General features: G+C 38.2%; 1 protein-coding gene and 1 non-coding gene across 2 annotated transcripts; one reads left to right on the top strand and one right to left on the bottom strand.

The window, feature by feature from the left end:
* The first annotated feature begins 6,190 nt into the window (after positions 1-6,190).
* LOC133097059 (U6 spliceosomal RNA) lies at positions 6,191-6,293 on the top strand. The gene has a single exon (XR_009701936.1). It is a non-coding gene; the product is annotated as a U6 spliceosomal RNA (small nuclear RNA).
* A 25,078-nt stretch (positions 6,294-31,371) lies between these two features.
* NAMPT (nicotinamide phosphoribosyltransferase) lies at positions 31,372-68,905 on the bottom strand. The gene is made up of 11 exons (XM_061197604.1): positions 68,709-68,905; positions 59,986-60,142; positions 57,570-57,673; positions 55,251-55,379; positions 49,909-50,067; positions 49,211-49,347; positions 44,727-44,952; positions 42,869-42,988; positions 39,107-39,247; positions 37,770-37,904; positions 31,372-32,419 (listed from the first exon to the last, which is right to left on the bottom strand). The coding sequence occupies exons 1-11, from the start codon at positions 68,763-68,765 to the stop codon at positions 32,309-32,311; spliced, it is 1,476 nt and encodes a 491-aa protein (XP_061053587.1). The 5' UTR covers positions 68,766-68,905; the 3' UTR covers positions 31,372-32,308.
* Positions 68,906-72,089: the final 3,184 nt, after the last annotated feature.

Genomic DNA, 72,089 nt, shown 5'->3' with positions numbered 1-72,089 from the left:
TAAAAAAAGGTTGGGAAAAGATCGAAGCAGTTTACCCTCCAATTCCTCTAATAGGAGTCTCAGAAGACGGAAAGAGAACATGGAGAGAGGATGTGACTTTTCTCAAAAGAGAGAAATGACTTCGTCTTCAGATTGAAAGGGCCCATCTCGATACATACTGGTGACACTTCTGCCCTACAAGGATAAAAAAGAGTATCCTTAAAGTTTTCAGAAAGAAAACATAAAATTGCCTGACTAAAGTCACAACGGATCAGAAGACTCCAATCAGCAACACTGGACGTTGAAAGAAAAGGGAGCACCAAGTTCCAGGTTCTGAGGGAAATGATTTGAACATATAGATATACCCAAGCTAGGCTAAGCCTAAAAATACCTTCGGACACAGGCAAGGACTCTGAAAGATTGTCTTCTCTATCCTTTTTCTAGAACAGCTACTCAGCACTGTACTAGAGCCAAGCAGAAAAGGAACCCAAGAAAGAGAAAAACACGGGCTCCAAGAAACCAGTCTAGGAGGACAATGACATGACATCCCAAGACAATGACAGTTGCGTCACACACCTAGACAGCAGTGAGTCCAAATTAGAACAGGAACTCAGAGGGCTCCATGGAAACGGTTTTCAGGAAGAAAGTGGGTAGTATAACACAAGTCTTGTGATTAGGATCTAGAAGTCTCACCACAGCCTTCGATCAATGAGATGGTGGCAGAAGTCTTTTCTTTTTCCCCCCCAACAAGAAAAAGAATGGCCACTAGATATTCTGAGAAATAAAAGGAAACACTCTACAAGAAAGTCATGGTCTTAATATGAAGCAAGTCAGATTTTGAGCAGTTAGTGTATATGAGAAATAGTGATACACCCTCTGAATTAAATATCAATACAATCTGTCGATACAATCTGTTTGAACTTGTAATGGGTACTCGGTATACACATTTGCCTGTGTTGAGTGTGCTTTTTTATTCCTGAAAGTGGTTTGCCATTTTTATAGCATATTTTCTTTACATATCAGCTTTTCCCTAATAATTTTTTTGAAGAATCACCCAGAGAATAAACTTAGGTATAAATTTTGTTCTCATTGTTTCTCTTTCCCTCTCAAAAAAAAAAAAAGGAAATATGATTTTGTGGTTTTTAACATAGTATTGGTGACTTTGGATTTGTTTTTTTGTTCTCATGTCAAAGCTTATATTTATTGTCTATCTTTTTTATATTTTTTATTTTTTAAGTTAATGTTTATTGGAGTATAGTTGATTTACAATGTTGTGTTAGTTTCTGTGGTACAGCAAAGTGAATCAGTTATACATATACATATATCTACTCTTTTTTAGATTCTATTCCCATATAGGTCATTACAGAGTATTGAGTAGAGTTCCCTGTGCTATATAGTAAGTTCTTATTAGTTTTCTATTTTATATATAGTAGTGTGTATATGTCAGTCCCAATCTCCCAATTTATCCTCCACCCACCATACCCCATTGGTAGCCATAACTTTTGTTTTCTACATCTCTGACTCTATTTCTGTTTTGTAAATAGGTTCATTTGTACCGTTTTTTAGATTCCATATATAAGCGATATCATATTTGTCTTTCTCTGTCTGACTTACTTCACTAAGTATGACAATCTCTAGGTCCATCCATGTTGCTGCAAATGGCATTATTTCATTCATTTTTTATGGCTGAGTGATATTCCATTGTATATGCATATCACATCTTCTTTATCCATTCCTCTGTCCATGGACATTTAGGTTACTTCCATGTCCTGGCTATTGTAAATAGTGCTGCAATGAACATTGGGGTGCATGTATCTTATCTTATCTTATCCTTTATTTATTTATTTATTTATTTATTCATTCATTCATTCATTCATTCATTTATTTATTTATGGCTGCGTTGGGTCTTCGTTGCTGCGTGCGGCCTTTCTCTAGTTGTGATGAGCGGGGGCTACTCTTCATTGCAGTGTATGGGCTTCTCTTTGTGGTGGCTTCTCTTGTTGCGGAGCATGGGCTAGGCGTGCAGGCTCAGTAGTTGTGGCTCACGGGCTTTAGAGTGCAGGCTTAGTAGTTGTGGCACACAGGCTTAGTTGCTCTGTGGCATGTGGGATCTTCCTGGACCAGGGATTGAACCCGTGTGCCCTGAATTGGCAGGTGGATTCTTGACCACTGCACCACCAGGGAAGTCCCTGGGGTACATGTATCTTTTTGAATTATGGTTTTCTCTGGATATATGCCCAGGAGTGGGATTGCTGGATCATATGGTAGCTCTATTTTTAATTTTTTAAGGAACCTCCATCCCGTTCTCCACAGTGGCTGTTACCAATTTACATTCCCACCAACAGTGTAGGAGGGTTCCCTTTTCTCAACACCCTCTCCAGCATCAGTGGTTTGTAGATTTTTTGATGATGGCCATTCTGACTGGTGTGAGGTGATACCTCATAGTAGTTTCGATTTGCAGTTCTCTAATAATTAGTGATGTTGAGCATCTTTTCATGTGCCTCTTGGCCATCTGTATGTCTTCTTTGGAGCAATGTCTGTTTAGATTTTCTGCCAATTTTTTGATTTGATTGGTTTTTTTTTTTTTTTTGATCTTGAGTTCATGAGCTGTTTGTATACTTTGGAGATTAATCCCTTTTCGGTAGCTTCGTTTGCAGATATTTTCTCCCATTCTGTGGGTTGTCTTGTTATTTTGTTTATGGTTTCCTTTGCTGTGCAAAAGCTTTTAAATTTAATTAGGTCCCATTTGTTTATTTTTGTTATTTTCATTACTGTAGGAGGTGGATCAAAAAAGATGTTGCTGCGATTTATGTCAGAGAGTGTTCTGCCTATGTTTTCCTCTTAGAGTTTTATAGTATCAGGTCTTACATTTAGGTCTTTAATCCATTTTGAGTTTATTTTTGTGTATAGTGTTAGAGAATGTTCTAATTTCATTCTTTTACATGTAGCTGTTCAGTTTTCCCAGGACCACTTATTGAAGAGACTGTCTTTTCTCCATTGTATATTCTTGCCTCCTTTGTCATAGGTTAGGTGACCATAGATGTGTGGGTTTATCTGTGGACTTTCTATCCTGTTCCACTGATCTATATTTCTGTTTTTGTGCCGGTACCATACTGTTTTGATGACTGTAGCTTTGTCATATAGCCTGAAGTCAGGGAGCCTGAGGACTTCAGATTTTGATTAGACAGTCATTTAAGCTCAGCATCTGGAAACTTAAACTTATGGACATTAAGAAGCATAAGCTTAAAAAAATACCCATTAACCTTAATGTCAGACTCATATTTTTGTAATCTATTTGAAGTGTTCCTTAGTAACTAATAGGTCTTGTTTTGAAGAAATAGATATATATATATGTATAAAATTCAGCCACTCCTCTAGTTTCACTTCACTTTTTTTCCTGCTCAGTCCAAGTAAAACGAAATGAGAGAATTTTTTAGAAATTTTATTTTTTTATTGACGTATACTTGACATACAACATAATGATTCAATATTAAAGAAATATTTACAGCAGTTATCTTTGGGTTGTGGGATTGGAATGGTGTGTGTGTGTATATGTGTGTGTGTGTGTGTGTGTGTGTGTGTGTATATGTGTGTATAGTTTCCTTCTTGATGCCCCACTTTCCACTAATCATTGCTTTCACACTTGCAGACTCATATTTTTTTTAAAGGAGCTCACCTACTTACTGATAGCAGGTGTAGGTTTTCTTGTTGAATGCTCCTGCCTACAAGATTTTAGTTTCTCAAGGACCAGGCCTAGGCCTCTACCCTGTTCCTCTTCCTCTGGCCGGGCTCGCCCAGCCTCAGGCTGCCCCCACCAGGTCCTGGAGGGTGTCCTGGGCAGATGAGAGCCTCTTGGCCCTGTGCCCCTTGATCCCTGCACTCTCATGGGCACCCCACATGGGGTGAGGGAGAAGGGGAGGCAGCCGGTCCAGGTTCGGGTAAACATGGTGATGGGAACCCACATTGCAAGAGCCTCGAGTTCTCTGTACCAATCATTAGACTTTCAGAGTTGCATAAAGTGTAAATCCGAGGCCCAAATGCTTACTAATGTTGAATCAGCACAATAAACAAAGTAATCAATAAACAAAATAGTCTGGGAGGAACAGACTAAACTCAGAGCCTCTTCCCATGAATAAGTATTTGTGGGGACAAAGCATTTTTGGAGAAGTGAATCAGCTCATGTATTTGTAGAGATTTGGGGAATTGTCACAAGGGCCTGAAAGGGTAATGAACATAGGAAACTCTCAATGTTGGTATCATCATGAAAAAGCCTTTCATGGAAAGGAGAGAGACTAGCACAAAATGTGTTTCCTCCCCTTAAACCATAGATTCTTCTCCTTGCCATGCTTTCCTGCAGACAAGGAAGGCCTCTAGCAGAGAGAGTGAGAATAGAAAGGGGAAAGGAGAAAATGGAGAGAGGACATGGGAGCTGGTAATGAGGATGAAACCCTAAGAGGCAGTGAGTACTTCAAACTGGACCATGAGTTATAGAGTGACGCATAGGTCTGCGGGTCAGTTTCCTTTCTTTGCCCCCAGATCTTGGCATTATCTTGACTTTCATCTCTGTGTTCTGCTTGTAGCATCTATATTCCAAAGGGCAAGGCCATTTTTAACATCTTCATAGCTCCTACATGCTTTCTGTTGGAAGGCAAACTCGTTAGAATACATCTACATCCCAAATTAAATATAATTTTTTGGTAAACACTTTTGACAGGATATTACGTTGAACCATAGGAAATTGCCATTTTTACAGACCCCCAGAACAGTCACACATTAGCAGTTTCATATTGTTCAATCTAATAATTTTGTCTTTGAAAGTATTTGGCTGTAAGTTCTGCCTTTAATTTACCATTATTTGGAATTCCCTGGTGGTCCAGTGGTTAGCACTTGGTGCTTTCACTGCAGTGGTCCTGGTTGGGGAACTAGAATCCTGCAAGCCAAAATCAATCAATCAATCAATAAATCATAATTTACCATTAGCTAAGATTTCTCTGCAACTACTACATAGAGGCTGGGAATTTACGTAAACTGAGAACTTGTAACCTACAGATTATTATTCGAGGTAATGACACTTTAGATGCTCGTAAATACGAAAGGGAATAATTAATGGAGTTGACTTAAGTGGCATCTGTAAACTGTCCTTTAAACATTTATTAGCTAAAACCTCCTCGTTGTTTTTATTTCGGGGCTGTGGCCGGTTGGCTCCTGGTGGCAGGCTCTGATGAGTGATTGGTGTGCGGGAGGTTTATTAGAGGAGATGCTGGGCTAGCACCCGTGGGGGAGGGGAAGGAGCCACACTGGACAGAGGCTGGGCTGTAGGGTTGTCACAACCCACCTCAGCAGCTGCATAGAGAGCTTGGAGCAAGGATGGTCTTCATGCTGTCCAGTTTGGGGCATCGGTCGCTGGATGCAGGCTGCCATCTGCCCTGGGAGGGGACTGTCCAGAGAGGGCCAGCAGCTGAGGGCTTTAGCCAACGATGTTCCCAGCAGCTGGGGAAACAACCCTGTTGTCCTGACGTGGGGATCTAGTTAGCAAAACACAGCACCCACGACAGTGCCATTTTTTTTAAGGTCTTCTCGTAGCACCCTAGCACTGGGCCTGGGAGGCAGAGGGATCAATGGCCTGTGTGAGAAGCTGACGGGGCTTGAGGCTTTTAAATAGACTTTTGGCTTTTAGGGAGAGAAAGGCTTTCAAATAGACTTAAGAGGAAAAGGGAGGGTATTGGGTGAGACTTGCCAGCAGATGTCAAGGTGGAGAGAGGTCTGGGTAGGGTCCCAAGTCCTGCCTGTTGGATCCTCAGTGGTCTTACCTGTGAATCAAGGTGGGTACAGACCTGATGAACCCCATCTCTTCTTCCAGCCCTAGCACTGAGCAGTGCTCTGAGTCTCACCCCAGTGATCCCAAAGTAGAGCAAATCAGAGTCACTAACTGATTCAGATTTGAATGAGGCAGTTTGTGAATCTTTTCCTCGTTCCTTGCTCACTCCTGGGGATTGGTGAGGCAGAGATGAAGGCAGGATCCAAGCCAGGCCATTTTACAGAGAATCACATTGATTTCTCCTTCCTCTGGCTCGGGACTCTGAACAGGCACATATATGAATAGGACAGTCCATTTCATTACTGAGCAGCAGGCAGCAGGTCACAGAAAGAAAAAAAAGAAAGAAAAATTGGAGAGGAGCCAAGAATTAGAAAACCAATGGCTGAGTCACACGCCCGCTGTGTTCACTTGGGCAGCACATGGAATAATACAGAGACAATTAGTGTGGCCCCTGTGCAAGGATGACACAGCAACGCGTGAAACATCCTGTATTTTTTCAGGGGTGATGAAAAAGTTCTGGAGATGGATAGCAGTGAATGGTTGTATAATGATGAGAATGCACTTAATGCCAGAGAACTGTGCACTTAAAATGGTTAAACGGTAAGTTTTAGGTTATGAATATTTTGCGACAATTCATTAAAAAAACGGACATGGCTGTAAGGGATGGAGGGTTGGATAAAGATGTCATAAAGTAAAAGTCATGCAATTACACTGATGAAATCAATTACAGCCAAAAAATAGCAAATCTCAAAACCCAAATGCAGGCAGCGACGTGCGCACCCCGGCATAAATACAAAGTAGCGGAAAGAGCCAACCTGGATATCAGCTGGGTTCAAAGCCTAACTCTGCCACTTCCTAGCTGTGTGACCTTGGACAAGACACCTAACTTCTCTGAGCCTGTTTCTTATTTATAAAATCAAAATGATGACATTGGGGCGTCCCTGGTGGCGCAGTGGTTAAGAATCTGCCTGCCAACGCAGGGGACATGGGTTCGAGCCCTGGTCCAGGAAGATTCCACATGCCGCGGAGCAGCTAAGCCTGTGCACCACAACTACTGAGCCTGCACTCTAGAGCCCGCGAGCCACAACTACTGAAGCCCACGTGCCACAACTATTGAAGCCTGTGTGCCTAGAGCCTGTGCTCCGCAACAAGAGAAGCCACTGCAATGAGAAGCCCTCGCACTGCAACGAAAAGTAGCCCCCGCTCGCTGCAACTAGAGAGAGCCCGCGCACAGCAACGAAGACCCAACGCAGCCAAAAAATAAATAAATAAATAAAATAAATCTATTAAAAAAAAAAATTCAGGATCCCTGGGCTTTAGTCATGGTTCTGCCACTGTGAAAACATGGGCAAGTCACTCACTCTTCCTGGATTTTGATTTTCTTGTTGTGAAACAAGAGTTGTACTCAATGACCTCTATGATTAGTTCCTGCTCTAACTTGCTTTTGAGCTTCACAATTTCAGAGCACTCCAGACCTTTACTGGAAAGTGTGTGTCCGGGAAAGGTGAAACTCAGAAGAGCCAGTTCTGTTAGTTTGCTAGGGAGACCATAACAAAAGTACCAGGAACTGGGTGGCTTAAACAATGGAAATGTACAATTTCATAGTTCTGGAGGCTAGAAGTCCAAGATCAAGGTGTCTGCAGGGTTGGCTCCTGTGAGGGCTTTGAAGGAGAACCTGTCTCACACCCCTCTCCGAGCTGCTGGTGGCTTACCAGCAGGCCTTGGCGTTCCTGTCTTCTCTGCCTTCATCTTCACGTGGCATTCTCCCTGTGTGTCTCTCTGTCTCTATGCCCACATTTCCCTTTTTATAAAGACACTGGTCATATTGGATTAGGCCCACCCTAATGACCTCATTTCAACTTGATTACCCTTGTAAAGACCTTATTTCCAAGTAAGGTCTCACGCTGAGGTACTAGGAGTTAGGATTTCAACATATCTTTTTTGGAGGACACAATTCCGCCAGCCCATAACAGCAATCATAATACGTGGTTAAATATTTCTGTATGGAAGGAATGAAGAAGTGGACTAAAAATAGGTCTTTGAATTTTTTCAATTAGGTGATACCTTTTTCTTATTTCTCTGGAATACCTGAAGTTGAGTTTGTCAGGTATTATCGGGTTTGAGATGCAGTGTCCTTTCATATGGTTCCCTCTAAGGAAATTTTACGCGTTCTTTTTTTTTTCTTCTCCTCCCTACTTGCTTGTTCCCCTCATTCTTTTGTGTCTCCAACTCTCATTGTATTAATTCTTACTCCATTCTCCTTCATCACCCTACCTGGATCTCAGAAAATAAGGGAATATCTGTTCTTTATTCACCGTCCAGAGTAAAAATGTAGCCATCATTCTCACTGAATCATGACTTCTGCTTTCAAAGCCTCTTTTCTTCCTCCCCACTTTTCCAGGGACTCAGAAACCTTGGGCCTGGAAGGGACCTGAGATGTTTTCTGAGCCCAGAGGTGGCTTGGGTCTCCTTGAACGGCCTATATTTTTAGGCTGGGCATGACCATCTCTCCACTTTTCAAGTATATTAGATATCTCTTTCTTATGTCAATTTAAAATCCGTTTCCCCATTCTGTCGCCAGTGAGCTCTCTAGAGTGTGACAGAGCGAAGCCATTGCATCTCCCATGGGAAGCCCTTGGAAGCAACACCAGCTACGCAGGTTCAGACTCCTCGTAACATCTGAGAGGTAGTTTTCTCTGGTTCTACTAGTTATTTAGCCAGTCAGCTTCAGGGTCTGGGACTAGTTAGTTGAGGTAACTTGGGTGGGTGATATAACTTCTTTGAGCATCAGGGTCCACATCCTTGAACTGAGTTACAGCTAAAAGACTTGAATTTAAAGGGCCTGCTTTCTTCCTGTCTAGCTTCACTTTTCTGAATCTCAGAAGATCATAGTACTGGGGGCTTCCCTGGTGGCACAGTGGTTAAGAATCCACCTGCCAATGCAGGGAACACAGGTTTGAGCCCTGGTCCAGGAAGATCCCACATGCCGCGGAGCAACTAAGCCCGCAAGCCACAACTACTGAGCCTGCGCTCTAGAGCCCACGAGCCACAACTACTGAGCCCGTGTGCCACAACTACTGAAGCCCGAGCGCCTAGAGCCCGTGCTCTGCAAGAGAAGAGTAGCGCCCACTTGGGGCAACTAGAGAAAGCCCACGCACAGCAATGAAGACCGAGTGCAGCCAAAAATAAATAAAAATAAATAAATTTTTTTAAAAAAAAGATCATAGTACTTACCTTCCCTCATGGGACTGCTGTGAAATCAAAGGTGAGAGTATTTGTCAATTTTGTTGCTGTTGATGTTGTTGTTGTTGCTAGTAACTACTGCTGCTGCTGCTACTATAAAGGGCCTGGCAGGAGTTCCTCTTTCTAGGCTGGGTTAACAGCAGAAGTAAATAAAAAACTTTTGCTGCAAGTCACCCTGAGCTTATAGGAAGTGGTTGGGGACAGGATGTGTGGGAAAGCCAGGAGGGTTATTCAAAGAATTATTTCCAAAAAAAAAAAGATTGATTTCCAACCTGTGACCCAAGTTCCGATTGTTAGCCAACTTCTAGAGCTGTCTGGGAAATGGCCAAGTTCAATTCTTAGAAGATCAAACCTGGGAGAAGTGCATTCACTGTTTTGGAACAAATTAAGCAAAACACAGGATGACTGGCATCCTTTTGATCCCGTCCCTCATGCATATCAAGAACTAGCTCCCTTTGATTTCAGAGACTTTAAGAAAAAAGGTACAGAAATGAGTTCTTTTGTTTAAAAAAAATCACAAAAGAAAATAATAGGGGTTTGTATCTTCCTGGCTTGCCCTCTTTCTCACACATCTCTCTTCTGGCATGAAGTAGAACCACAGAACTCCGTGTGGACAGATTACAGTGCACTTACCAACAGAACTGAATGGGCCCTCCCTCGTGGATGTGGCTCAGAGACTCCCACTGGGTAGCACTGATGGCCAGTTGGGTCCTTTCCATGGAACCACTGAGCGTTATTTCATCCTTGGGGTTTGCAGGGTGAGTTTGCAGCCATCCTGGGCTTCTTGTCGCTCTAGTGTCTAAGAGAGCATCTGGTGGTCTTTCCAGCCACTCTAATGAAGAGAGCAGAGAGGTTGCTTTCAAGAGCCCAAGGGCTTCGCATCTGTCATGCTTACACATGAATGATTTTAGTATCCAGAGAATCACATCAGGAGCTAGTTAAAGCCATTCCTAAATTAGTTATCTGGGTCAGATTTTTGTTCACTCTCTTATTCAAGATAAAGAGACTGTTGCTCTGATAGTATCATAAAACCTCTTAACGAATCTTTCATGTTTGCTCTGTGCCTTTCTGATACCCTAGTGATTGTTAATTTTTGTTTGGAACCTGACCTTGGTATAAAAAATCTACAAAATTTACCCAAATCTTTATTACCTCTACGTGTAATCAGCTGAAAACTTGTTATGTAGCATTGGTGAAACCACCTGGTAGTGGTATGAATGTATATTTAGAGATGACAGAACTAAGGAATTTGAACCTTTATCTTTTAAAAAAAAAACCCTAAAGTAAGCAAAATATAAAATATACATAATTTTAAAAAGATTAAGGTGCCCATATTAGAGCAGTCGTTCTCAAACTTTTCTATTTATCAGGGTTACTGCAGTAGGTCCTTGGCATAGCCTTTCAAAATCTGTTTTTTAAAAACTCCACTGATGATTCTGATAGGCTCCATTCCACAAAATAGTCTTTTATATTTTTAAATTCAAACTCTGTCAGCACTGGCCCTTGTGCTGTTAGTTGTTCTCACTAACCCAATTAATTCCCTTCACTTTAGTTATAAACCATAAGCTGAACTTATTTATTGCATACTTTTTAAAAAAATATTTATTTATTTTTGGCTGCGTTGGGTCTTTGTTGCTGCGCACGGGCTTTCTCTAGTTGCAGCGAGCAGGGCTACTCCTCATCGCGGTGTGCAGGCTTCTCATTGCGGTGGCTTCTCTTGTTGCAGAGCATGGGCTCTAGATGCATGGGCTTCAGTAGTTGTGGCATGTGGGCTCAGTAGCTGTGGCGCATGGGCTTAGTTGCTCCGTGGCATGTGGGATGTAGGATCTTCCCGGACCAGGGATCAAACCTGTGTCCACTGAATTGGCAGGCGGATTCTAAACCACTGCGCCACCAGGGAAGGTCCCTATTGCATACTTTTAAAACATTTAGACTAACTTACAAAATCTTAGCTAAGGAATTCTATTGCTCACAAAGTAATTTCTCTTTCATCCCTTGTTAAGCTTTTATTTCTTTTGTCTTTAATCCTCTTCTAGCTAAAAACAAAACAAAAAAAACCCCACGAAAAACAAGAGGAGTGAATAATTTGAGAAAAATCCTTTAAGTGGCCATGTACATGTGTTTTCCTGCATGCAACTGTGTTAGCCTGAGGCTTTTTGGGTTGCAATATCAGAGTCTACCTCAAGTGAGCTCAAGCAGAAAAGTGAATTTATCGGCTCATGGAACTGGAAAGTCCAGGGATGCAGCTGTGTCAGCTTGATTCAGAGGATTCGAATCTCCCCAACTTCCTTCATAATATGAGCCTTCTTTTCTCTCCTTGGACATAGGCTTCCTCCATGTGGCTAAAAGCAGTGTCCACAAGCAGCCTGAGATTCACAAACCCATAGCCAAGTACCCTAATAGAAAGACCTCTCTTCTAATGTCTGCTTATTAATTCTATGGAAAACTCCATTTATTACCCCTGCTTGGGTCCCATCTCATTGCTGTGATGGTGCACTGTGATTGACAGCACCACCTAGACTATATGGAATGCGGAGGAACCCTCCAGAGAAAAAGTTGCTCTAGAGTAGAGGTTAGCAGATTGGTTTCTCAAGGGCCAGAGAGTAAGTATAGTAGGCTTTATGGGCTACATAAATCACTGCTGCGTATTCTTTTTCTTCTCCTACTAAGTTTTCTTTCACACTGAGGAAAAAGTACTGGGAGTAGAATCAAAATTGAGCAGAAAAAGGAAAATAGGGACAAAGGAAAGAGGGAATGCAGAAGAAATGGGTGAGGGTAAATTGGAGCATAATTTAGAAAGTATTAAGGCCATATTCCTTATTACAAAAGAACAAAATGAGCTCTAGAGCTGTGAGGCTAGAAAAATGATTATTGGCATCCACCCTTTGTGAGAGTAAAAGGAAAATTCATTTCACTTAAATAGGAGCAACTGGAAAAGACTGTGGTAATGTCCATACAAAGTTCTTATAAGAAAAAATATAAGGAGCAGAATAACGTTCCTTCAGATAATGAAAGCACACAAGAAGGACATGGTCACGAAAGAGATGAAAACCATAAGCTAAATTTAAAAAAAGCTAAAATGAAATAAGAAAATGATAGAAGCATGGAAGAACAACATCAAAGGTACAGAAACTCATACATGAAGTATTTGGAAAAATAGGAATATTTGAAAATAAAGGTGACAGAACTACCTCAGACAAGTATTGGAAATGTAAAATCATTTCAGAAATAAAGATTAAACTATACTGAATACAAGAGCAAATAAACACATATAATTCATTTTATTTATTTTTATATATTTATTTTTGCTGTTTTTTGAAATATAGTTGACTTAAAATATTATTAGTTTCAGGGTACAACATGGTGATTCAATATTTTTATAGATTATAGTCCATTTAAAGTTATTATAAAGTATTGGCTATATTCCCTGTGCTGTACAATATATCCTTGTAGCTTATTTATTGTATACATAGTAGTTTGTACCTCTTAATCTCTTACCCCATCTTGCCTCTCCCCCGTTCCTCTCCCCGCTGGTAACCACTAGTTTGTTCTGTATGAGTCCGTTTCTGTTTTGTTACATTCGTTTGTTTTATTTTTTTAGATTCCACACATAAGAAATGACATACAGTATTTGTCTTTCTCTGTTTGACTTATTTCACCTAGCATAATACACTCCAGGTCCATCCATGTTGCATATGGCAAAATTTAATTCGTTTTTATGTCTGAGTAATATTCCATTGTGTCTGTGTGTGTGTGTGTGTGTGTGTGTGTGTGTGTGTGTGTGTGTGAGAGAGAGAGAGAGAGAGAGGGAGGCAGGGAGGGAGGGAGGGAGATATCACATCTTCTTTATCCGTTCATCTGTTGATGTATACTTAGGTTGCTTCCATATCTTGGCAATTGTAAATAATGCTGTGAACAGTGGGGTTCATATATCTTTTCAAATTAATGTTTTTGTTTTCTTTGGATATATACCCAGGAGTGGAATTGCTGGATCATATGGTAGTTCTATTTTTAGTTTTTTGAGGAACCTCCATATTGTTTTCCATAGTGGCTGTACCAATTTACATTTCCACCAACAGTGCACCAGGGTTCCCTTTTCTCCACATCCTAACCAACACTTATTATTTCTAATCTTTTTGATAATAGCCATTCTAACAGGTGTGAGGTGATATCTCATTGTGGTTTTGATTTGCATTTCCCTGATTAGTGATGTTGAGCAACTTTTCATGCACCTGTTGAGCATCTATATGTCTTTGGGAAAATGTCTATTCAGATCATCTGCCATTTTAAAAATCAGATTGATTGGGGTTTTTTTGTTTGTTTGTTTACTATTGAGTTATATGAGTTCTTTATATAGTTGGGGTATTAACCCTTATCGGATATGTGATTTGAAAATATTTTCTCCTATTCTTTAGATTGTCTTTTTATTTTGTTGATGGTTTCCTTTGCTGTGTGGCAACTTTTTAGTTTGATGTAGTCCCACTTGTTTATTTTTGCTTTTGCAGCCTTTTTGCTTTTTGTTGCCTTTGCTTTTGGTGTCAAATCCAAAAAATTATTTCTAAGACCATTGTCAGGGAGCTTATGTTTTCTTCCAGGAGCTTTATGGTTTCAGGCTTTATGTTCAAGTCTTTAATCCATTTTAGTTGATTTTGTGTATGGTGGAAGATAGTAGCCCAGTTTCATTCTTTTGCACATGGCTGTCCAATGTTCTCAATACCACTTATCGAAGAGCATATCCTTTCCTCAGTGAGTGTTCTTGGCTCCTTTGCAATAAATTAATTGACCATATATGCATGGGTTTATATCCGTGCTCTCTATTCTGTTCCACTGATCTATGTGTCTCTTTTTATGCCAATACCATCCTGTTTTGATTACTATAGCTTTATAATATAGTTTTAAGCCAAGCAGTGTGATGCCTCTAGCTTTGTTATTCCTTCTCAATGTTGCTTTGGCTACTCAGAGTCTTTCATGGTTCCATCCGAATTTTAGGATTATTTGTTCTATTTCTATGAAAAAATGCTGTTGGAATTTTGATAGGAATTGCATTGAATCTATAGATCACTCTGGGTAGTATGACTATTTTAATAATAATAATTCTTCCAGTCCATGAGCACAGATGTTCTTTCCATTTATTTGTGTCTTCCTCAATTTCTTTCATCAATGTCTTACAGTTTTCAGAGTATAAATTTTTCACCTCCTTGGCTAAATTTATTGCTAGGTATTTTATTCTTTGTGATGCAATTGTAAATGGATTGTTTTCTTATTTTCCCTTTCTGAGAGTTCATTATTAGTGTAAAGAAACACACTGATTTTTGTATATTGACTTTTGTATCTTGCAACTCTAATGAATTTATTATTTCTAACAGTATTTTTTATGGAGTTTTAGGGTTTTCTATATAAAATATCATGTCATCTGCAAATAGTGACAGTTTTACTGCTTCCTTTCTGATTTGGATGCCTTTTATTTCTTGCCTAATTGCTCTGGCTAGGATTTCCAGTACCATGCTGAGTAAAAGTGGTGAGTGGGCATCCTTATTTTGTTCCTGATCACAGCAGAAGAGCTTTTAAGTTTTTTCCCATTGTGTATAATATTAGCTATGGGTTTGTCATATATGGCCTTTATTATGTTGAGATATGTTCCTTCTATACCAACTTTGATGAGAGTTTTTATCATGAAAGGATGTTGTTGAATGCTTTTTCTGCATCTATTGAGATGATCATATGATTTTTATCTTTCATTTTGTTAATGCAGTGTATCACATTGATTAATTTGGAGATGTTGAACCATCCTTGCATCCCTGGAATAAATCCCACTTGATCATGGTGTATGATCTTTTTTTTTTTTCTTTTTTAAGTATTTGTTTATTTATTTATTTATGGCTGTGTTGGGTCTTCGTTTCTGTGCGAGGGCTTTCTCTAGTTGTGGCAAGCGGGGGCCACTCTTCATCGCGGTGCACGGGCCTCTCACTATCGCGGCCTCTCTTGTTGCGGAGCACAGGCTCCAGACGCGCAGGCTCAGTAATTGTGGCTCACGGGCCCAGCTGCTCCGTGGCACGCGGGATCTTCCCAGACCAGGGCTCGAACCTGTGTCCCCTGCATTGGCAGGCAGATTCTCAACCACTGTGCCACCAGGGAAGCCCCGGTGTATGATCTTTTTAATGTATTGTTGAGCTTTGTTTGCTAATATTTTGTTGAGGATTTTTACCTCTGTGTTCATCAGGGATATTGGCCTATACTTTTCTTTTCTTGTAGTATCCTTGTCTGGTTTTGGTATCAAGGTAATACTGGTCTCATAAAATGAGTTTGGAATTGTTCCCTACCCCTCTATTTTTTGGTAGAGTTTGAGAAGGTTTGGTATTAATTTTTCTTTAAATGTTTGCAGAATTCACCAGTGAAGCCATCTGGTCCTGGACTTCTTTTGTGGGAGGTTTTTGATCACCAATTCAATCTTCTTACTAGTAATTAGTTGGTTCAGAATTTCTATTTCTTCCTGATTCAGTTTTGGTAGGTTGTATGTTTTTAGGAATTTATGCATTTCTTCTAAGTTGTCCAATTGGTTGGCATATAATTGTTTATAGTAGTCTCTTATGATCCTTTGCATTTCTGTGGTTATCAGTTGTAATGTCTCCACTTTCATTTCTGATATGAGTCCTCTCTCTTTTCTTGGTGAGTTTGGCTACAGGTGTGTCTATTTTGTTTATCTTTTCAAAAAACCAACTCCTAGTTTCATCGATCTTTTCTATTGTCTCTCTTTCTCTTTTTGTTTATTTGAAATCTTTCTCGTTTCTTAATGTAGGCATTTATCACTATGAACTTCCTTCTTTTGCTGCATCCTATAAGTTTTGGTATGTTGTATTTCAATTTCATTTGTCTCACAATATTTTTTGGTTTCTCTTTTGATTTCTTCTTTGACCCACTGGTTGTTCAGTAGCATGTTGTTTAATCTCCACATGTTTGTGAATTTTCTACTTTTCTTCTTGTAATTGATTTCTAGTTTCATACCATTGTGGTCAGAAAAGATGCTTGACATTATTTCAGTATTCTTAAATTTATCAAGACTTTTTTTGTGGCCTAGCATGGGATTTATCCTGAAGAATGTTCCATATGTGCTTCCAATAGACTGTTGTTGTTTTTTCTCCCCTGTGTTATGTGGCTTGCAAGATCTAGTTCCCTGACCAGGAATTGAACCCAGGCCCCCTGCAGTGGATGCGCAGAGTCCTAACCACTGGACCACCAAGGAATTCCCTCCAACAGACTTTTAAGAATTACAAGACAATTGAGGAAATTTGCACACTGACTAGATAGATATTTGATGATATTAAACATTGTTATTTTTAGGTGTAATGAAATGTATTACAAACAATGAAATTTGGGTTTCATTTAGAATGGGGTGAAAATAAATTCCTTCTCACTTCTGATATTCTATCATAGGAATCAGCTCATTGATAATGCTAAAAATTTGTTTGGAATAGATGCTACTATTCCTCATTAAGAAATGTGCTTACAGATATATGGGTTATTTAAGTGTCAAAAACTTTTGAAAAGGAGCCAGCTCTGAACACAGACATATAAATCTTCAGATATGTGATAAGCTGTGAAAACAAAAAAGAAGTCATCGACTATGCTACAGAATGCTATCTTTCTCACATTACTCTGAAAAACAGAGATAGGCTGAGAAACTAGTTCTTTTTAGTCTACTTAAATCAAAACAGAAATACTTGTTCAAATTATTTGAAAAGACCTGATTTGTTTTTGGGCTAGAGCTTCTTTAAGCAAATGTGTAAATTCATACAAATAGAAGAACTGAAAGACAGTTTCTCTGCAAAGTACTAATTATCACTCCTAATGTGGGTCTCTTAGAGTGAAAGTGTTAAGTATAATCTCTTTGAATATTCTATATATTCCATATATCTCTGTATATCTATACTCTCTCTGCATATTCTTAAACCAGTAGATTTAGAAAAGTTTTCAAAAGTGAGATTGGATCAGGATATGTGCTGAATTGGCACCTGGGCAGTTAGATTGCTTTGAGTATTCCAGTCTGAAGAAGGACATATTCCGATCAAAGGAATCTGTCCTGTGTCTAATAGGCTCAGCCCCCTTTACCAGGGTGTGAGTGCAGGATCTCCAAGTGCATAGTCTACGCAAGTTGCTCCCAGTTTCCCACGATACCACGTACACTGGAAAACCTTTGAGAGCTTAAGGAAGAGGTCAGGGTGGAGAGTCCCCCTCTGGTTCTTTTCATGGTTTTGCCCTTAGGGGTTGGTTGGTTGCAGATTTGTTAGGGTGCCCTCACCTCCCTCTTTATGTTCTTTGCTCTCTTTTCACCCACAGCCCGAGCTGGCTGAGGTGGCAGTCTGGATTGCTGGTGGACCTTCTGGATTGCCTGCTTTTTCTTTCCCCACTTGGAAAGCTCTGCACATATGATTTCTTATTTTTCACCCCTTGTCCCAAACCTGCAGGCAGTCAGCTGCCTGAGAAGTTGTTTTGATGAGGTTGATACAGCCCTTCTCAGCGCCTACCGGCTCCTCAGTGAACAGCCTAGGTCAGAGTCAGAAGGCACTAAAAACAGCTGGAAATGCCCTAGCTAGTCATTCTCAAGTAGCTGGGTCAGATGAGGCACCCGAAGAAAAGAATCACAGAGACTGATGTACAGCCCTGAGACCTGCAGGCGCTGATTTATGGAAAGCCGGTGTGTGATTCTGGCAGCAGAAGAGCAACAGACACGCACGCATTCACACACACCCATACTGCACACACACTGCACACACATTGACCAAGCACTGCAGAACCTCGTGGAAAAATAAAGTGCCAGTTGTACATCTAGAGTTTGGTGGAGAGTGGCTCTTGGAGGGGCCTTCCTGGAGGAATGATAGAAGGCCAGATCTGGAGTGAGATGCTGCATGTGGACAGGCACAGGGGTGAGGGAAAGAAGGAAGGACTCTTCGTCGTGGCTGACGTAGTGCAGTCAGGAAGATGAGCATGGTGGCTTGTGGAGTCGCACAGCCCTGGCTGGAAGTCTCACTCTGTTCCTTACTAGCTGGTTACTTTCTCTTTGTTTTCATCAGTTGTTTCACCTCCGAAGTGGGGATGACGACTACCACAGAGAGCTGCTGAGGGGGTTAAGGAAGGCCATTCATGCAAAGTACCTAGCATAACATAGAGTTAGCGAGCGTAATTTTTCCTTTCTTTCTTCACCTAGGAAATGGCACAATGAGAAAGGTTGTTTACTCACCACATTCCTGAAGCTCATCCGGTTATAGTTGGAGCCCCTAAGTTTGGCTTAGGAGCCCACATGATGTGGGGCTTCCTGGAGAGCTACGATCTTGTGCGTGTAAGACCAGGGTGGGTGATGCTGTACTGGGTCCATTTAGGCCACTGGTTTTCAACTGCAGGTCATGACCATTAGTGGTTCAAGATCCCAATTCTGTGGGCTAGAACCAGCATTAAAAAAAACCCAGTAGCGTAGGATATAACCAAACAGAACAGATTTGGCTGTATCAGAGGGCACTGCACCAAGTAAGGGTTTCAGTAACACATGTATATGTGCGTGACAGAGTTGCAGTATGAAATGTGTTTCTTACTGAAGGTTGTTGTCAAAAAGAAAAAACAAACAAACAGGCAAAAATTATGGTGTGGAGGATCAGAGATTTTATTTAGGGAGTTCTGACTACCCTGGGAGTTCAGGCCTTCTGACCAGTGAATTCCTGAGGAGATCTTTGTACCATTTGTAGTAATCTGGGGGTCTGTTGGGGAACGATCTCATGTGACCGTTTTTTGCATAAAGCAGCTGGAAATTCTAGTCCTGAATTCCCCACAAGATGCAGATGAATGAGGGCTACTTGAATGGTTGACCCATTCCCACTGACCTTTTTGCCTTAAAAAGCATGAGTATTTGGCTCCAGGTAACGAGGACCTGGGGGCATGGAGTAGGAGAGGCAGGTGGAGGGTGAGACGTGGCTGGACCGTGAGGGATGGAGGGAGGAAGAAGTGAGTGTTGTAGGATTATGAAGCGCCATTCGCTCAGCAGGTACCTGGTGAATGTCTTCCGGGGGTCAGGCCCCAACTTAGACCTGAGACATGCATGTGCGGCTAAAAGGTCAGGCATTGTGCCTGCCCTCACAGAGCATAGGATCTAGTGGGGAATCAGATAAGGGCCTGCTGAAGTAGTTATTTATTTATTCCAATGAGTTATATTTTTTGCCTATTAAGAGTTAATGTGTCCCTGGATATAACATGGGACTGAAATAGCTTTTTAACTGTTTGTGGCACATATATTACTTTGTTCTCTGTTCCTAGTTTCAAAACTAGCTGACAGGGAATGAGGTATTTCTCCCTCTCTGTGTATACACATACACACACACGTGCACACACACACATGTACACATACGTACACAATGCTAAATTAAGTTGCTTGTGAGTTTTGGGATCCTCAGTTTTTTCAATGGGCTAGTGACTCCCAATGGCAGAAAGCTCTCCTCACCTACCTCCAGCAGTTGGAGAAACTCATTTCCAGAGGAGTCCTGGGCACCTCGCTGATGAGGCCAGCACTTGTAATTCTGTTTATCAAAAATGCTTTTTGTCATTTCTTGGTAACAACAGCAATACTTGCCTCTTGTGGAGAACATAGATAGCAGAGAAAAGTATAGACCTAGAACTCTTTCGTACATGGAAATTATTGTTAGAAACCTCTTTAGAGGTTAATTTTTTCCAGGTTATCATATGTGAAGAGGAGAGGAAAGAACATTTTTAAAAAATTGAAGCATAGTTGATTTACAATGTTGTGTTAGTTTCAGGTGTACAGCAGTGATTGTTTTATGTATGTCATCTATTCTTTTTCAGATTCTTTTCCATTATAGTTTATTACAAGGTACTGAATATAGTTCCCTGTGCTGTACGGCAGGATCTTGTTGTTTATCTATTTTATATATAGTAGTTTGTATCTGCTAATCCCAAACTCCTAATTCATCCCTCCCCCACCCCCTTTCCCCTTTGGTAACAAGTTTGTTTTCTATGTCTCTCTTTTGTAAATAAGTTCATTTGTATCATGTTTTAGATTCCACATATAAGTGCTATCATATATTTGTCTTTCTCTGACTGACTTCATTTAGTATGATCATCTCTAGGTCCATCCATGTTGCTGCCAATGGCATTTTCAGTCTTTTTTATGGCTGAGTAATATTCCATTGTGTCTGTGTGTGTATATGGGTGTGTGCGCATTACATTTTTGTCCATTCATCTGTTGACAGACATTTAGGTTGCTTCCATGTCTTGGCTATTTTAAATAGTACTGGTATGAACATTGGGGTGCATGTATCTTTTCAAATCAGAGTTTTCTCCGAATATATGCCCAGGAGTGGGATTGCTGAATCATATGGTAGCTCTAGTTTTAGTTTTTTAAGGAACCTCCATACTGTTCTCCACAGTGGCTGCACCAATTTACATTCCCACCAACATTGTAGGAGGGTTCCCTTTTCTCTACACCCTCTCCAGCACTTATTATTTGTAGACTTTCTGATGACCATTGTATTGACAGATGATTTGTAGACCATTCTGACTGATGTGAGGTGATACCTCATTGTGGATTTGATTTGCATTCCTCTAATAATTAGCAATGTTGAGCATCTTTTCATGTGCCTACTGGCCACCTGTATGTCTTCTTTGGAGAAATGTCAATTTCGGTCTTCTGCCCATTTTTAAATTGGTTTGTTTGTTTTTTGCTATTGAGCTGTATGAGCTGTTTGTATATTTTGGAAATTAAGCCCTTTCAGTCGCATCATTTGCAAATATTTTCTCCCATTCAGTAGGTTGTCTTGTTGTTTCGTTTATGGTCTCCATTGCTGTGCAAAGGCTTCTAAGTTTGATTAGGTCCCATTTGTTTATTTTTGCTTTTATTTCAATTGCGAAAGGACATGTTTTGCCATTACTAGATGGAAACGGTTTGAAGTCATTCTCCTCTTTCCTCCCTGTAGGAAAAATGCTGTGACCTTTGTTTCCTCAGGCAGGCTAGGGTGGGGACAAGTTGTATAAACCTCACAGAACCATTCTTGGCCATCTTTCACAGTGCCTTGTTCTCTAAGCAGAAAGGAGGACACTGCTGGTGAAGTTTTAAGATGGAAGTAATAAGGTTTGTAAAGCGCTTATAGTCCTGCATCAATATTTGGGTAGTGGTTTATATAGAGCAGTGAGTCTCAACCAGAGATGATGGGTGTTTACGAATTCTCTGGTGGTTTATCCAAACTACACAGACCTGCTGTATAGCACAGGGAGCTCAGTTTGGTGCTGTGCGGCGACCTAGATGGATGGGATGGGGGTGGGGTGGGAGGGAGGTCCAAAAGGGAGGGGATATAGGTATACTTATAGCTGATTCATTTCATGTACAGCAGAAACGAACACAACATTGTAAAGCAATTATACTCCAATAAAAAAAAATTAGAAACGAACACAACATTGTAAAGCAATTATACTCTAATAAAAAAAATTAGAAACAAAAACAAAACAAGAAACAAACTACACAGACACTTTCAACTGTCATATCCAGGAACGTATCAGATGTTCAGGAGTTAAGTGTATGTTTCGGAAAAGCCCCACAGGTAATTCTTACCCTATCCCTCTCCTACTCCACCTACTGATACAAAGGGGAATGCATGTAAACCCTGCTCAAAGATACAGACAGTAGAGTTGAAAAATATAAACAGTGGAAGCTAAAGGGTTCAGGACAAAAAAGAACAGGAGGCACTATTTCTCAGATGCATCTTTTCCTGCAGTAAAGCGTCCACTGACATCCCTAAATGTGGCTTCCCGGGCATCAGCATAACCTGAGGGGAGACAGCTCTTTGCCAGAGGTACATATTATCCCCAAAGCTTGGTAAATACAGCTCTGAGCCAGAGCAGGAAGGCTCTCCTCCTTGTGAGTGCCACACTTTGTTGGCACGGCTTGGGAGCCCAGTGATGTAATGTGTAGTTTCAGCCTGCCTTGTTCAGAAATCCCAAGCAAACAAGTCCTCTGATTTAAAGGAAAATAGCAGCAATTATTTTCAGTAAATTATTTAAAAAAATATTTTCATCCTTTTGGCATCTTATACTTTAGACATCTCTTGTAAGCAGCAAATAGTTGGATTAAAAAAACATTCTTTTAACTGATTGTGTGTTTGTGTAGGATATGTTTATGTACTATTGACATATATGTTATACATATTGAATGTATGTAGCATGCATCCTATTATTATTATTATTCTTTTGCTGTTTTTGTCCCACTTGTTTTTGTTACCTTTTCTCTCACTTTTGGCCACCTTTTGAAAAATTTTGATCTTTTCCTGTTACTTTGAAAGTAACATACTTTGTTCCTATTCCTATTAATTCAACATACATACTTAACCAAAGTCTAAAATTGATCAATAAGTTTAACCTCCTTCTGACGATTCATGTGCCGTAGAACACTCTGAATTCCATTTACCTTGCTCCTGAGTTATGCTATACCTGTAGACTTTCAATATTGTTTAACTTAAATCCATAAGACATCATCGTTGTTTCAGTCAGTTTTGTTTAGTTGCCCCACATATATTTACTACTTCTATTGCTCTTCATCCATCTCTTAGAATTTTCTTTAGTGAAGGTTTGCTAGTGACAACCTTTGAGTTTGGTGATCTGAAAATGTCTTTATTTTCATTCTTGAAAATTATTTTTCATGGAAATAGGGTTCTACGTTGGTAATTATTTCCTCTTAGGTCATTGCGTTGTCTCCTGGCTTCCACTACAGCTTGTGGGATCTTAGCTCCCTGACCAGGGATCGAACCTGGGCCCTCAGCAATGACAGCACAGAGTCCTGACCACTGGACTGCCAGGGAATTCCCACAATCTCTTTTTCTCTGGCTGCTCTTAAGACACTTTCTGTACTATTGTTGATTTGCAGTTTCACTATAACATGTCTGGGTGTGGCTTTTTAAAATTTATCTTGCTTGGGATTCACTGAGCTTCTTTAATCTTTCACTTGTTGCGTTTTATCAGTTCAGGTAAATCCTGAACCCTCAGATCTTGAAATATAGCTTCTACCCCATTTTCTTTCTTCTTCTTCTAGAGCTCTGATTAGACATACGTTAGGCCCTTCCCCTCTCCCATGTTGCTTACCTTCTTTTTGATTTTGTCCATTTGTTTTGTGTTCGTTCGGAATAATTCCTTCTGACCTGTCTTCCCTTTGGTTCCCTCTACGGCTGTCTAATCTGATTGTTAATCTCAGTTTCTGTATTTTTTATTTATACAAATTCTGTTAATCCCTTTTTCAAATCTGTTATTAAAAAAATTTCCTATTCCGTGTAGCTTCAAGCTATTTCATTAACAAAAATATTATGCATATTTTATAATGTCTCATAATTTCTGTATCTGAAACTTTTGGATTTTTTTTGTCACTCTCATTCATGGTGTCCTGTTTCCTTGTGTGATTACTTTTTGAGTTGCTCATTTTCCTTAGAATATTATTTTGGGAATTCTTTGAGGCTTAGGATGAAACAGTATCCTTTCAAAGAGGATTTGCATTCTGTCAAGCATTTAGGGAATTCTCCCAGTCCAGTTTAATCTAAATTTACAGCTTGAGGTTTTTGTAACATGTACGGGGTGTGAATTTGGGTTGCAACTAGGTGCAAGGGCTAGCTTGCAGTGACAACTTGTCAGAGGTTTTTCTTAACTCGGTCTGCCCAGAGCTAAAGCAACTTTTCTTGCAGGGCCCTAGTGGTGTTGGGGTAAAGGTTTACTACTGGTTCACCCTCATCCTGAAGTAGCCCTTTGCAGGACCTGCTTTATAAAGGGTCTTTGATTTCTGTTCACATGTCCTGTCAGGCCCTAGAAACTGAAGTTCATAGTCCTCAGGTTTGGTGGATACCCCAGGACAAAAGTACCTTCAGTACTTGGTTCTCTATTCCACATCCCATTTTCACTTGGATTTTGACCTAGTAATTTCTTACTGATCTGTTTGTTAGTTCAATACAAAAAAAAAAAAAAAAAGTTACCCATTAGTTTTTGTTGGTTTTTAGTGAAAGCCGGTCAGAATTACCTAGTCTGTTTACATTTCTGGAAACAGAATCGTCTAGTTATAAAAATACAGAGAAAGCTTTTGTCAAAAGTTTGGTGTTGCTTGGTTTACAGAGAAGATTCTGTTTCTCCATCTGTAAAAGAGACGTTTAAAATAGCCACCAATTTTGGAATCTGCATCAGTGAAGTCTGTAGAACCCCTTGCGAGTTGAATTAAAATCATATTTACTAACTTTGCCTTGTTCCGAAAATTTAAGGTGATTAAAACCTTAAAATTTCTAAGAGCACCACTAGACGTTCAAATAAAGAGGGAAGGGCATTTGGTAAGGCGCACCCTTAATCTCTGCTCTGCAATTACAGGCATACGTCATTATTTTACTGCACTGTTTTACTGCGCTTGTTTTTTTTTTACAAATTGAAGGTTTGGGGCAACCCTGCATGGTCAGATGATGGTTAGAATTTAGCAATAAAATATTTTTTAATTAAGGTACATACATTGTCTTTTTAGACATGCTATTGTGCACTTAACTGACGGCAGTATAGTGTGAACATAACTTTTATAGGCACTGGGAAAGCCAAAAGTTCATGTGACTCGCTTTATTGTGATGTTTGCTTTTTTGAGGTGGTGTGGAAGAGAACCCGCAATATCTCCGACGTCTGCCCGTTAACTAGGAGCTCTCATGGTGGAGTCTGTGTAGCAACCCCCTTAAGTTATATGCAAGTTGTTTTATTTGCAAATGAGAGTTTTTCTCTGAAGAAGGTCCACAGCTGTAAGCACAGTCTCAGAGGTCTAAGATCCAAGGAAAGTTATGAACTACTTAAGTACATACAAGGAAATCTTAGGCAAATAATTTATCCTCTCTATATGTTAGTTTTCTAACCTATATTTTGATGAAACAAACACTTCATGAATTTACTCTAAGGGTTTTCCAAAGAGACAGTAATATGTGAACATGCTTTGAAAAAGTTATCCGTGTTTAAGAAAACAACTTAGTAAAACGTTCTACTCGTTTTCTGTTTTTTTTTTTTTTTAACACTTATTAAAGTGTTCAGGGTACTACAAAGGGTACCAAAACACTGTAGAAAAGTGTTCATCTTAATGACATTTATTCAACAAACATTTAAATATACTGAATGCAGGAGATACAGATGAATAAAACACCATTCTATATTGCCTCATGCAGGACCCAGAACCATGGATTGTAAGAGCTGTTTTAGAAATACACTCAGTACCTATGGAGGCCAGAGGAAGGGCATGTGGGGTGGGGATGGCAGATGAGCGAGTTGTTGCACAATTCTTGGGGGTGTTACCACCTAACACCTAAAATGAGTTAGCCAAAGGCAGCGTTAGTAAGGAGAGGAGTGGGGAAATGGTGTGATGTGTGTGCACGTGCAGGAGTGTGTGTAGGCAGAGCAAGTAGGTGATGCTGGCACAGAAAACAGAGGGCAAGACATGAGGCTGCGTGTGTGGCAGGGGCCAGATCAGGGAGGGTTTTGTGGGTTAGGTTGGATTCTGAGCATTATCGTGGGCTAAAGACAACACCAAATGCTTTAAGCAGGGGACTGAAATGATTCGATTTTGTTAGAACACTTTTTTGGTAGTACACAGCAGGAGGGGGAGGGGGCTAAGGATGGAAAATCTAGTTAGATATTTTTTGTATTGTTTCAGGAAGAGATTTGTGCGCCTAAAGTGGGAGTGGGAGAGAAGATAGATTATAACATTATTTAGTAGGTAAATCGATAGGAATGTGTAATTGAGGACATATGTAGGGTAATGGAGAGGGAACTCTCGCTCGGGCGGTTGGCTGAACCCCCAAATGAGGTAGAGAATCAGGAGGAATATGCTAAGTTTGGCCTTGTCGTACGTATCTGGGTGGAAATGCATCACAGGTAGAAAAGTCTGGGCTAGAGAGAGAAATGCGTGGAGGCTTGAGTCAACAGGTGATTGCTGAGAGCATGCGAGTGGCTGAGATCAGCCGAGATAAACATGGAGATAAGTAGGACACGCCAAAATTGAAAAGGTAAGTGTGTGAAGAGCCCCAGAGAGAGAAGGCACCCGAGCTGTTCCAGCACAAGATGAAGCAGTTTCAAGGACTGAATTACTAACAGTGGCAAATACAGGGGAGATCCTCCGGTAAGATAAGAGCTAAACATATTCGTTTGACACTCAAGAGGGCTCTGTTTTGTTTAATGAGGGATGAGAAACAGATGGGAGATGAACAGCCAGTGAGGCAGTAAATGGAGAGGAAGTGTACACAGAGTTTGGATATGAAAAGGAGAAGGGCGACTAAGCTGATGCTATCAAGGGAGTGACTTTTTTTTTTAAGGACTGGAGAAACAGGAACATGTTTGCTGGCTGAGGAGGAAGGACTAGAAAGGGAGAGGTTGAAGATAAGAGTTGTTTTTGCCCAGGCTCAGAGTTCAGGCTACTTAGGAAGACCTAAAAAGAATTAAAGGTGTAGTCAATCCATCAGGAGGGCTCCTCAGCCCAACAGCTGATCCATCCATCTTAATAAAAACTACAGAACGTCTTCCCTAGTTTACCTCAAAGAAGTAACAGCTCAGTAGGCAATTACAAAATTCGATAAGAAAATAAAGTAAGTCAGGATAACTATATTTTTAATAGTATTTTGCTGCCAACCAAAGAAAGATGCTTCCTTTCTCTGGGATGAATGTAAATCAATGTAAACCAAAATTGTATTTTTCTGCAGAGATTATGCTATAAACTGGTAGAAAAGTCAATTGACAGCTTATTCTACTCGCCAAGAGAACAGTATGAGCCCTGAAAAGTGGTAAAAAGATTCCTTGTGAATATACCAACTAAGTCACCAAGAGTCCTATATACCAATAAGGTGAGGGGTCAGTCAGCCCATGTGAGAGCACGCAGGCAATATGCTTGATTACCAAGGACCCATTTTCATGTTAGTTAAAAAAAATTTTGGTGAAGTCGGTAATTTGAGTGAGTCTAAAATTCCATTCAAGAATATATTTCTCTTTGCTGGAATAACAAATAAATAAGTTTTAATGGAATGAAGAACTGTGAACCAATTAAGATAGAGTTGTCTCTGGGGGGAATAAATAATAATTAGAGAAACTTTTGAATAAAATAAAATAATTTGAGGTGGGAATAACCTGAATACCTGAATAAGAGGTGACTGATTTTAACTGGCGCAGAATGCTTTGGCTGGTTTCTTTAAAAAAGAAAATGTGACTCTTAAAACATTAAAAACAAAAATTCAAAAATGTATTTAAAGGCTGGAACACTTGGGCCTATGTCAGTTGAAAGGGGATGCTGCAGCAAGCTAGCAAAACCAAGAAATTTTAAACCGAGATTATTCCTTCCTTCCGTCTATTCATTAACTCAACAAATATTGCTTAAGCATCTGGTAAAGGACATCAACCCTTTGGCAATACACAAAGCACTTTTTAATCAGTTTGTCCACGCGTGTTTGGACCCTTCCAGGAGGCGGAGCTCCTCCTCTTGCAGGCTTGCCTGCGTCAGCCGTCTCCACTGCCTGATCCCTTTGAGGCTCACACCCCTCCTTGTTGCTGCCTCCTGCTCCCTTCCCTTCATTCACTGAACACACTGCCACCTGACTTAGTTTTCCTCTCCACTACGACTCTGGATGATCTTAATGTCCACCTGTCCAACCCACTTGTCTTTTTAGGTTTCGTGGTCTTGTTTTGTCTCCAATGATCTTCCTTAACTTCGTGTAGCCACTGCAAGGTCATGCCTTGGATAGTACTTCACCACGAACCTGCTCCTCTCAGATCACTAATCCAAGCATCCTGGTCTCAGGCTAGCATTTTCTGTCCTTCCCAAGCTGCTTGTTCAACAACTCCCAGTAGATCAGAGCTGTCGTCAGACTGTCCATTGGGCTCTCTACTGTCTTCCCAACACTGTGTGTTGCCTTCACGTCCTTACCTATTCAGTTTAAGTACCGTAGGACCCTTTTCCAACAACTCAATTTTAATAATTATTCAGTTATTGTCCTTTGTTCTATCAGACTTATCTGGCAAAACTCCAAGTATCTCAATTTTCTGTGCGTCTGTACCTAGGCATCAGGGTGTTACTAGGGAGGGCAACAAAAATACAACCACAAGAGGCAAATTTTCAGTATAAGTTCTCAATCACCAACTAGTTGGGGAACTACAGAATGGTGTGGAGGACCCAACACCTCTGGGCACTTTACTCTCCACAATAACTGTTTTAAAACTTGCATTTTCAACCATCTGCCCTGGTCTCAAATTTCACAGAGAAAACCAAAGCCTGCATACGCACTAGCTTCTCCTTTCTTCTAGATTAAAAGCACTCTGTCCATCGGAAGCCAATCCTTTGGACCCCATCCTCCTCCACCTTCTTTGGAACCCAATACCATGCTGATTCCTTTGACTCTCTGGTCTTCCACTTCTCCCTCTTTCCTGGGTCCTTCTCAGAGATAAAGCAGTACCTAAAAAGGGAAAGGGAGACACACTGTTGCCTCATTCTCTCTTCCTTCACACTTCCAACTTTTGGGAGCTGTGCAAGGTAGCTTCTTTCTGACGTCTACCTCCTCTACTACCTGGAAGGGCATGTCTCTAAGCTGCCAGTTATTTCCAGGAGGTCAAATCCAATAGATGCTTTCGAATCCCTCACTCTACTTGATTTCTCAGCAGTATTCAACACCTGTGCAAAAAAAAAAAGCCCTTCCCTGGGCTTCCATGACTTTCATCCTCCTGGTTTTCCTTTCATTTCTTTAGCTACTGCTTGTCAGTCCCCTCTGCCTGCTCATCTGCCACTTAAAGCTTTTGAGAGCGCCTATGGTGTTGCCCAGGGCCCTCTTTTCTTTATAGCAGAGATCCGCACATTTTTTCTTTTTCTTTAAAGGGCCATATAATAAATTATTCTAGGCTTTGCAGGCCATAAGGTCTGTCACAACTACTCAACTCTGCCACTGTGACATGAAAGCAGCCATGAACAGTAGTTTAACTAATCGACATGGCTGTGTTCCAATAAAACTTTATTTACAAGAACAGATGGTGGGTTGGATTTGGCCTATAGCCTGTGGTTTGCCATGCCATACTCTATACTCTGCCTAGAGAAGCATCCTCTCTTGTGTCTCCAGTGACCATCTATACATCACATTCATATCCAAATCGGTATCTCCAGCTACCTAAAATCCACATTTAAATGTCTCAAAGGCATCTCAAATCTTACCTGAGGAATTGTGCTCTCTGCCCCCAAATCTGATCTTCCTCCAGTGTCCTTAGTAAAAGGCACTGCCATAGAGTGCACAAGGCAGAAAGTAAGAGGCATCCTAGATGTTTCTCCCTCTTTCATTCTCTAATTCTTTGAACTGGAAGAATACCTAAAAAAGGTAACTCTGTAAATGCCATTATTTGAAGCACACAGTCAAATTTAACATTTCACTAATAGAGCTAAACTTTATTTCCATGTTTATTACATGTTTATCTTTGATGTTGAATACATATTAGATTGATTTAACATACAACTTGGGAGAAAAGCTGACATTCTCCACTAGATGGGTTAAAAAGGAATGTAAAACTACAAAATACTTGTTTAAGTTTGAATTCTAAATTATGGCAAACAGAACAATAATTACCTTGCCATTTTTTTCTTTCTAGTTTTCCAAGATGGATTTCATTATAAAATGTTGTTCATAACAATTCATTTCAAGAAAGGAAATAAGGGATAATCATTAAAACCATTTTACTTTAAGTATAGAGTACAAATGAAGAGTCTTAATGCAGAACTCCTATCTCCTATTTAAAATACAAATAATACTTCAGGATATTATGAACTGAGGGGGACTGACTGTTGTAAACTGCAAATCTAATGACTTGAGCAAACCCACACATGCCATTTGCTTTTGTCTGCAAGAGTCAGGCTGATTTAAGGGTGACACAACAGAGTTCTATTTGATATCTATGTCACCCAGTTGCTACTCAGAATGGGGATGGCCAAATACTAAGTGCTTACGTGATGGAGATTCAGGATTAATCAATTCCAAGTGGCTAAGAGCTAACAGAGTTCATCATTCCATCCCCCAATCTATGGCCATGTACAAATGTACAGATTTTAGCATTCACTGAAAGTTTTAAAATAAAACTCCTCTAGATACTCTGAAACGGCTGAAATTCAGAGTGTATAAAGACTGTTATCTGTAGTATAATTGCAGTGTTTAAGCAAAATCAAAATTATGGGTGGTTATCAAAGTTGTTATTGGTAATAGTTTCTTTTCCTTCTCTATAAGCCCCTTAGCATATTTTGTGAAGAAAGGTGTGTTCTTAATACTCCTACTCTTTACTTAGATTTAAAAAATAATAAATCAGCTTAAAATGATTTTCTACCAGGGATTACAGGATGAAAACTCTTACTAGAAGTGTGAATGATGCCTACTGTTCTCATTAGACAAGTGTTTAGAATCATCTGCAAAAACCCATATTCTTCTTAATAATAATGCTTATAAAAATGTTTAATAAAGATAACTCACCTCTAATTAGATTACTCTAGTGATAAAATATTTTCTCATGTAACTGTTTAGGCCAAATGATTTATGGCTTTTCCATTTTTAAAATTTCACTTTTAATGTCATGTTGTTAAAGCTTTTCTAAATACTCTTCTAATATCAGATTCTTAAATGAGAAAAGACAAAAGAGCGAAAAACTCAGTCTCAAGGCACACTCCTTTTCTTACAACAGGGTCGACACACTTTTCTGTAAAGGGCCAGATAATAAACATTTCAGGCTTTGTGGGTCACAGGGTCACTATTGCAATGACTCAATTTCTGCTGTTCTTGTGAGAAAGCAACCATGGACAATATGTATTTATAGAAAGAGTAGTCCGAATTTGGCCTGCAGGCCATAGCTGGCCAATCTCTGCTTTAGAACAGAAAGGACATCTAAAAAATCCTGGTCTCTAGTCAAATGTGATGACTGATTCAGAATCTAGCAGTTTAATCACTCTAGAACACGTTGATGTTGAACACCGAATTTAGCCAACTTTCCGCTTCTGGTTCAGATTATTCAAACTCATGTCATCATGCTTTTCATTTGGGATAATTTATCTTCATTTAAGAACTTGCCTGAGCATTATTTACTGAGGGATTCCGTTTAAAATTAATAAATGATGTCCATAAAATTGAATATCCAATTTAATTTTTGAAAAAAATGAAAAATATAACAGAATCAAAACATTAAAAATAAGTACACTCACTACCCATTCCAGTAATTCATTTAAGTCATATCAACTATAGAATAGGAAAAATAAATTCAGAAGTGTAATTACTTTAAAATACACTACTTCCATTTCTGTCAATATTTTACATTTATGTATATATTCTAGAGTGTAAGCAGAAATTCTCTCTAAAAATCTCCTTAAAATCTTGAGGTGCATATTAGAGCCACAGGCAATATCTGACATATAAAATTGCAGTACAGGCCTTTCAAATTTGGCATTTCACTGGTACAATACAATGACCAACGTGTATAATCACTGTACAGTGCCTAGACATTCCAGTAAGAACCATTATTTTCTTTAATGTAGAATGATTAATACATATTCTACAAGGGGCAGTGAGGTTTAGTAATTCTACTGGGTATATCCTGACATAATTTTCAAATTGTATAATAACACAAACAACTTTGTTAAGGCCATGTTTTATTTGCTGATTAATGGACAAAAGGCAATGTAATTTATTTTCAAGTATTTTCTTGAAAGTCTGTGCTCATAAAAATCATGAAAAGTTGGAAAGGCTGTTAAATCACTGAAACTTTAAATATATCTTACACAATCTTGTTTGTACAAAAATACAAGTTAAATATAAACATAAAGTAATCATGATAATTTTATGCAAATCTGTTTTATGTGATCTTCAGTTATATATAAAAGTTTCTTGGTTCTGTTTGTGAAAAGATCAATACCAGATTGAATTACTATCTATTGGCAAAGGGCCCTAAAAAGCTTACTTTAGCAATTATCTTTTACATGGTTAAGAGCATTTCCTAATTTGAGATCACCTAAGCACTGGAAAAAAGAAAAAATGTAAAGGGCAGTATGTCCATAAACCAACAAATAATGTGGCTGTAATGTATCATAAAACACAAAGAAACCCTACACATCTGTACAATAAACATTATGTATTACATACTCACACACGCAGGTGTATACGTGTGTGCATGCACGTAAACACACACACACGCACACGCAGGCACGCGCACACATACCCAGTCATAAAACAAAGCCTAATGAGGTGTTGCTTCCAGTTCGATATTCAGCTGTGCATTTTTTCTTACTTCATCAAAAGAATAGCTTTTTGTCACCTTCCCATTCTTGAAGACAGTATGGAGAAGATCCTGCACAAATATAACAATATTAAAATTTAATGATATTAGACTATCAAACGAAATTCTTAAGTAATGCTTTGATGAATTAGGTTAGTCAAATACACAGAGATGTTGATAGTGTTCAAATTATGAAATGATTTTATTCATAAAGAATGCTGGTGGAGCAGGCATGATCTAAAATGGGATGCAGAGATATTTAACTTTTATGGAAAGGAATGATCTGAATAGTACATTCTTAAAACAGTTTTCCTTAAAGGAAAAATGAAAAAACCTAGTTGACCCATCTCTTTTTTTTCAGGTGGAAGATGCTTACTGCTTTGGTTGCCCAGAAGAACTATGGCTGTCACTGATAATCATGACTGACAGATCAGCAAGGAAAGTCTGCCAGACCGTCCCTCGTTCCTAGCCAAGACTCAACACTGATTAAACTTCTCAATTTGTAATTTACTAAACTTTCTAATCACGAGTTTTGGCCTTAAAGAAAGAAGCAAGCAAACAAACAAAGCCAACACTAAAAACAAGCAACCAAACCCAAAACAGAAACATAAATATTGATTTCTTGACTAATGCATAGCCACTGATTTTAAAAGCTCTGTGTATATTCCAAAAGTCACTGATACGTGTAATCCATTTGATCCACACAAGGATAAAACAAAGACAAATTAAGAGAATTAGGACTAAATTCCCTTTTGAGCCTGGTAAAGCCATTCCTGTCTCACTAAGGAATTATCTGCCTCTAGTTTCTCTTGAAAAATCCATAGAAGTAATCTACTGTGCCGAAGTTTTCCATCTCATCTGAAGGTGAGGAGCATACAACGTTATCTAACATTTTTGTCATTATGTTGTTTCCTTTTTATCCTACGTTTTATTTTTTATTAAAAAAATTTTTTTTATTGAGGTATAGTTGATTTACAATATTAGTTTCAGGTGTAAAACATAATTTAATATTTTTAGATTATAATCCATTTAAAGTTATTATAAAATATTGGCTATATTCCCTGTGATGTACAGTATGTCTTTGTAGCTTATTTATTTTATACACAGTAGTTTGTACCTCTTACTCCCCTACCCTGCCCCTCCTTGCTTCCCTCTCCCCACTGGTAAACACTAATTTGCTGTGTGTATCTGTAAGACTGTTTCTGTTTCGTTATATTCATTTGTTTTATTTTTTAGATGCCACATACAAGTAATAACATACAGTATTTGTCTTCCTCTGTCTGACTTATTTCACATAGCATAATACCCTCCAGGTCCATCCATGTTGTTGCAAATGGCAAAATTTCATTCTTCTTTTTTTTAATGGCTGAGTAATATTCCATTGTATATATGTGCCACATTTTCTTTATCCATTCATCTGTTGATGGACACTTAGGTTGCTTCCGTATCTTGGCTATTGTAAATAATACTGCTATGAACATTGGGGTGTATATATGTTTCAAATTAATGTTTTTGTTTTCTTTGGATATATACCCAGGAGTGGCACTGCTGGGTCGTATGGCAACTCTATTTTTAGTTTTTTGAAAAACCTCCATACTGTTCTCCATAGTGGCTCTATCAATTTACACTCCCACCAACAGTGTAAGAGGGTTCTCTTTTCTCCACACCCTCTCCAGCATTTGTTATTTGTAGACTTTTTGATGATGGCCACTTATTCTGACAGGTGTGAGGTGAAACCTCATTGTGGTTTTGATGTGCATTTCTCTAATAATTAGCAAATGCTGAGCATCTTTTCATGTGCCTGTTAGCCATCTGGATGTCTTCTGTGGAAAAATGTCTATTCAGTCCTTCTGCCCACTTTTAGATTGGATTGGTTTTTTTGATATTAAGTTATATTAGCTTTTTGGATATTTTGGATATTAACCCCTTGCTGGTCATATCATTTGTAAATACATTTCCCATCATGTAGGCTGTCTTTTTGTTTCGTTGATGGTTTCCTTTGCTGTGCAAAAACTTTTAATTAGGTCCCATTTGTTTATTTTTGCTTTTATTTCTTTTGCCTTGGGAGACTGATCTAAGAAAATACTACTATGATTTATGTCAAAGAGTGCTTCGCCTATGTTCTTTTCTAGGAGTTTCATGGTATCATGTCTTACATTTAGGCTCATTACTGCTTTGGACACATTTTATATCTTTTTTGTTTTGTGTATCCCTGAACTACTTATTGAGGATATAGGTGATTTTACTGTTTGTCTTTTAAACTTCCTTAGTATATGCTTGATTTGCTACCTTTACCATATATCTGCCTTTACTGATGAGGTATTCCTTTTGTAATTATCATGTTTCTAGTTACAGCATTTTTCTCCCATTTAGATTACTCCTATTAACGTTTCTTGTAAAGCTGGCTTGGTGATGCTGAACGTTTAGCTTTTGGTTGTCTGTAAAACTTTTGATATCTTCATCAAATCTGAATGAAAACCTAGCCAGGTAGAGAGTATTCTTGGTTGTAGGTTTCACCCTGTCATCACTTTAAATATATTGTGCCATCCCTCTGGCCAGCAGACGTTCTGCTGAAAAGTCAGATTATATAGCCTTATTAGAGTTCCCTTGTAAGTTGTTGCTTTTCCCTTGCTGCCTTTAATATTCTCTCTTTAATTTTTGCCAATCTAATTACAATGTTTCTTGGTGTGGTCCTCTTTGGATTTGATCCTTTTGGGGCTCTCTGTGCTTCCCTTTCCCAGGTTAGGGAAGTTTTTGGCTATTATGTCTTCAAATATGTTCTCTGCCCCTTTCTCTCTCTTCCTTCTGGGACTACTACAATGCAAATGTTAGTTGCTTGATGTTGTACTAGAGGTATCTTAAACTGTTCTCATTTTTTTTTATTCTTTATTCTCTTTAGCTTCAGTGATTTCCATTACTCTGTCTTCCAGTTCACTGATCCATTCCTCTGTATCATTTAATCTGTTGATTCCTTCTAGTGTATTTTTAATTTCAGTTATTGTATTCTTAATCTCTGGTTCTTTATATTTTCTGACTTTTTGTTACAAACTTCTAACCTCTCACTCTGGTTAGCCAGTCTTTTCATGAGTTCTTTGATCATTTTTAAGATCATTATCTTGAACTCTTGTACGTGGTAGGCTGGTTATGTTTTCTGACCTTTGAGAAGTTGCCTTTTGTAGAAGTCCTCTGTGTCCCAGCAGTGAATCCCTTCTGGTCACCAGAGCTATATGCTGCTCTAGGCCTCCTCCTATGTGGGTTGCTTGGGTCCTTCTGTTGTGGCAGACTGACTACAGCAGGCAGTCTGGTAGATGCGGCTGGCCCCCAGTCTCGTTGGTTGCCAGGCCTTGTGTGTAGACTGCTCGTGGCTGGTTGGTGGGGCTGAGTTATAAGGCTGCTAGCTGTGGAACCCCGGGGCTAGTGGCAGCCCACTGCTGGGTACAGCCAAGTCCTGAGGGCTGGTGTCAGACAGCTGGTAGGTAGGGGCAGTTGCTAACACAGCTGGCTGTGGGGTCCAGGGTGTCCTGAAGCTTGTGTTGGCTTGCTAGTGAGTGGGGCTGGATCCAAGAGCAGCTAGCTGAGGGGCCCAAGGTGTCTCCAAGGTCAGCTACTGGGTCTGACTCAGGCTCCTTTCAGACTACTGCTTCTGCCCTGGGTCTCAGAGCATGTGTAAGTTTGTGTGTGCCCTTTAAGAGTAGAGTCTCTATTTCCCACAGCCCCCTGGGTGTCCCGAAATAAGCCCTGCTGGCTTATCTTCCTGGTGCAGGACCTGCCCCAGGCTGGAGAGGCTGAGGTGGAGCTCAGACCCCTCACTTCTTTGGAAGAACCTCTGAAATTATATTCTTCTCCTGTTGATGGGTTGCCCACTTGCAGGTATGGGTCTTGACTATACTGTGACTCTGCCCCTCTCACCTGCCTCGTCATAGTTCCTTCCTTATAGCTTTAGTTGTAGATCTTTTCTGGTAGATTCTGGTCTTCCTCGTCAGTATTTGCTCTGTAAATAGCTGTAATTTTGGTGTGCCCATGAGAGAAGTTGAGCTCAGGGTCTTCCCACTCCACCATCTTGAAACAATCTTATCTGTCCTTGTGTTGTTTCAAATCACACTGCTCTTGCTGTGACATTTTCTTTATGAATTTAACTTTAATCTATTGAGGAAAGGTGGTTCCTATTAAATCAAAATGTCTAGATGATCATAAATTGATTAGTGACTCAAATGTTCTCGAGTATCATTCACATACTCTTAAAATCAATGCCTTGTTTTACTCATAGTTATGACCATGTCTAAAGTGACTTTTGTCCATGTGTGATAAACCAATTCAGCAAAGTCTTGGTAGTACAAGAATTAAGTGAAGGCTATGCAAAGAACTGCATAACAGGCTATATAAAGGAATCTAATTCTAAAAGTTTTAGGGACTTATACATATTTTTCATTGAACAGAAAAATATTATATTAATTCTGGCTCAAAATCTTAAAAGAATATAATAAAAGTAAGCAAAATATGTGATGTGGTATAAAGGATCAAAAGTTAAAAACGTCTAAAGTAATAAGTGTGTTTATGTTTAGTGTAAACCCTCCTCTGAGAATATGAATATTCATGAGTAATTCTCCTCTAAAAAGGAGTACTTTCTTTTTCAATCCAGTGGCTTAAAAACAGAAATTTTATAAATATTGAGTTCAGGAATATAAGTGTACTTTTGTATGTTAATGAGCATAGAGACTACTTTAGCATACTATATGTGTTTCTAGTTTTGTTGACTAAAATCAGAAAACTTGGTTAAGTCTAGGTTTCACCATTTATTAGTTATATAATCTGAATCAAGTCTCATTGTTTTCACATCTTACACTACTAAGATAACGTAATTTGCCTTTTTTAGTCATTAGAGCTGCTGGGAGAATCAAATGAGACTAAAGAAAACCATCTGAACTGGATTCTATTGTTTTGAAAAAGGGAATTATCTTTAACAACATTTTAGAATTTGGATAGCCCTTCTTTTATCTCATAAAATTACCGAAGTTTTACTATAACATAAACAGCTATGAGTAGTCTAAGAACAGCATCCTTTAAGTATTCTTAACTATTCCTGTTCAGAAACGATTCACTGCTAATTGGCAATAAGAGTAAGATCAAATATATGCAAACTTACTGAAGCTCATCGATCACTCCCTGCTGGTCACTATGTAGAAAACCGTAATTTTTTTTGGAATGTTACAAAATATTTCACCCAATGTATGTAAAAGTCTCATATTTACCATCTAGCCATTTCTTGTTTTTCATTGTATTTTGGAAGGCTAGGTCAGCAACTGTAAACACTTTAAATAAAATAGAACATAAAAGCTTCCTTTCTTAATTTGAAGAGTCAACCTACTACTGTTTAAAAACCAAACCAAAAAAAAAAAAAACCCAAATCAGCATAGATACATACCTGACCATATTCTTCAAGGTCTCCTTTTCCTTCCTCAAGTGTAACAAAATTCCCTGCTGGTGTCCTATGCAAAGATAATCGGCCCTTTTTGGACCTTTTGTTGGGATCAGCAACCGGGTCCTTGAAGACATTAATCTGGAATCCAAATTAAGAAAGTTGGAGAAATAGAAGACTAATCATCAGAAATGTTCACTCAACTCCCATTTAAAAAAAAAAAAGTGTGTACATAATTTATATAAATTTTAAGGCACTTTGTACGTATAACTAAACCAATCCACACCTGGCTTTTAGAGACAAGACTCTAGCCTGTTTTGGAGGACAGAGTCCTCTGTGATGAAAAAGGTATGAACAAAATCCAAATCCTGGATATCCTTTCTTACCAGTGTAGAATACTAATACTCCATCTGTAGTAAGTCTTTGAGGTTAACAATGTGATCCTTAAGGTATCTCCTTTTGTATTATGCCTTGCCCTTAAACTGATCTAAGTATAGCACATGTGTGTTACTGAAAAATCAATCTATGTCAACTCAATTACATAATCTGTGGCAAGGGAAGGAGAAGTTTACTGCAATAAAGCCTTTCCTATTTCATAACCTTTTCCCTTTTGTTACTTTTTATTCTACTACCTTGTTACTGTCAGAAGCAAAGAAGACCTAGAGAACCTAGAGACCTAGAACACAATGTTTCAGGATCAGAAAGGAAGAAGCAACTGGAGATGGCTATAAAAGGAGAAGCAGAAGAGGCAATCCCAGAACTCGCCAAAGAAAGATGGTGGTGAACTAAGGTAGGGAACCAACCCATGTCTTCTTAGGATCCCCTACACACACCCTTTAATACACAGACTCTCAAGAGCTTTTGAAGAGCTAGGGAGACTGTTGTTCAGCTGCTTGCAGCTTGGGTTCCCTTGTTTTAAGGCTACCAGAACATGATTCTAGTAACACAACTCAAACGTCATAGTTCACCTTCCTAAAACATTCTTTGACAGTGTTTACATATTTGCAGTGTTTACATACGTGATGGCTAGGTTAGCTGACATTTTCGCTCAAATATGGTCACCTTTTTGACTCAAAGGTATATACTTAAGTAGTGGAAATGCATTGACCTGCATCATCTCTCTTAAATAATCTCTCATTTTCCCAAATCTCCATTTTTTTCTGAAGTCAAGTTATCACCCCCTGTCTCTTTTCCTTCTTTGTTCCTGCCTCAAGGTCAGGGGTACCTGACAATACAGTTACAGTTCAGGACCATATTATCCTTGGACTATTGCGTTCAATAAGTGCATTCAACATACATACATAAGATAGTAACAACACAAGAGTAAAAGTTCAGTGACATACCCCAAGGCCATTGGTTACAACATAACTACATTTAAAGGAACAATTCAGGAGATCTCTTGTTAACTTCTGTAGCAAAGCTCCACCAGAACCGAAGGAAACATTTTCTATACTCCATTTTTTTTGCTTCATGCCTTCCACAATCTAGATTAAAAGTAAGATATAAATAAATAAATAAATAAATGTAAGCCAAGTAATTTGGAAAAGGAGGTAATTTTCCATGAGCCATATTGATGACTAAACTATCCAAAGCTGTTTTATAACACAGTAAATAATGAGATAAGAATAAGGTCTACACAAAGTTACATTCCACTCTTTTCTTTTAAAAGACCCACCAACCCCAAAAAGGGCAGCCCAAGGGATAAGTGTAGAAGGAGGGGATTTCATTCAAAGTTCCTGAATTTGTGTTGTAGTCACAGTGATTGTGGTTTAGGTTGGGGGAATGGAGGAAATGAGAAGGAGAAAAAAAATAGCTATAAATACCTAAGGTTACTTGAGTAAACTCTCATCTACCTCTTGCAGTTACTGCCCAGATGCCAGTAGCACAAGCAATGCGGCCTGGACGTTTGCCCCAAATTACTAGATTCTAGAAATGACACTCCTCATCACTAATAAATCTCAATACATGTTATCACATGTCATAGTGCATGTCATATGTAATGGGGCATTTAAAAGTCAACGGATATTGGTGGTAAAATAGCGTAAAATACCCTCTCCTGCGTAAGAGTTGAGACATTGGCAGTCATCTTCCTCTGGCTGGCACTCCAGTGCCATAAGCAAAATTATGAACTGACTGGGTGTTAAGATTTATCATTGGATCATTTTTTGGGAGAATGATCATCTAAAAGCCACAAAGAGAGACCTATATGAACACAGAGTTCCAGCAACTAGAATAGTTCTTTCAAGGGACACATAATTTAAAAGTTACATTAATTTATTAATCTACATTATTATCAATATCATTTGTATTTCATTTTCCTAAGCAGGACTTATTTATCTAGCATCTGTCTTCTTATTTAACATATTCCATCACTTTTATGGTAGAAGGTGGCAAATAAAATTTAATAACCATTTTTAATTTCATAAGAATAGTCGAAAGGAAGTAATTGGAAAGTCTGGTTTCATTTTATTTAAACAGAACTTTCAGAAGTGATCAGAAAAATCATAAGCAAGTTTAATAGTTTTAAGTGAATCATTAATATAAATTTGCCATATTCCTCCCAATACCAAAAGTCTCAAACTGACCTTTTATCTATGCCTTATTTTCAACCTTGCAAGACACAAATAGATAAACTCCAAGGACCTTCATCTTTTAACAAGCCCACATTTAAAAAAAAAATCTCAGCCATCTAATTCTCCTGGTATATGTCAGGAATCAAGATGGAAACATATATAATTTATTTTAAAGTGATTCCTTAGGCTGTACATAAACCCAGACTCATGTCTTTTATTATTATACCTGAACCCAAAAGTACTCAAGGGCCCTGAATTCAGATTTATTTTTCACTGAACTAACTGTAAACTAAGTATAACTAAAATAATAATAAAAACCTTATAAAACAACACAAAATTAAGGCATGTTCTAAAAAGTGAATTTCAATATGGAAGAAATACAAGGAGTAGAACAAAAAAATGGAGGATAAGAAAAGGAAACAGATAAAGATGGAGGGTAAGGAGATTTGGGTAAAATATATAGAGAAAATAGTTTCAGACCTGTCACCTGATTTTAGGTAAGCCTCAGAAGCACAAGAAGGAGTAAATCACAAAGAACAGTATCACCTAATGTCACATCTCTGTATTTTAGGACCAATTTCTTTAAGATATTCTTCCCATATAGCTTTGCCGAAAGTTGTGAAATTTAGACAATTTAAAGTTTAAGTGAATTTTTCTATTAATGTTACAGGAAATTATGGAATTAGAGTAAAAATTACTTTTTAAAAATATTTGCACATACAAATCAGAAGGAAATCTGACTAGACATAGCAAAAATGCTACATGAATTCCTTTTCTTGCTTCTAAAGACTTACTTTGACCCACCTCCAGTATGAAGAAAGCAGGTATTACCCTTTAGGTAATGAGTGCATCCGCATTAACACCAACTATTCATTCTCTGACTATTCTGTTTAAGGTTTCACCAATGCCAGAGAATATCTGTCTCAATATTTAACTTCTTGCTCATGGAGTTTAAAAAAAAAAAAAAAGGTTCAAGTTCTGAACTGATTCTCAACTTTAAAAATGCATACACATTTTCAAAGTTTATTTAGAAAAACAAAAAGAAAAAAAAAAGAAAAACAGGAAAGCCAAAGAGCTTCAGTTTTTAAAGGGAAGTTCAAATACCTGATGGAACAACCGAACTTAAAGAGCTGCCCCTAAGAACAAGGAAGGGTAGGTATAAGCAACGGGAAGCGCACTGGGCTAATGCGTATTCTGATATACAGTACCCTGCCCACATTTCTTCATCTGAAAGGGGGATAAGTATGTGTGAGGGTACCTGCTAAAGTGGAGGTATGGGTACTAGTTCTTAACTGATACCAAGGTCAGAAACCTTCAATTCAGCTGAGCGACAGGACAACAGCAATTAAACATGCCAGCTGAGATTTCAATGCTCAGCTCCTCCTCCTTGCTGCAGAGTTTTCTTCTATTTATTTCTTCCTTCCTTTTCACATCAAAGCCTTAGAAGAGCAGGGGAAGTTTCCACTTTTCTTAGGCAAGGCAGTTTGGGAGAGTTGGTAGAAGAAACCTCATTTCTGTTATTGCAAGACATCTATTCCAGACATCATGTTCGAACTCTAAATGCATATCGCCACAGAAGTACTGATTGATAGTTATATGCAATAGTTCTCACTTTTATGCAATAGTTCTTACTTTTATTTATTTAGTTTAATTTTTTTTGTTTTTGGCCACGCTGTGCGGCATGTGGAATGTCCCCGACCAGGGGTGGAACCCTTGGCCCATGCAGTGGAAGCATGGAGTCGTAAGCACTGGACTGCTGGGGAGGTCCCAATAGTTCTTACTTCTAAATGAATCTTTGGAAAACAAACTATTTATAATTTGGGTACTGACCTTACTCTAACCACACTGAACTCTTTCAAACAGAAGGTTCCATCTGAAACTATATACATTAAAATTTCAGTGCTTTATAGTAGCTGACAGTCTACAGCGTGGTATTGCTGACAGTCTTTAATTTTAATACCTAAAATACTCCTCCATAAAAATTGAGTTCCTTAGAAGCTTATCCGAGAAACAAAAGAGGAAAAAGTTTTAAGATAGCATAAAACTTACGCTATTTGGCTAATAAATCTAACAGTAATAGTGGTAACAGTCAATACTAAATTTAGAAGAGGTGACAAACCATTCGATAATTTTTGAAAAAGCACAGATGAATATCATTCAAGTTTCACACTGTTAAGAGTATATGAAGCTCCATTCTATTAAAACTGAGACCTATTTGTACAGTGTCAAGACTTTGTTTTATATACAAAAAATATTCCTTGACTGGCATTTTCTTGTTTCCTAGTGACACTTCTTTGGGTTCATCATCCAGGGTGGCCAATGAGGATTGGCAGCATGGTTTGGCCGGTACTTCTGTATTTTAAGTTAATATATTTTAAATATACTTCTATATTTTAAATTTTAAGCAATTAACAGAAAAGACATAAACCATTTTAAACACTTATTAAAAGAATCACAACTGTACTTAAATTATTAATGTGTTCTTTAATTATAAGGATTGCTTTATTGAAACTTTTAATATAAAATACGTACCTCTTGTAAGGTATTAATATCTACTCCATCCCCTTGAATAACTCTAAGATAAGGTGGCAGCAACTTGTAGCCCTCTGAGTTCTCAGTAACAGGGAACTTCTTACCTAAAATATCCAAAACCTGTATGGAAAAATACACAGCCAAACACAAAATAACTAATACTGAAAAAAAAGTGTTAAAGCTTTCCAAAGTTTAAAAAAAAAACAAAGATTGTTAGCAAAGCAAGGTCGAGAATATAAAAATTAATCACATTAAATTTTACAATATTATGTATAAGCCTTCTAAAATTTTGTCTCAATTCCTTTTGATTATGTTAGAAACAGGCGTGCAATTTTCTACCAAGTAAACTTATACTGTAAAGTGGCTCAGAACACAAGTAGTTTTCCCTCACATTTTTCAAATTAGATTCAGGAAAAAAAAACCCTTTAACATTAGGAGCTTACAGTGGTAAATATGATATTTTTCAAAGGTATATAAAACATCATTTAAAAAACACGATTATACTTTTGATTTGGATTTTTTTCTGCTTGTGCCCAATAATTTAATTTGTCTGATATAACTCAAACACGAATCCACCTGAATTACAAAGTTCAGAGAAATCATGATATGCAGATAAAGCTGGAAATGAAGCATATATAACCCATGGTTTCTCTGAGGTGCTTCTCACTTAATGATGACACCCATTTTTTTAAACCAAATTGCTTAATATGCCAAGCTGTCCCACTCATTCATTAACTACTGCAAGTTTGGGAGCAGCTGAAATACCTCAACACTGACTGAAAATTTCTCAGAAAGCTTGGTCAGAGATTCCAAAGATCTACCCAACAATCACTCCCTTTTCCTAAATAAATTGGTTTAAAATTCTAACAATGAAAACATTCCATACTGATAACTTTGTTGATTCTTGAAACTAGGTTTGTATATTTTTATTCAGTAACAGGAAAAACATGCAACCTGTTCAGTTTGCTAAAACCAAATCTGTTCATATTTCAGGCTAAGATCAGACCTTCTGGCCTATTTACTTAACAGGATAGGAAAAGACCTCCTTGATTCTACACCCTGCTTTCTTAAGGGGTAATTCATCACCTAATCATCAGCTGGGAAACTGTGGTAAAGAGGGAAGGTGATAGCCACAAAGACCTACGTTGGATACTTGGCCTATTTTACATGTCGTGTGACCTTGAGCAAGTTTATTTTAACCTCTCTAAGCTGGTTTCTTTGTCTATAAAAAAGAGATTGTAATATTGATCATTCATAGGGTTTTCATAGAGATTAAATAATGACACAGCTAAAGCAAAGCACACATAGCACTATATTTTTCTAGTAGTAAGCATCAATAACCTGCTCTTATTAGTGCTTTTCAAAGAAGGTAAGCCAAGTCCTAAACACTAAAAAAATGCAACACGGCTACATTGACAATCAATAGTATCTCCAAAGAATCTCTACTTGAAAACTATTTTCAAATTATTTTTATTCCACATTACATTGCACATATTTCTTTTGCACTAAAACCTTCAAAGGTACGGCAATGATAAAGGAAAAAGAAAAGAAACCACAAACTTGGTAACCAAATCACAGGACTGGTTAAAATGGTAACACTATTAATTAATTTTGAAGGTAAAAAGAAAAGAAAATATCCATTCAACAGTACTTAACTGTTTCTTTGACAGTATATATCCTTTCTCTGTTATTAATGCGTGACCTTGGGCAAATCTATTACTCTCTGGGTTGCAACTCTAAAATAAGGGGACTGGTCCAGAGAGTTCTGAAATGGTGTGTGTATAAATGAAATTAAAAGTAGTGTCGATGCAGCTGGTCTATAGGCACTTTAATAGTCAACTTACGTATTAAAATTTACCTTTAATACAGTGTCAAGAGGATTTCCAGAATCAGGTCTGATTATGAGTGGTGCCTCTGTACTTCTTGATACTATTAAATGTCTTAGATCTTCACCCCAGATTTTCTCACACGCATTATAAATGTCATAGCTATCGCTGACCACAGATACAGGCACTGATGAAAACTGTGTTACTATATGTTCAAAAGCATCTTTTTCATGGTCCTTCCCCCAAGCTGTTATGGTACTAGAAAACAAAATGAAAATACAGATTTACTTAGGCAGACACATTATATGTTCCTGAATCATATCTCATGTTTACTATACTACACCTTCAACACTGCAGAGAAGGTGAGTGATTTAGTTTAATAAATGCACATCAAAAGGTTAATTGAATATCTGAGCCAAACCACTCCTTGGCCAATTTTTAAGACTATAAGTAATCTCATTCGTCTCCAGTAGTTATTTAAACTCTTAAGTCATGTTCAACCAACTATAAACTACGTTATTTTCTTTTTTAGTATTCCTGAACCTACCCATTTACAATGAGTGAGCTAAAAAGTACCTGCTGCAGACACTTTCTACGTTACACTGAGATGTTAGAAGGAATGAACACATACTCCCGCTATTCTGCTAGGCCATGCAAGCACTTGGCTCCCTTCTGTGCATTTTCAAAACCATATACCAATAATAGTAGGGACACATTTTATCTTTCTTACATTTCAAAATCTTACACTTAAAAGCAATTACTTAGGCAATTATTTATACTATACCATGCATAGATATAGTCAACTAACTCTTTACCTGTTATATCTTCAATTGGCCAGCAACAGGTAGTCATTTATTTCACTTACAGATTATCCACTAGTACTTAATATATGCTCCGGGAATAAGAATTATAATATTTAGTTTCAGCAAAACATAATTAAGATGGGAAATAAAGCGTGTGAGTTTCTATTAGGCAAGAATGATTATAGTGATTTTTACACTGTCCTCAATAATGGTGGTTCTTTTTGAACAGATTAATGACATGTAACCTAAGTACTTGCTGGTTAAAAATTATTTATATTATATATTAGTTAAAATTCTTAAAGAAAACTTCATAATGAATTTTAGAATTGTTACCATTTTCTCATGCCAAGTAATTTTTCTTTCTCCCTAATTTGCTACTCTTTGCCTCTACCCCATTTTCCGAAGTAAAATGATGGAAAGTAAAACAACCCATTCATTTAACCCCATGCAGATATGAGATTATCTCAAAACTGTTTGAAAAGTCATACTAATTTATTTTTGAAATTGTTGTTTTATTCTTATTTTTTTTCTAAAGGACTGAAGTAAACAACTTTTCTTATGCTGGGGATGGCAGAGCATGCACATTTCAGGGGTATAAAGACTTAGCTACCCAGAACTACTCTCGTCTGAAATGGAGAGATAGCATATTTATATAAAACTCATTTTACAGTGAACAAAGTAGCTATGATGCCAGCTCTCCACTCAATGCAAGTATCTGCAGGCTAAAGGGAAAACTGAGAAATGGATAAAGAGAAGCCCCTTCCTTCATATCAAGAATTGCTATGGTCCCCTTTATAAGGGAGAGAATTAAGCTCAAAGAGTACCAACACTGGAGAGCTTTGCAATGTAAGAACAAACTCTTAGAGTTAGAGGTCACTGTTTATGCACTTATTTTTTACTAGCATTGTATCAATACAGTCAACTAACTCTGCTATTTGTGTGTATCACATCTAGCAAACTTAATGATTCATTTTTAGTCTTTATCTTACTTGCTTTCTCTTTGGCATGTGAACTTTCCTGAAGCTTTCTTTCCCAATGACTTCAATGACATATCCCACGTTTTGATTTTTTCCCCATACTTCTATGGGTCCTCTTCAGTTTCCCCTAGATGCTCTCCTTTCTCAATATGACCTGGGGCACTGGTCTCTCTCTACACCTCCCTATGTGAAAAACACTCAAAGCTTTTAAAAAATACCTTTGTAGTGAGAGTTTCCAAAATATGTACCTTAGCCCAGGTTTTTTTTTTCTGGACTACAGATCCATTTTGTTTGTTAGGGAGGAAAATGAGTTTCTTCACCTCATCTTCCCACAGACATTTCCCATAGCACCCTCCACATAATCTAATCATAATAACATCTAGTATAATATTTGGTATATGGAGATCATAAATATTTGTTCAATGAATTCTACTTATGCTACTGTTCCAATTTCCAGCATCAAATTTAACTTGATACCTTTCCAAAGTTTGAGGAAGAGTTATGTAATTGAATATTTTTAAGTCCAGATTCATATATATTCTTTAAAAAATATGTATAACAATAATGACAATGTTCTAAATTTTAGCGTTTTCTTATTTTAAAGTTCTCTTGGATGTTAGTTCATTTTCCCTCAATGACCACCTGATGTAGGAGATGTAAAATTTTAGCTCCTCCTTTTGTTGGGTTGGATGGAGGAACTGAAGAACAGAGAGATAAATGACTTGCCCAAGGCCACCCAGTATATGTCAGCTGTAAGGTCACTCAGATTTCCCAAGTTTCAGTCTAGAGCTCTTTTCACTATACTTTGCTGTTGTTTAAACGACTTGTCTATTTAAGAACACCTGACACATTAAGGAGTCAAATTTGCAGATGTAGTAAGTATTTCAAGACTATAAAAATACAATAGATTTTCAACCTGTTTTAACATGAAAGCCCTAAAGAAGATATCATCTTTATTCTCAGATGTATAGTATCATACTCATGTTATTACTTTGAAACAAAAGCATCAATGAAGAGTCTAATATATGGGTACTACAAGAAGCTTTTTAAAAGGTGTACATATATCCAAGACCAAAAATAAAAATACTGCAGCCCTAAAATCCTGGTCTGTTAATGTCACTCTTATTTTTCCAGTTTCACCAGTCTTGAAACTTATATGTGAAAGTACTCAAGTCCCTACTAATAAAGCAATGCTAATAAATGTTAGCTGAATCTACCCTCTACTGAGCCCCAATTCAAATCATCACGCTCCAGCAATTTCATCTCCCAAGCCAATGCTCATGTTTACCCCCTTCTTTCCATTTATTTAGCCACTTGGTTCTGAACCTCGTCATCTCTCAAAATTATTGCAACAGCTTCCTAACGTTTCATTTCTCTCTATTTTTCAATTCATAAGAGAGCCCACTATTAAAGTAATCTTTCTACAGTATTTCTCTGATGACATCACTTATTTGCTCAAAAGCTTCAACGCCCACTCCCATTTGAAAATGGAATTAGAATAATCTAGCATGATGAGCAAATAGTTAACATCCAATATCAAAATAAATTTGAGGGCGTTTACTAACCTGTCTTTCCACTCTACCCTACATTCCCTACAAAATCTCCCTACAAAATACATTTCAGCCCTTATTCCCTAAACACATCCATACCTGCCTCTTTCATTCTTGCTCTTTCAGGACAATGCTTAACACATGGTAGGCATGTAATAAATACTTAGACAATGAATAATCTCCTAATGTCTGCCATTAAATTTCACCAATCATTCAAGAAGTCAAGATTTGCATACCATCTCCATAAAACCTTTCTTGATCCAACCCTACCAGTGGAACATGACCCTCCCTTCCTTCCTTTGCACTGCTAGAGCACTTTAATTGTGCCTCTTTAAAAGCACTTAACAGAGCACAAGGCTGCTAGTGTACTATTTTCAATCCAAAAGATAGGATTAATCCTTTATATCTTTCTATCCCTTGTAGCACCCAGGAGACTGCCTGGGATCCAAGCTCAGCTTTATTCACTGCTGGTTTTAGCACCCTGCAATATTCAAGTATGAGTAGAATTTAATAAACTGCCCCGAACTAATTACATTAAATAATTTGTGTTATAAAACCAGAAATAAGCTTTGGCATACATTTTAAAAACTCCACTAACTTTCAATAAAATTAACTCTAGGACCAGAGCAGCTGTAGCCTAGATTATAATTGTCTTCTAGTTTAACTTGAGATGCTTTAGTAAAATCAGATAAGGAAGCGTAAGAAGACTCTGAATACTCTTCCTTTCATCAAAAGGGCTAACTTGCTCATCTACAATTGAGGGTACTCGGTGCAGAAGATAACTTCCAGAACAAAGACAAGTGAAGTCATGTAGAAAGCAGGGAAAGGGAAAACACTGACCAGGCTTCACAGTGAGTGCTTCTAGACTTAATGAATACAACCTATCTGCACACGGCAATAGAGAAGCTAAAAAAATCCTTAAAATAAAACCTATAGAGCAATATATATATGAGTTGGAAAAAAGCTCCTAAATTGTTTCTATTAGGACAGTTAAAAGTTCTCTACCTCCCCGAGACCAGTCTTTATACAGAGTGTAAATACTGAATTAGTATTGCTTAAATTCATGAAGATTTACTGTACTACTTGGCTCTGTAGTTAAACAAAACATCACTGAGTTACAAGAATGAAAAAATTTAGTTATAGAAAACCAAGGTTAGATAACAGGAGGATGAAAACAGAACTTTACCTGTGTTCTGCCGCTGGAACAGAATAGCCTGGAACAGGATCTTTCGTTCCATAGTATTTTTTAATTAAAGCAATTCCTGCTACTGTATCTGTTCCTTTGAAGTTAACCAAATGAGCAGATGCTCCTATGCCAGCAGTCTGGAAAATAAACCATAAACCAAAATCCAAAAAAAGAAAAGACCCATACTTGAGGTATAGAGCATAGCCCCCAAAGCAATTATTGTCTTCAGTTAAAGAGATATTTAACTATTATCAGAGATAACAGTTTCTTATGACAAAGATCCAGTTTTTCCTAAATATTTAAGGATTCAACTGTTACCTCCTCAAAGAGACCTATTTAATAGTGATCCACCCCCACTTCCCATCACCTCCTTTTCCCTTACTCTGCCTTGGCTTCCCTGTAGCATTATCTGACATCTGCTAATATTTATTTTACCTGTTTATCCATCTGTCCATCCATCCATCCAATACATAAAGGACAAGGATGTTTACTGAAGGCTGTATTTCAGGTATTTCTAAAAGAGGCTAACACATCTTAGGTATTTAATGTATATCTCTGACTGAATCTCTGGAATTTCAAAATGTGGCCTACTTAGAAGGAAGATCAATCCCAGTAACTTCCCAAAAACTTTACAGTGGTAACTGTAACCTAACTGACAATCCACATTTTATTAATTGAGGTTCACTTCAGTTTCTTACCTCTTGGGAAGAGACTCCTCTGTAGCCAAAATCATGTAACTTGTACTCCAGACCATCTAAGTTACCAGACGTTTCTAACAAATATTTGGCCAATATTTTCTTCTGCTCTCTAGAATTTGTGGCCACTGTGATTGGATACCAGGACTGAACAAGAATAGTCTGTAGTAATAAAATCAACCACAAACATTAATACATAAAAAATTGGGTTCTTTCTGAGGAAAATCCTAGCCTTCTCTGGAGGTATGTCCTGGACTTCCATACTACTAGAAATACCAATTGGACATTTCAACTGTATGGCAGGACGCCTACCACATGCATTTCAGATGCAGTGCCGAGCTCAGTTCTGAAATCCGCTACACAAAGGATAAGCAAACTCGGTCCTGAACAGTAGAGAATGTCAAATTACCTATTTTCCATCCAAAGCTCCAAAGAAGCAAATAATATTTAGAAAGACTATCTGTGATGAAGGACCAATGTATTTTTTTATTTTCAATCTATTGTGGACCAATAGTTTTATAAAATATACTCACACTTGGATGTTGAGGCAATTGCCATAAAAGTTTCTAAATGCTTATCCTTGATTTCTGTATTTAATGTGGACCTGCATCAAAGAGTTCATGGACCAGCACTGGTCCTTGGACTACACCTTGAATAGTCTACATCTAAAGAAGTTATTTATTTACTCCTCTAGGTAGTACTGGATCTAATTTTTCCTTGGATCTAACATGACTACTGGTAGGTTATGTACTTGAGGTATGTTTGCATAGCACTAGACAATTCTATTTATTGAGCTATGCTTTATGTCCTTGGCTTTTATCAAAAGTCAGTATGAGAGCCACATGAAACATTTCTGCATATGCTATAAACTTGTGAGGTCGCTGTCTATTTTATAACTCAGTTCCTATTACACAGGTTCCCAAATGAGGAAATGAAAGAATTGCTGGGTTCCTACTTTCTGCTAAGAACCGTCCCTTGGTTTCCCTTTTTTCCCTTGGCTGCCAGGAAACTCCAAAGAAAGTCTGATGCTTAATCACAGCAACTATACTAATTATTATGGCTTAGGAATTCACTCCTCCATTCTAGGATCATAATTTTCTATCTTTTATTTTGTAAACCAGATAGTCTGCTATTACAAGCAGCTTCAAATTTGTTTTAGAAAGAGCTGCTAAGATGACAACAATGTCTGTGCTCACTCAAAAAGCTATACTTCCTTAATTAAATTTTACAAAACAATCTTTTACTGAATACCAGCTAAGTGACCAATAAATAAAATAAGTAAAAACAAACAAAAAGATTATTTAACCTTGGACTTCCCAACTCAGTCACCTAAGAAAAACTGCAGCATTAGATTCCTATGATTGATTAACTATGGCTCCAAATTCTTTACAGCTCCTCCCATCAAGAGATGGAATCTCTCTCTTCATCCCTTGATTCCGAGCTGTCCTTTTGATTTGCTTTTGACCAACAGAATGTAGCAGAAGCCATGTTTATGACTTCCAAGCTTCTCTTTCAAGAGGTCTTATAGCTTCTACTCTCATTTTCTTAGAACCTCGAGACTGCTGTGTTATAAAGAAGCCTAAATCATGAAAAGAGGTCCAGCAGTCCCAGTTACCTGAGCTGAGGCCCAGACATGGGAGTGAGGCCATTTCTGACTGTTTCATCCGAGCTGAACCCTCAGCTGAATGCAGACTCATGTAAGTCCAAGCAAGACCAGCAGAGAACCATCCAGTCAACCACAGAATCATGAGAAATAGCAGTTGTTTTATCTTGGGGTAGTTTGTTACATAACAGTAGAAAACTGACGCAACTCCTAACTTGAACTCTGTGACAAATCACCTCTATCTAAGCATTCTGCTCCTGAAATTATTCTTTCGTAATTTCAGTGATTCCACTGCCACTGCCCATGATTATACTACTTCTAATTTTGAGCTTCTCTGACTTACTCTTTATACTGCCACTGGTTATCCTTCTAAAGTTAGGAGTTTTATTCAGGTTTTGTCATTCCTTAAAATCCTTTAATGGCTATCTATTGTCCAGAGTAAGAAGGCCAATTCGTGTTGAAATTTGAGGGCTTTTACAGTCTTGCCTTGTTTACCATCTAAAGATTTATCCCTTACGATATTTTCCACTTTTATGCTATAGTCTCCCTTGGGCTACTTGCCATTCTAAGACTACCTCAGCTCTTCCTGTCCCTTATTAAAAGCTTATTTTCCACTTCATGATTTCTTAGACAGAATTCCCTATTTTTGCTACCAATTCAGCATTCTTACTTATATTAGTGGTTAGTTAAGAATAAATTGCTCCTCCTCCAAAGGCCCTTAAGTAAGACATATCTTACTCTAATTTCTGTGCCCAGGATTTTCTGGGTATATAACTGTAATCAATACTCATTTGCTGAATTTAATTCAATCAACTCTCACATTTTCAATTTGACTTAGACTGATATTATCTAGGAGTATGAGAAAGATAGAAAACATAATGTGAAAAACTCTAGTTGAGTTATAAAGGTAGAAGATTGACCTTACCCCTCGAAAAATGCCAGGGAAGGAGAGAAATAACTATGAGACACAGTGATCCTTCACATCACCATTTCCTTTTCATAGTCCAACAAAATCAGCTTAAATTATACTCTTAATAAAATCACTCCCCTTTAAAAAAGATCACTGTAGGTGTAAGCAAGGGAAAAAAAGGCAAGTTAGTTTGGGTTAATCCAAGGTCTAACAAAGTGGCCTTGTTGGAAACTTCTGTAAAACAGCAATTTGCCCACACAAATCAAGATAAAATTTTTAGCTGAAAACTAAGACTAAAGTAAATGAACCTACAAGTTTTATTTAAGAAGTGTTCATTATAACGTTACTGTGCAGGATAAGGAATTTTAAAGAATAAGAAATGGTGTGGTATAGTAGAAACGGGACTGGACCTACACTGTTAACTAGCCCATTCACCTCTCAGGGCTCAATTTCCTCATCTCTGAAATGAGGGCATTTGATCAATGTAATAGTTTTAAAGTCATCTTTTCTTTTTAACAACAAAAAGGTAGTGTTTTGTTTTTTTGGTTGGAAGAAACGGTTAAGTTTAGCCCAATATGCTCATTCTTCAGCCCCTCATAAGTCTGAGACACCTCTGAAGAACACTTAGGCTCTCTTAAACATGTTTTGAAATCTGATTTGAGGACTAAGGTTTCTTCTAGCACCGATACTGAAATTGATAAAGCAATTCAATAATTTTAGTGGGTTTTAAAATTCAGTGTACGGTGAATCAAAGAATGTTATTAATAACTTTGCACCGGGAATTCCCTGGCAGTCCAGTGATTAGGACTTAGCGCTTTCACTGCCCGGGTTCAATCCCTGGTCAGGGAACTAAGATGCAGCAAGCTGTGCAGTGCGGCCAAAAAAAAACCACACACACACACACAAACTTTACACATAAAGGGAACTGGAAGGAATACTACTTAGTACTGTTATTTAAAACGTTTTAAATCAAGGATTTCCTGAAGAAAATCTCAAGTTTTTAAATAACAAGTTTGTTGGATTTGGTAACAGATTCCATTTATAAGGTGGTAAACTTGGGCTGGAGATGGATAAGAGGAAGATGAACCTCCTCTAACCCCACAAAGAAACCCACGCAAGAGGCAAAGTGACTCTGAGAAAGCGTCTTCCGGAGACCTGGTATTTAGATTACACACAGTTCTTTATAAAACATAGGATCTATCACGAAGGGATTGTTTCAGAACATATATTTTTGTGCCTTAGATAAAAATACCTACCAAGGAATGAAATTATTTAAATAATATATATTAGAATAGAAGGTAAACTCAATAAGCAAATGAAAACGGGGAATTTTTTTTCTTCAAAATCTAACAGTATCATATTGGATTTTATGTTTAATAATTTTTAAACTAAAAATATTTTTATATTTGCTAACAAACTACTGCTAAGATGGCCATATATAAACTTTTTTACTTTATGGTTTTTTTTAGTGAAATACACCAAAATAACAATTATTAAAACAGGTAGTTAAAAAAAAATTTTTTTTAAGGCTAGTGTTTTTCACTTTCTTAAGAGGATAAAGAAAAACATACATGAAAAGCAAGGCAGACTTGGAACTAGTTCTCTGCTAAACATCTGCTTTATGAAACTCCAATTCAACACAGGGGAAGAGTACTTATTGACTAAATCCTCAATCAGAAAACTAAAAAGAAAAAAAAGTGAAGAAAGGTGACTCACAGATGATGATTTTCAAAATAAGATTTATCTGTTTGGGATCTTTTGGCACTGAACGTAAAGGATACACTAGATGATGTGGTTCAGAACTCTTCTACTCTTTTTATAATGCCTTCCCCTCAAAATAAAATATCTGCCAGTAAAATAGTATGAGGACTGTTAATAATATGTTTCCTTTTACTCTGAGTTCATGAGTTAATTCAAAGTTTTAAGACATAGCAGTAAACTATTTTAAATCTTTACTTTAGTTAATTGTTCACTGTTTCAGAGCCTGTTAGGCTACTATTAGTTGATGGCCCACCCAGAGTCTAAAAAGAAAGTTTTAAATTTCCTGTCGACTTAGCAAAAATGTATTTCAAAAATATTCCTGACCTCTTACTTTTTCTAAACTTTTTCCAGTCTTTATAAATGAACCTCAAATGTATTATTTTATAATAGAACAACAAATTAGTTTAACCAATACATTAATAAGATATAGATTATTAATATCAAAGCGATGAGGCTGTGAAAACATGATTGCTTAAGTATAGATACCAGGAAAACAAACAAAAGCCTTGTAATATAAACTCACAGTCTATAATGTACTCTCCTTTTGAGATTAGAAATTAAAACGATCAGTGAATCTTGAATATATTTAAATGAGAAATACCAGGTGGTAGAGTCTAGGCCCTAAACTGATTAGATAAGAATAAAGAAAACAGTTACTAAGAAGTTGAACAAAATTCTTTTAGTCTAACTGGAACAGAATAGCCATAAAATGTCTTAAGTTACTAAAAATACACCTGTGCTGTTTTTGTAATCTTTCTCTATGATGGTATATATTTAGGATTGCAACAAATAAGATGGAGGCCAACTGAGCTTTAACAGTAATAATTCTTTACAATTTGATTTTAAAATCTCAGAAGACTAGATTTTACTGGAAGGAAACTTAAAGATTATTTAGTCCAACTGTCATTTTATAGGTGAGGAAATTGAGGCCTGGAAAGGTTTAGTAAATTGTAGGAGGTTACATAACTTTATTGGTAGCATTTTTTAAACTAGAATCCCAGTTGAATGGTTTTTACAACTACAACTAATGTTAAGTAAAAGTGAAAAGCAAAACAAAACAAAACAATTCACCTCAATCCAATTTGTAAGCCAGTAACACTCTGGATCTGTGTTTTCCACTGTGAAGAGAACATTTCCTCTGGGAATGACAGAGCCCTCAGGAACAGCCTTTACTTCTATTGGAAGATGCCCATCATATTTCTGGTAAGAGACAATTATGAAATTATTAATTCAACAGGTGGTATGCCATTACCTGTTTAAATAAGGTTCTTTATATTTTACAGAAGCTAAACTTACTGTCATAGAAATTGCAATTGTAGATCTTATTATATTGCTAGTAATCTGATCAGAATATCCTTATCCTCCTGAAATAAAATTAGCTAAAATGATTAACAGTTTAGTACTAGCATTAATTTTTAAATTTTATGCTGTAAAAGTACTTCTGCTAAGAAAACTTGTCACTTGAAGAGAATTTCAAACTGATTTCAAAACAAAAAAGTTGTTTTCCTATTCTTTCCAAAAAAAAGACAAGAGCTTATTCCAACATATTCTAAGAGCACTATCTTTCTTCTAAGTAGGTCATTTTCATAAAAGGAAGGCTAAAGACTGAAAGATAAAATAATGGACTGCTATTAGAGAGCACAACAAAATGAACAAACAAAGTAAAAGAGAGCACTCCTTGCCAGTAGAAGAATCTTAAATAGGTTTTCTCTACACTGGTAGTAGACCTGACACCATTTTGGTAGTAGACAGACCAATCATAAGTATACTTTCTAGAGCTCTGGCAGTCAATATCCAAGTGCAATAATTCTCCCCCAAATTAGGCTGAGGATATAGTGGCTACATGGTATGTTACTAGATATTTAATTACGCCTCCTCCTTTTTAAAGTTAAAAGCTGTGGCTAACTTGTGGCTAGTAAGGTTTATTTATGTGATTTGGGACAAGGTAACTAGATAAAAAAAAATCATGTTAGAGCAGAAAGAATAATGCCTTAAAATCCTAGCTTGGATGCAAAAGCAGGTAGGAAACTGTGGGCAAGTCATTTAGAATCTCAAGGTCTCAGACTCCATGCTTGTAAAAGGGGTTACACAAGATTATCTCTAGGGAATCTATGAATCCCTAAGATTCTCTGAATATAAAATAAAAAGATTTACCACCCTGACCACTGAGAATTCTATTACTAAGCATAGCACTTAACTTACCTATAACTATAATCCTCACAACAAACCAAATGGGTTAAGTGCCAACCAAATGAGTTAGCCAACATAACCAAAATATGTTAGCCAACATATTTTACTGACCTTACTTAAGATATGGGAAAACTAGCAGCGTGCTTACTCAACTTCTTCAAAGACCAATAATTACCAAACAGTAAAATTCAATATTACGATATAGGCAGGAAGTTAAAGTATTTCTAATTACTTTGTGTTTGATAGTTTACAATGAAAAAGACATTCATTTTAAAGATAATGAACACTTAACATAGCAAGATGCCAACAGATCCCATTCCCAAGCTATCTTTGTGACAGAGAAAACCACCAGGGGACATTCAACACTTATGACTCAATTCCCATGTCTTTGGCTGCCCAAAAGTTTAAGCAAGGAATCCAAACATGTTAGGTAGGAATATTACAGTACAATAAAGAATGAAAATTAACTTCATAGATTTGCACCAAACCATTCTTCTAACTATTCAGTAAGGGAAATGTCCTAGAAGCACTGCATAGTGACAGACTCACAGCATCTATTTTCTTAGATAATGTACAGTCCAGAAAATAGGCTTAAATTTTCAAATTGCCAAATAACCATGCCCTTTCTTAATTATAATGTATTTTCAAAGAAAGGATTAAATTACCTTTCTGAAAAATGCTAGTTATTTAAATTGTAATACATATTACAACAAATTACTTAGATATGCTATAGATTTTAGATACTAATGATGCGTTACCAGGAAAAAAAAATATTAAACATTACCATTAACTTTTCACACGAATGTCTAAACAGCCATTATATTTATAGGGTCACAGACAGAAAAGAGTTATAATTACAGTTGACCCTAGTACAATACATGTGTTAGAGGCACCCACCCTCCTCTGTACAGTCAAAAATCCATGTATAACTTACGGTCAGCCCTCTTTAACTGTGGTTCCTCTGTATCTGTGGTTCTGCATCTGCGGATTCAACCAACTGCAGATTGTGTAGTACTGCAGTATCTACTACTGACAAAACTCCACATGTAAGTGGACCCATGCAATTCAAACCTGTGTTGTTCAAGGTTTGAATACCTGTGCTGTGTATAGTCTAATCTTCTATTCAAATTCCATGGCAAGAAATTCTGAACTAAAAGCAAAACCAAAATACATAGGTCAAAACATGAAACCATTTTTTACCTCAAGAATGTAGTTCCATCCCTTTTCGTTAAAGACATCGTCTTGGAAATGCTCTTTGTACACCTCTTTGGCTTCCTGGATCTTCTCTTTGGTCACTACTTTACCTAAAAAAATAAACATCTCTTGTTTACATTTCTAAAGGCATGCTGTGAGTTGCTGAGTTGTCATAGGATTAATGTCTCTAGCTATTTCGCCCATTCTGTGGATTAAAAAAACAAGAACTGGGCTTCCCTGGTGGTGCAGTGGTTGAGAATCCGCCTGCTAATGCAGGGGACACGGGTTCGAGCCCTGGTCTGGGAAGGTCCCACATGCCGCAGAGCAACTGGGCCCGTGAGCCACAACTACTGAGCCTGCGCGTCTGGAGCCTGTGCTCCGCAACAAGAGAGGCCGCGACAGTGAGAGGCCCGCGCACCACGATGAAGAGCGGCCCCCGCTCGCCACAACTAGAGAAAGCCCTCGCACAGAAACGAAGACCCAACACAACCAAAAATAAATAAATAAAAAAGAAACAACAACAAAAAACCAAACCAAACCAAACAAAAAAAACCCCAAGAACTGAGGTTAAATGATTCACCCAGAATCAACAGCAGAGTCAGAAAAGGAACTTGCACTTCTAACCACTCGCTCTAAGCATAAATGTTAATTTCTTATTTGAAAAGCAAATTTGCAAAAGAAGAGATTATTACATGTATAGTATTTTTTAAAAAATCACAGTAATAAATTAACTTTTGGGAGATTTTTATAAAATCTCTATTAATTTATACAGTCTTCAGATTTGAGAGTAAGCTTTTGATAGGTGGCTTTCCAGGTGAATCTGCTCACTTTATTCATAAAGGATGTCTTTGGGGCTGATAATCCAATAATTTTTACAATGCCTAAGTTTTTGCCACCCAAATACACTTTTAGCTAACTTTATCTGTAAAATGAAGATAACAGTAGAGTACCTACTTTTAGAGTGGTTGTGAGGACGCAATGAGTTAAGACATCTGAATTAAAGCACTTAGAATAATGCTGGCCTATAACAAACAATATATTTTAGCTGTAATTAATAATAAATAACATTTTATAAAGTTTTTAAGCTGTAGAAAATTGAAGTGTGACATTAGTCTTTGGTAACTTTCTCTAAATAAGATCGCTAGTAAACTCATTTATAATATCTTGGGTAATCTTGTTGCAGTGAAGTACTTTGGATATCCAAGTAGATTTTCAATAGTATAACATATCTGAACTATCTGATCTTAAAATTGCCAAGGTTATAGAAAAACGTCATTATCTGCATAAAATTCAAGTTATTCTGTATTCAATTCTGAGATTACTTTTATTTGAAAAGGTTAGAAATGAAATTTTCCAAAATGTATAAAAACCTTGGGAGCTGTTTCCCCCCCCCCCCCCCAAATACCATTACAAAATAAGACTAGAAATGGACTTTCAAATAAGAAAGCACAGAAATTATTTCAGGGATTTTTTTCTTCTTTAAAATGCATTTGAGGGACTTCCCCAGTGGTCCAGTGGTTAAGACTCTGCCTTCCAATGCAGGACGCAAGGGTTCGATCCCTGGTCTGGGAACTAAGATCCCACATGCCGTGGGGTGCGGCCAAAAACCTAAAAAAAAATGCATTTGAGACTAAGTCCACCGTTACAGGTAGTTTTGAAAAACAGGCCTTTAAGGTAAAACTGACTAGCAAAACATATTCTAATTATAATTGCTACCACAATTCAAAATGAGTTCCCAGGTCAGTAACAAATCCTTTATTTTGAATTAATGACTAAAGTCTATTAACAAACCAGATTAGCCTCAGAAAATTATTCACTTTTCTAAATTTATTCCCAGTCTTACTAGTTTTGGAAAATCTTTGTCATATTTAGAACACCAAGCACATACATCAAATTATAAAATTTAATGCTTTCAAATTAACATATTTCTAAAAATTCCAAAAGAACCCCTAAAGTAGTTAGGGTAATTAAATAAATATCAAACTAGGGCTTCCCTGGTGGCACAGTGGTTAAGAACCCGCCTGCCAAGGCAGGGGACACGGGTTCAAGCCCTGGACCGGGAAGATCCCACATGCCACGGATCAATGAAGCCTGTGCGCCACAACTACTGAGCCTGCGCTCTAGAGCCCGCGAGCCACAACTACTGAAGCCAGCGCGCCTAGAGCCCGTGCTCCGCAACAAGAGAAGCCACCGCAATGAGAAGCCTGCGCACCGCAACGAAGAGTAGCCCCCGCTCGCCACAACCAGAGAAAGCCTGCGTGCAGCAATGAAGACCTGATGCAGCCAAAAATAAATTAAAAAAAAAAAAATCAAAATTAGACTATTCAAAAAGGTACTTAAAATAATAATACAACAATATCGGAGGAAAACTATGATGAGGTATATAAAAGCAGTGTTTTAAACATATTAGGAAAAACAATACCTTTTAAGTACTTATTAAGAATGTACTGCAAACCATAAAATACTGTTTCCTCATATTTCACCTTCCTTATTTTGGAGTTTTCTGTCTTCTTTTCACGGCATTCAAAGTAGGAATAAACTTTGCTTGTGTTGGGTGGGTACTGTTTATAGTGAGTAACCTATATGAAAGAGAAAATACCTGAATTAGAAAATACCAGAAGAATAGAATGTAAATTATGATAAAAAGAGCCTGAAATTATTTAAAACCAGAGAAACTATACTTATTTGCTGTTGATCAGCTTCTTCTCCTGGCTATAAGGAATAAAAAGTAAGTATCATGCTTATTAAGATACTTTTAATAGTTCAGTATCTTAAATTCAAAACCGCACGAGAGTATTAAATTTTATAAACAAACGGACTGAACTTAAGGAAGTACAAGGCCTCTAAGATGGACACTTGGAAAAAAAATGCCAAGAAAGATCTCATTTACTCTTGGGGAACAGCCTTCATTCGGGAAAGAGAAGCAGCTGCCTGGGGGACAAACACATGACATAAAAGAATGAACTGAAAGCAGAATTTGGTACTGTTACTATTTAAGTGTGGAACTCTTGACAAGTCAATAGTCAATGACTTCTCACGACTCTCCTTCATCTGTATAATGAGGTACTGAAAATGACCCCTTCTAGTCTTCATAATGACACTGTGAAAACCTGGATGAAAGCAATAGCAGCAGCAGTGGAAAAAATATCCTGTTCTGTAATCTTTCTTTTTCTCAAATTACCTCTGAATTGGGAAATAAATGCCTATCCAATGCAACATCAAATCCTTATGAATTTAAAGATATGAAGACGCATTATCACAACTTTCTTTTCCATGAATTTGGGTAAGAGCCACTGTTGAAAATTTTTCTGTTTTTGTTTTAAGAAAAAAAAAGCGAGTGTTCATTATAATGTGAACTTTATTACATTTTAATATGGTTACAACATTTTACCAATAAAAAATAACTGGAAGAATAGTGTGTGTTTTCCCATTTGAAAGAAGAGGAATAATAATGCCTTAAAGCTTAAGGATAGGGTGGTGAGTCAGGGTAATGGTGGAATAAATCTTTGCAGACCAAGTTTCATGGATGACCACTGTGAACATAAACCATTTTTTCTGTTTAGCTCTGATCTCAAGTTTAGGAAAACTACTGTGTTCCTTGTTTGCCTGCACAATCTCAATCCTAGTAAAACTTGGTTTTAACCTAAAGAAACTTTGTGGCTTTGCACAGAAATTCTAAAACGAATACAGAGAGAGAAAAAAAAGTCACAAGTGTTTAAAATATGTTTCCTTTCTAATAGAAGCAACTTGCAACTCTACAAAAATAGCACCCTGATGCAGCTTATAGGTAATCTTGCAGGTGAATCTTTATGTTAATATGTGGTTTGATTGCCTAAGTCAGGTAAGAGAGCTGGAACTTTCTGTTTTGCTCAGGTACACATATCTATATACTACAAGGTATACGGAGGCCTCATCAAAATCTACAAGTATATGTCAGTTTTTTTAAAGTCAGAACCCAGGGACTGATACCAGTGTAAATTTAAGATTTAAGAAGTAGCTAAGTGAAATAGCTAATACAGAATCCAGAGCAATTAAGTCCACTAGCCGATTCACTAAAATGCGAAAACATGTATATATATGAACGATACCATAATAATAAATGACTACTACTTTAACTACTTAAGAAACTGATTAGAAAAAGATATCACCACTTGAAAACGTACCCAAGATGTATATAAAAACGAAAATGTCCAGTTTATAATCTAAATAACTCCAATTCCCTTAGTGGGAATAAGCAGTGAGGTGGAAGAAAAGTCAACCACGATGAAGTAAAATTTGAAAAAAGTCAGATTCATAGCTGTGTCTCAACAGTTACGTGTGACCTTCTTTACAGTTCAGATACTTAATGGTGCATCTTTATAAATTTATTTTTCCTGTATCAGATTTAAAAGTATTAGAAGGCAAATGAATTATTTTCATGTTCTGAGTAGACCAAGCAGTCAAAAGCTGAATGGAAATTGTCCCTAAGCTATTTAACTCCATCTTGGTCTAAAAGTATATTAAAAATTTTCCATCATACAAATACAGTTCCTGTTCAGGACAATAATTAAATATGTTTATAATTTTAAAGCTTTACTTCAGTTGTATTCTTTAATTATGGTACTTAAAACCCTTGCATAAATATTCAGAATGCCTCCCTGAAAACAAATGTTATTAAAAATACAAAATTCTCTAGGCTTGATTAGAAATGAAGTATGACTTCTAAAATCTTCTTTGGAGAAACTTAAGAAAACTGTTTCAGAATTTAGCTAAAGAATCTAAGTCACGAAAGGCAAACTCTCTGGCAATTAACTATGAAACGTAATTTACTATTAACTACCTACTCACACCCAATATGTTTAAAGAGGAATAAAATAGTATTATTCAAATCTATTTATATTGGCATATACACATTGTTTTAATGCGAAAAAATTTTAAACAGAGCTTCTTAGTAAATATTTTCTAAGAATACAGCCAATAGATAATTCTAGTTCTGCTAGGTTTACTGTCCTCTTCATTTTACTTTCTGCTAAACTTATCACCCTGAGCCCCTTGGAACTTTCACCAGAAAATGAGATGATATAGCAGAAATACAAATCAATAAATTATTATTTTATAAATAGTTCATGCATTCACAAATATATACTCTGTACCAACTGTGTATCAGGCACTGTTTCAGATGCTGAGGATGGGGAAGTAAAATAGACTGACTAGTCCTTACTCTCATAGGGCTAGTGAGGGCTGAGAGATCATAAACAAAATAATTTCAGCTAGATGGATGCTATGAAAAATTAAAAGAAAATGATGGACCAGAAGGGGCCTGGGAGACTAAAGTGGAGGCCAAGAAGGCTTCTCTGAGATAGTAACATGTGAGCAAGATCTAAATGACGAGGAAATAGGAAATATCTTGACTTCAGGGACAGAAGAGAATGAAGACCACTGTGGTTGGTGCTTAGAGAATGGGGAGGAGGTACATGGTAAGGTCAGAGAGAGAGAGAGATGCAGGGACAAGATCATGTAAGGCTCACATGCTACCAAGGAGCTTGAATTTTACCTGAAGTGCAGTGGGAAGCCATTAGCATGCTTTAAGCTGGAGTGAATATGATCTGATTCACATTTGACAAGGATCAGCTTGGCAGAGATGGAGAATGGATTACGGGGTGACCAGAGTGGACACAGAGCATTAAGAGGCTATTGCCAAAGACTAGGTTAGGTGAGAGACCGGCTCAGTGTCTTTGGAGAAGTAGGCTGATAGATTAGATTTGGGAATAAAGAGGGGAAGGAATTAAGGATGTCTCCTAGATTTTTGGCTTGAGCAACTGAGTGAATAATGGTGCCATTTACTGAGATGGGGAAAGCCATGGAAGGACTGGGTAGGGAAATCAAGAGCTTAGTTTTAAATATGTTAAGTAAACACTAACAAAAAGTTTCATAATATGCAAAATTAAAGTGACCTGCCAAAAGGGAGCCCTTAAATCATGTTGTTTTTCAGCACTGCTTTGACTTACATCACTAGAGAAAACAGTTGTACAATAAATTTAAAATTACTTATAAGATGAAGAGAAAAAAACAAATTTCTCATAATATCCTCAGCAAACATTACCCTTAAAAATGTTTCCTCAAGTGGCATAGCCTTCCTGCTACTAACAGAGTACTGCCAGTACATAAATATATGTGTGGTAAAGAACAGAGGCACACAGAAAAATGTAGCTCTTCTAATAAAACTTAGCTTCACAGTTAGTTATGTGGTTGATTTACTTCATGAAAAAATAAGCTTCTAAAAACTGCAGTCCCAGATATCCCTGTATAACAGTTCAAGAGAGGTATGAGAAATATTTAAGTTGCATAGAATCTTTCTGTGAGAGCAAAGTATAATTTTCTCCTGAGTGTCTCTAGACTTCCCATAAGGGTGACGTGATAATATTTCCAAGAGCTTTCCTCCCACAATGGGATCACATGACCAAAGGCAACTACTACTAACCTCCTTTTACAGTTAATCACTAAGAAATAATCACAAGCCAACATTTTAACAACACCATGTGTATGGAAAAGCACGTGGAATAACGGACCCAAAGTCACAAACTAAGCTATGTTACCTATGTAATATCTAAGGGCACTCGTAAGAGGCACTTACATTGGCTGAGACTCTCTGCCTCTTCAAAGGTAATGTGCCAGAAACAGCAAAAATCATAACTGATTCTTTCCTCTTTTCAATATTATTCAAGATTTGTCAAGCCCTGGACTTCTGTTGCCCCAGAAAATAATTCATTGCTATTTGGCTTTTGAAGCAATAATAACTTCAAAATACAACTTAAGGATTTTTGGATTACATTATTTTGGTGAAGGGGATAAATTGTAAAACCAGCCATTATCATTATGCTGCCTCTTCCCTTAAATCAGGCAGAGTTCCTGGCAACTTGTACCTTTTTTTGCCACACCTTTAAGAGAGATTTCATAAACTGACAAAAAGGATACCAGTTTCTGGTATTTTTGTTTTGCAAGATACTCTACAATTATTACTGACCTAATCCAATCTTCCTATGAGGTATGTTCATGATTTACATACAGGATTTTATTTCTGTTGCCTGGGTTTTTCCTATAATTTAGAATATAAAACTTACTGGAAAAACTCTATCCTAAGAATGAACAGGTACTCTCTGACATACAAACTGCAGCAGGGCCACATGTCTCACAAGGCTTAGGCTGCCACTGTAACCATACTTAAGTGCCTGTTCAGAAGCGGTGAAAGAGAAGCAACTATGAAAAATAGACCAGCTCAGAGGAAGACACTGCGTAGCTAAAAGTCCAAGGCAGGACTAACTTGCCCATAAGATTCTCATCTATCCCCAAATCTTTTCCTCCAAAAAGCCCCAAATTAAGATTTGTTATTCCGCTACTAATGAGGAAGCAAGCTCTTTTTTAAAAAAAGCTAACTTGGGTGCTTAATCATCATACATGAATTATACAGCCTTTTATAACTTTTCTAAAATCAACTTTCACCCATCTTAGATTGTAAGGGACATCTTTCGTATTTTATAATATCTAGTAGGCCTCCAATATTTATTAAATTAATGCATGAAAATGTGCTGAGTTCTAGATAACCAGTTTTAAATGACCTTTTGAGAAGCAACCCACACCGGACAGCACATTTCATAACTAACGTGTGATGTGGTTTAAACTGTAAATTGCTTAGGGATTACTTTCTTGTGCTATACATTATTTTTTCCAACTAGGGCTCAATTGACAACATCATCCATTTTAATCTGCTAACAAGTAAAATGTTCAGAAATGTTAAAATGATTCTCTGCTGTAGTTTGTTACAAACATTATCTACATAGGAGGGGAAGGAAGAATGGAACAGAAATGAATCTTTTAATGATCCGGTTATTCAGAAACTGGTCAATGGCTATCCCAGAAATAAGTGAAAAAAATGACCTGTCTCTTTTATAAAAAAACATTCCAAATGCTTTTTAAGCACTGCAATGGCTAAGGCCAGCCCAAACACACCTTTCTCTAGCTGGCTTAGCACAATGTAAATATAACACAGTAGATAATTTTCCTTTAAATCATTTTGAAAACATAAATGGTTAACACTTCAGTGTCCTTTTCATTTGTAACAAGAACCCAGGATAAAAATAGAAGAAACAACCACATTCACCTATTTCCTTAGTTCACCAATATGTATAATAAAGTATGAGATTACAGAAATGAATATGCATCTTCAATGCCTCTCCTTTGGCCCAAATTGTCCCGATCCCTCTGGAAAGGATACAAGTGAAAACAAAATTCCCGCATGTTGTCATGCGCTTGGACACTATCCCATCTACTTGCAAAACACCTTTCTGTAGTGCCTAGACAGCCAATTATCCTTGCTTCAGTTCTAGAAAAAATAAATCAACAATATTCTGCTCTCTTCCACCAATACATCTAAAGCTGTTAGCTCCCTACTTTAACTGGCCAACAGTATGCAAGTACTGATAAGGATATGCATGTAACATTCTCATGTAATTTCCTAATAAAAGTGTAATTTCACCACATCTAGACTCAAGATTACCATTTCTGTCTCCTCTTCATCTAAGAAGATAAAAAGCCGAAAATGATAAACAGGCTATAAGGACCACTAAAAGTGTAAGGAAAATGAAACTTAAAAGACTAAATTGTGAGTGTGCAATACACTACTTATTTTACTGTACTGCTGTAAACCACTGGTATAAAACATATCCTGACTGAATCCTCTTGAGGGTTTTTTTGTGGGGGAGGGAGGGAAATGAAATATCTTACGAAGATGATAATCTTCTTAAAAGGTTTTATATTCGAAAGGGGATAACATACACCAGTCTGACTTGAAAATGGACAGGAATAAACTTAATAGATGCAAATTCTGATAGTGTAGTTAAGTATGCCTTGCTAGCAGATTAGAAAACTTTAAGGTAACCACTCTTACCTTTCACCCCAGGAAATTGATGTTAAAGCAATTTACATTCCTTATATATAATGGCTAGAGGAACTACAAACGAAAGAAGCTTACACACTGTTTTGTAATGTTTAAACCATTTTGAAAATATAAATGGTTAACACTTAAGTGTCCTTTTCATTGATAACAAGAACCCAGGATAAAAACAGAACGACCACATTTACCTCTTTCCTTAGTTCATCATTATGTATAATAAAGTATGAGATTACAGAAATGAATATCTATTTATTTAAATTTATTTATTGTATTTATTTATTTTGGGCTGTGTTGGGCCTTCGTTGCGGTGCGCGAGCTTCTTATTGCGGTGGCCTCTCTTGCTGCAGAGCACGGGCTCCAGGCGCACGGGCTTCAGCAGCTGTGGCTCGTGGGCTCTAGAGCGCAGGCTCAGTAGTCGTGGCCCACGGGATTAGTTGCTCCACTGCACGTGGGATCTTCCCGGACCAGGGCTGGAACCCATGTCCCCTGCATCGGCAGGAGGATTCTTAACCACTGTGCCACCAGGGAAGCCCTGAATATATACTTTAAACGTCTGTTTTGTTTTTAAAAGTTGGACCAATCAACCTCCGTTTACATTTCCCATTTTCAATAAAATAAGTTACTACATTAAAAAATTTGAAAATTATTTTAAAGATTTAGTTGAGGATAAAGTTCTAGAAAACTATGCATGAGACCATTCTAAAATCACTATTAAAAATACTCAAAACACTATAATTGAACTAAGAGACCACAGAGGAGCACAAGTAAAAATATCCTTGATAGCACTACGATATCCTCGCAATTGTGTAGATTTCCACTTTAAAATTCCATTTAAAAGACCACTTGTTAAAGAAACTTGGTTCTACTTTAAATAATAACCCACCTAAATTATCATAAGTAGAATCTTAAACCAGCTGGGAAGAAAAGTTCAACAGAGAACTTAAGTAAAATGGGATTCTCCAAAATACTTTATTGGAATATTTAAGAAAAAACAAAAAGCAACAAAAACCACAACAAAAACCAAAATCTGAAAATATTATGCTTTAATCACTATATTCCAAACTACCATGCTGCTCAAGTAAAAACGAAAATTTATTCTGCGAAAGTGGAGTTTCCAGTCTGACATGTCATCTTTTAGGTGTCCTGGCTAACAAAGCTTGTTAGCAAAGTATAATCCAGTTTATTTCATATAATTTGGAAACTAGGGGAAAGGATATTTGCCGGATTTCTCTTTAATCACTCTTCCCTTTACAAATGTGAGTTTCAAATAAAATTAACGGGTCAGCTATACATGCAAGCGTCCAATAGCTATAGTAAGAGAATGTTGTGTCGCTTCTCTCTCAACAAGTTCTCCAAGGTTAACTACAGTTCATTTAACACCTCGTGTTTCACTTTCCTTTTCACAGAAATCTTGTAGTGGTCCTAATGGAATAAGGGCAGATCGGCCTTTCCAACAAGAGATAAGGACCGTGAGTGATCACCAGGAGCAAAGGAGTTTGAAACGGAGCCCAGTGGAGTGGGACGGGGGAATCCAGCAGGGCTACCAGGGACAGATAAGTGTCCTCCGCACCCGGGCCACAGGCAGAGGAACGTGGCTGGCTGCTCTGGCACCCCTGCTAGGGCTTCGCCCACCCGTTCCTCGGGAAGGGGCGTACCTGCCGGCTAAGGGGTGAGCGCGCTCGACTCAGCTCCGCGGGGGAAACCCCACTTCTCAAACCCGGCTCAGTCTTTCCACCGTGGAACCCAAGGGGCCGTTACCTAACTGACCCGCTCCTCGGGCGAGCCCTCGCCCAGCCCGGCCCGGGGCCAAAAGGCCGCGCTCCTGCGGAAGACGTGAGCTCGGCCGGTGACGCCCCAGCCACCCCGGCCGCCGGCCCGCTGAGCCGAGCTGAGCCGCCCCGAGCCCCGGGCAGCGGGCGCGCGGCACCAGCTCGGGCCCGCCTCAGCCCCTCGCCGCGCCCCCCCCAACCACGCAACCCCAGGCCCCGCCTCCTGCCGTCTATCCCTCCATCCCTCCTCCATCCCTCCTCCATCCGCCTCCTCCCCACTGCGGCGCCAGCCTCACCTGCCCCTAGTCGCCGCCGCCGCCGCCGCGCCTTCCCTCGGGGCCGCCTCGCGCCACGACCCCAGCCCGGCCGCCCCTGCCCCGCAGCCTCGCGCTGGTCCCCGACGCGCCCTCTCTTCCTCCGTCACCTGCCCCCGCCCCGAGCTTCTACCTTGTACGAGTCGGTGGCCAGGAGGATGTTGAACTCGGCTTCTGCCGCAGCATTCATCTCGGGCCGGAGTGTAGGGGCCGCGCGCCGCGGGCTGCCCGGCGCGGCTGCGAGGAAGGAGAAAAATGGGCTTCACCGCGCTCCGTTGCTTAAGTCACCGCTCTGTCGGAGGGGGAGGGTGAGAGGAGGGGGAAACGGAGCGGGGAGGAGGGACCAGAGGAGGGCGGGCCTGGGAGCAGTGACGCGGCGGGGGAGGCGGTGCGCGCGCTCGCAGTCTAGGGACTCCGGCGGCCTCCTCACCCTGGCTCCGCGTCCCCGCCCCATCGCCCCGGCAGGGACGCGAGGGGCGGGGCGCGGCCGCGCGTGCGCAGCGCGCAGGGGGCGGGGCGGGTAGGACGTGAGGCACGCTCCCTTCTCAGAGTCACCCATCCCGGGAAGCCTGAGGCCGCGGGGCCGCCCCGGCCCGTGACCCGGCCGCCGGCTTGGCTTTCGTTTCCCTGCCCGGCGCGGTGGGGCGGGGCCGGGAGGGGGCGTTCCCAGCCTCGCCACCTCTGCGATTAGCCGGTTCGCCCGCCCCGCTGGCACCTTCCTATCCTACCCAGTCCTGGCCCGTTTTCTGAGTCCTCTTGAAGTCACGCCATCCGGCTAGGGACCAAGGAGCCTCCCTCTGCCCGTCTCCCCGTCCCCCTCGCGCAGTTACTCACCTTTGTCTCTGGCTCGGATTAAGAATCGAGCCTTTTGCCTCCATCCCTCGTGTCCCTCCTGGTCCTCCTAACCCTCGCTTTAAAATCTGAAGAGCTGCGGTGAGGAATAGGTCTGGGGGGCCCCTTTAATCTGACGCATCGACTCCGTTTTCCTCCGGCTCTATGGCTGAGCTCTTGATCCTTTGAGGATGTTTAGACTTTCCCCGAGAAAATAGCCTGCGCCCAAAGTCGGGGGTTGAATTCAATCCTCACAGATAATCAGAGGACAAGACCTAGTTGAATCTAATATTGCCGAGAAGTAAACGGCAACGAGCCAAGTCTTCGACAGGGTGCGAGACTGACTTTTGTCATCGTTGTAATCGCTCAATCTTGGGAAACGGGTTGGCAACCTGGAAATAAAAAAGCGAGTGAAACGACGTCGGATGACTTGAGCCAAATGCGGACCATCCATTTGCGCAGTTCTCATACGTGGTTGCATTTCTGCGTAAAACTAAGATTCCCTTTGTCCCCATGATCAATAGCTGCTGCTTTTTTTTTTTTTTTTTTTTTTTTTTAAGATTTAGGTTTTACAAGATACAAGTAGCTGGGAAAAAGCGATTTAATGAAAACCAGTACGGGAACTTTACAGATTGTCATTCAAATTAGTGAAAGTCTCACTTTATGGGGGTGGGGGGTCGGGGTGGAGGCTGTGAATTGAGAGTTTCATTGCGCGAAAACTGACACCGCTTCAATTAAAAGCAACTTCAGTCCAGACAATGTCACGGAGTCAGTACAGATTCCTGACAAATGCCTCCACCTATAGGTAGATGCAGTACAAGCAAAGATCACAGAAGTAGTGAGATATCCCTAGGCACTCACCAAGGTAGTGAAAAATGCTAATGCATTTAGAATTATTTTCAACAACAAGGTTTAAAACAAACGAGGCTTTTTTGGTTGACCTTACGTGTGTTTACTATGGAAAATTACTTTTAAAACTATTTAAATAATTAAAATATTAAAAATTTTATCAGGGGAGATTCTGTTATATTAGTTTAAGCAGTGCCATTCAAAGAAGAAAAATGATCCTTTTTGCTCCTCTTAATTTGGAGCTTTTTTCCCTTCATTCATTTAAAATTTCTATTACCTACTTTACTTAAATGACAAATGCTTTTTGCTTAGCTTCCTGGAATCCATGTATGTATATAACTGACCATTGTTCTATGCACCTTATGCAGGAAAAAAAAAAAAAAAAAAAAAGAATTCTGATTACAAAGAGGGCTTTGTTTATGGTAGCATTTTTTTTAAAAAAGCAAAATAAAATTTGAACTGCATTCTTTGAGCTGAATTTACAGTTTTAAGGTGAAAAGGCTTAATATCAGTGCAAGTAAAAATGTTAATATTACATTGGCATTGCTTGTTAAATGCAGAAACTCATAAAGCCTGCACCCATATTAGCAACTTAAACCCTCACAGCAGTCTCCAGAGAGGAAAAAGAAGTCATGTTACCAATAGAAAATCACCATTTGTCTAAGGTAGAATTAGGCACACTCTATATGTAACTACATTGTTAAGCGGGAACAATTTTGAGTTAGTCAGGATTTACAACTATGAAATTATCACCAAATACAAAGTCAAGGTTTCATTTTGAAATGGCCTCCCCTGAAGGACAATTTAACAGCTAGCATTTAGTATGTTTATCTAGTAGCATATAAAAGATCTGAGAAACTGTTTCTCATAGGTCCCCGCAACATGACAAATAATGACGAAAACAAAGACTCAAATGGGCCCCCCCTCACTTTGTTCAAAGTCCTGGATTAATCTGCCATTCCTACCAAACAGCCAGTCAAGCTTGGTGAATTGGGCATCCAGCTCCTTGTCTATCTTCCTCAGAGAGCTATGAAAGGCCTGTGACTCATACATTTGATCAAAGTGGGTTTTCCTGCACCAGCCTGTTTCCACACACCCTTCCAGACAGCCTTTGGTACACTTTTGTATTTCAAAGTTGCCTCGGATATTCTAATCAAACCTGAGTTCACCTCAGTAATAACACTGGAGAAGTAGGTGTGGGACTCACCCACCTGGAACTCCTGACAATGGTCCTATCCATTACCCTACATAACTTTCTCTAGCCTTACCAAGGAGCAAAAGCTGTCACGAAGACAAATGTAAAAGAGGAATTTTAAAATTAAACTTAAACCTTTTTCTTATTCAAACTTCCATGGCCCTTTGGGGACACCCCAGAGTTCTAACTTTGTAAGGAAAAGGTCTCATCTACAGAAAGACATGGGTCTTTGTGAATCTGATTATCAGCGCTGCCCAACCCTGACTCAGTTTGCTGGGTCCTCTACAATCACATAGAGACGCACAGAAAACTGCTGAGTCTTAGTCTAAAAGTATAGAAGTGATAGAGTAAATGTAACCCACATACAGGAAGAATTAGCACAAATACATGGATTGTTCATAGACCTTCCATTACAAAATGTTCTGGTACACTTTCTATGGTCTTGTGGTCTGATTGTGCTACACTCTCCTAACCAATTATTTTCCTGGGCAAAGTAAGGAGAATGTGTACATGTTATGATACTATGAGTGGGGATTTGGATGTCATAATTACTTATAAATTTTGCTGATGGCCACTTTTAGACTCAATGGCCACAATCAATGACTGAGAGAATGAGACTGTTAGGACTATAAAAGACTG

This window comes from Eubalaena glacialis, chromosome 8 (assembly GCF_028564815.1).
Source record: "Eubalaena glacialis isolate mEubGla1 chromosome 8, mEubGla1.1.hap2.+ XY, whole genome shotgun sequence".
Taxonomy (NCBI): Eukaryota; Metazoa; Chordata; class Mammalia; order Artiodactyla; family Balaenidae; genus Eubalaena; species Eubalaena glacialis.
The sequence above is the reverse complement of the archived record's forward strand: the minus strand, read 5'-3'. Positions and strand labels throughout refer to the sequence as shown.

Excerpts from the sequence above, each read along its gene's own strand:
- NAMPT (XM_061197604.1), bottom strand. The coding sequence starts at position 68,765 with ATGAATGCTGCGGCAGAAGCCGAGTTCAACATCCTCCTGGCCACCGAC. Across the intron at positions 60,143-68,708 it reads TGGCCACCGACTCGTACAAG|GTTACTCACTATAAACAGTA; the intron begins GTAGAAGCTCGG and ends TCTTTCATATAG. Across the intron at positions 39,248-42,868 it reads ATATTAATACCTTACAAGAG|ATTGTGGAAGGCATGAAGCA; the intron begins GTACGTATTTTA and ends CTTTTAATCTAG.